Source organism: Schistocerca nitens, chromosome 5, assembly GCF_023898315.1.
Source record: "Schistocerca nitens isolate TAMUIC-IGC-003100 chromosome 5, iqSchNite1.1, whole genome shotgun sequence".
Classification (NCBI taxonomy): domain Eukaryota; kingdom Metazoa; phylum Arthropoda; class Insecta; order Orthoptera; family Acrididae; genus Schistocerca; species Schistocerca nitens.
In genome coordinates, this window is record NC_064618.1 from 689426387 (window position 1) to 689498475 (window position 72089).

The following is a 72089-nucleotide window of genomic DNA, read 5'->3' on the forward strand; positions in this document are numbered from 1 at the left end:
TGAAGAAGAGCAGATAGAAGAGGTTGACAGTCTTAAATTCCTGGGATTACAACTTGATAATAAATTCAGTTGGGAAGAGCACACCACAGAACTGCAGAAACGCCTTAACAAATCTGTATTTGCAATTCGAGTGTTAGCAGACATAGGCGACATAAAAATGAAAAAGCTTGCATACTTTGCCTACTTTCATTCCATAATGTCATATGGTATAATATTTTGGGGTAACTCTTCAAGTCAAACAAAAGTTTTCAGAGTCCAAAGGAGTGTGATACATATTATTTGTGGAGTAAATTCACGGACGTTATGTAGAAACCTCTTCAAAGAACTGGGTATACTAACCACTGCCTCTCAGTATATTTATTCCTTAATGAAATTTGTCCTAAATAATATATCTCTTTTTCCAACAATCAGTTCAGTTCGTACATACAATACCAGGAACAAAAATGATCTGCACAAGGACTTAAAAGCACTTACTTTAGTTCAAAAAGGGGTCAACTACTCAGGAACACTCATCTTCAATAATTTGCCAGTAAACATAAAAAATTTATTTACAAATAATGATCAATTTAAAAGGAGCCTGAAAGACTTACTAGCGGCCAACTCCTTCTACTTCATAGACGAATTTTTTAATAGAAACAAATGATGTATATATTCATACTATTAGTATTTTTATTTCAGCTTTAAAAAAAAAATAAAGTTGACATGTTCCACATCCACGAGGTTCTCCTCAGCATGGATCTATGGAATGAAAAACTAATCTAATCTAATCTAATATGACTGGATTGATGACTTTTTGGTAGGGAGCCTTCAGCATATTTTCTTAAATGGAGAGTCAATGTCAGATGTAGAAGTAACTTTGGGTGGGCCCCATGGATGTGTGTTGGAACCCTTGCTGTTCCTATAGTATATTAATGACCTTGCAGACAACAATAACTAACTAACCTAAGGACAGCACACACATCCATGCACGAGGCAGGATTCGAACCTGCGACCGTAGCGGTCACGCGGTTCCTGACTGAAGCGCCTAGAACCGCATGGCCACACCGGCCGCAGGCCATCACCTGCAGTTATCTGTGATGAAGTTCTTACTGAAAGAAGCTGCATAAATATTCAGTCAGATATTGATAAGATTTCTAAGTGGTACAAAGATTGGCATCTTGCTTATAATGTTCAGAAACTTAAAATTTTTGATTAAAAAAAAACTGGAGTGCTATGATTATAATATGAATGAGTCACTGTTGGAATTAGCCATCTCATAATAATACCTGGCTGTGACACTTTGTTGGGATGTGAAATGGAATGATGACATAAGCTCAGTCCTGGATAAAGTAGGTGATAGACTTCATTCAGTTTATTGGTAGATTTGGTAGATTACTGGCGAACTGTGATCAGTCTACAAAGTAGATTGCTTAAAAATCACTTGAGCAACCCATCCTAGAATATTACTCAACTGTATTGACCTGTACCAAACAAATGTAACAGAGGGTACTGAACATATACAGAGAAGGGCAGCACAAATTGTCACAGATTTGTTCAATCTGAGGGAAGGTTTCATAGAGATACTGTGAGAACTAAATTGGCAGGCTCTTGATGGTAGATGTAAAGCAATCTGAGAAAGTCTATTAACAAAGTTTAAAGAACCAGCTTTAAATGATAACTCTAGGAATATATTACAATCTCCTTCATATCATTCACATAGGGAGATGAGGGTAAGATTAGAATAATTACTGCATGCAGGGAGGCATCGAAACAATTGATCTTCCTGCATTCCATATTTGAGTGGAACAGGAAGAAACCCTAATAACTGGTACAATGGGACATACCCTCTGCAGTGCACCTCAGAATGGCTTTCAGTGTATAGATGTAGATGAAAATTTCCAAACAGGATAAATGCATATATGTAAAGGATTGGCATACTCACTATTTTCAGCTGTGTGAAATGTGGTCTACATGTTTCCAATATCTTTACATTACAGATAACCCTGACTGAACTTTCCTGCATTATAAAGATTTGTATGTGGGTAGCTGAGTTTCCCCAGAAGTGTAGCCCATACCAGAGTAATGAATGGAAATATGATTAATATGCCTGAATGACTGTTGACCTGCTTGCAATTTGGCTTAACACATGAAGAGCATGACAAGCCTTTGAAAGTTTTTTCAAAATTATTTCATATGACAGTTACGTTTTAAACTATTTTCTGTGCATATCCCTGGAACTTTAGTTAGATTAACTGATTTTAGTAAGGCGTTGTCGAGATATGGTATTGTATCAAATTCTTGTACAAGTGGTGAAGGCAGTTTTCTCCTTATTTTGTCTATATAGATACTTTTTGTAAAAGCTTGCAACTAGGTACACTGAAGTATCTACTGCTGCTGTTACAGAAATTCTGTCAGCAGCTGTTATTAAAATGCTAGTGTCATCAGAAAATAAGATTTGTTTTTCACTGTAAGAAATTGATTTAAATTATCAGTGTAAAGGACGAACAACAGAGGTCCTAGGGCAGAACCATTTGGGACTCCATACTTCATTAGGGATTTAGTGGATAGACATATTGTTGTTATAATGAAATTTTCTTTCATGTTATCATACTTTAAAATCACTGGTTGGCATTCTTCTTCTAGGTAAGATCTTATCAACTGATTTGGGAGCCCCCTGATATGTTTTTGAGATAATTCAGAATAAGAAAGTCTTGGTCAAGTTTGTTAGTTGGTAACATGTTCCTTGGCTCATTTAGTGTGATAGGTTGAAAATGGTGTGGAACGAATCATTATACCCTCATATCATAAATTAATTTGTAGATACAGTTGCATTCTATTCCTCTTTACTTTTTTTAAAGAATGCAGACGTGAGTTAGTAATTCCTACCCTCCAGCACTACATTACAGTAATAGAAATTCTTCTATGGAATAGAACTAGTTGTCAATGTGAAAGTTTCTCAGTTTGTTATCAGATTTTACTTTGCTGCATGTCAGACATTTTGTATTACTTGGTAAATGATCAAAAATTTTTGTTGCAGCATTGTGACCCCTTTTTGTGCTAAAAACAACCTTAATGTTGAGTAATGAATGTAATTTTTCCTTCTGGTATTCTAACTGTGTACCTCATTGTTTCTCTGGAAATGTAGTGGATAATTTACAACAAACTTCAAGAGGGAATAAACATACTGTGAAGCACTAGTCAGAATGCTCAACTCCTTAAACTGATGTCTACAAGTCCCATTTTTGCACAATGAAAACTTTCATTATTAAAGATAAGTTACCCTAGAACATTATTTTGTATGATATTTAATGAAAATATATAAAATATGCCTTTGACTGTCCAACTGGTTAGCCTGATAGTTTCTGATAAATAATGCACAACAACATCTCCAATGCTGAGATGACAAGATTCATTCATTCGGCAAATTAATGCAGGATGTGTTTTAGATGCAGTGTATGTTAAGGCAAGAGTTGCGTGAAAATGAATAACTGACTTGTTGACTGGTCACTCAACAACTAAGTATAAAAAAGGTACTTAAGAACTAATATGGAGAGAACAAGGACATGTAAAAAACTATATTCCAAGAATAAACAGCACAGATATAACACAGCGCTCCTGGCAGCCAGCACAGAACTAATTTAATCGCTAAAACTAAAATATTTGAGGTGTGACACACAGGTGATGCACTCGTGAACTGAACTGAACTGCACTGCACTGCTAATTGTGATCACTACAACAGCCCCCACAGCAGGAACTGAGCACCATCCAGGAAGTACTACGGTAAGTGGACCCTTCGACCAGACCTCATGGTGTGCTGGTCCCCTGGAGCTGTGGTGCGCTAGTCCCCTGGAGCTGATATCCTGGTTGATAGTGGTGCCAGAGCTGCTGTTTGCAGACCAAGTTCTGGGAAAGCTGTGTTTGCCGAGTCTCATTGAGGGGTGGCTGGTTGAAGATGTAGGCTGGTTTCACCCTGCCAACTGTAACAGTGGCTCATTTTCCATTCACAAGAATATCCAGGATGCAACCTCCCCTACTGATGATTCCATGTGGCCCGGTGTAAGGTGCCTGGAGGGCTGGTTTGATGCCATCAGTTTGTTACATAATGTGAGTGCACATCTTGACGTCTTGTATACAAAGTTGGCAACAGTTCTGTGCCTAAGTGGTTGCAGAGATCAGATTTTCCTGACATGAACACAAAGGTAGACAGCTCTATATCAGGCAGTGGAGCCATGTCTACAAATTTTCCAGGCTGTTGTAATGACTCTCTGTGCCCTAGTTCTGCAGAGGAACTATCTAGATCTGGCTTGTATGAGTTTTGTAAGCCAAGTACGCCATCGAGAGAGCTTCTGTCACCCGGTATTGTGGCACATCAGGGCTGCTTTCAGAGTGCTCTATCATGCTGTTATTGGCCAGGTGGTAGTTGTGTTGTGGTAGCTCATCCCACAGAACACTGTTAGCTTTGCAAACAAATCAAATTCAGATTGTTTACCACGATCTGTGGTGATGTGGAAAGGATGATAGCCAAATCATGACACCTACTTTAATATGAAGGCATATGCCAAGGTTTCCGTTGAGACATTGTCCACTGGTGCTGCTTCTGGCCAACATGTGCCAGCCGACCTCAGTGTGCTGACACTGAATACAACACCGAGTCCTCTCATAGCAAATATTCTTCATCCTTGGCCACACAAAGCAATCTGAGATTAGGCATATTGCAGTTCATGCTCCAGGATGGCACAGGTTATGCAAAGATGTCAACGCTTTTTTCCTGAGTCTTGTGGTAAAAATGGTCGTGGTTTTGCTGCAGTCACATCACATTACAAATTTATGCCTGTGCCAGGAATGTTGACAAACTGCAGATCCAATTTAGACTTGTTTTCCTGCAACAGCTCTTGTAGTTCTGGGTCTGTAAGTTGTGCTGCTGTGAGTTCCGTGTAGTCTATTGTGGAGACGCAGCTGACATGGGAGAGACAATCTGCTACTACATTCTTGATCTCAGATATATGCTGTATGTTCATGCTGAACTGTGCAATACACAGTAATTGGTTGTGCTGCCTTAGTGAACAGTTAATATTATTCTGTCGAAAGACATATGTCAGCGGCTTATGATCTGTGAATATGGTGAACTCACGGGCCTACAGCTGAGGATGGAAGTATTTGATTGCCTCATATATCAATAAGATTTCTTGATCATAGGTGCTCCACTTACATTGAGATGGAGCCAATTTCTTCGTAAAGAAAGCTAGAGGTTGCCATGTGTCATTGTTGTATTGTTGTAACACTGCACCTGCAGCTGTCTGGATTGCATCTACAACCAATGCTAACAGTGCACTTGGCCCAGGATGTGCCAAAAATGCAGCATCGTCTATTGATTGTTTAGACCATTCAAACACAATTGTCATGTGGTCTGTCTACAATAATGTTGCACTCCCTTTGCATTTTGAACCTGCCAGCACAGGCATTAATGGTTCCTGAATATCTGCTGCATGTGGTAAATGTCTGCAGTGAAAATTCCATAGCCGGCCAAAGTGGCCGTGCGGTTAAAGGCGCTGCAGTCTGGAACCGCAAGACCGCTACGGTCGCAGGTTCGAATCCTGCCTCGGGCATGGATGTTTGTGTTGTCCTTAGGTTAGTTAGGTTTAACTAGTTCTAAGTTCTAGGGGACTAATGACCACGGCAGTTGAGTCCCATAGTGCTCAGAGCCATTTGAACCATTTTTTTGAAAATTCCACATTCCCAAAAATTGTCACAGCTCCTTAACTGCGGATGGCCATGAGATCTGTAGGGTGTCTTCCACTTTGTCAGGTAATGGTAGTGAGCCAGACAGACAGATTTGGTGGCCAAGGAAAATTACTCACTGTCGACCAAAAATACATTTTGCTGTGTTGAGAATGATGCTATATTCATCTAGCTGTTTAAAAACTTGTAGGAGATGCTGGCAATGTTCTTCTGCCAAGACTGAAAAAACCAATATATCATCAAGGTAAGCAAATCAGAATGGCAGATCTTGCAACACTGAATTGATAAATCTCTGCCAAGTCTGTGCAGCATTTCTGAGGCTGAAAGTCAGGAATTTACTTTAAAACAGGCTGAATGGCATAGTTATGGTCATCTTTGGAATGTCTTCTTCAATGACAGGTATACCTTGGTGCAGTCCAACATGCTGTACAATGGGCACTACTCAACGCCTATTTGTAATCCTGGAGCAATGGAACTGGATAATGATTGGGTACTGTACGGGCATTAAGTGCTCTATAGTCCCTGCACAGACGCCATGCTCTGCACTTCTTAGGCATGAAGTGTAACGGCAATAACCAAGGGCTACTGGATGGTCGCATGATACCCTCTTGAATAATACTGTCAAACTCAGCCTTGGTGATGGCTAACCAACCTGGGCTAATGATCAAGGTCTACAGGATAATGGCAGCCCTTCGGTAGTCTTTATATAGTGCACTGTGCTATGTTTCACTTTTCTAGGCATATGTGGAGGTTTTGATAGCATCAGAAAATCCTGAAGTAAGGTGGCATACTCGTTGTCTGCTGCTTCAATCAGCTTGGAGGACTGGATGGTTGCGTGGCACCAGAATCCTGCAGCCATAAGTACAGTGGTTTAGTTGACCAGGTGTGTGTTGGCGATATCAAGCAGAAGGTTTTAATGTGCCAGGAAGTCCGCTCTTATTATCAGCTTTATGATGTCCGTGATTGTGAAATCCCATGCAAACAGTCAGCATAGGCCTAAATCTAATTCAAAACGATGTGTATCATATGCCACAATAGAAGAATTGTTTGCAGCAGCTAGACAGAACGATGTATATGGCCTGCACCAGTGTAACATTGTTCACAGGAAAATACACAGAACAGAGCCAGTGTCACTCAAACATTTATTGCCTATGCACTAGTTACTCACAAACAGATGCTGTGACACAGACTGGCAATCAGATGAAGTGTCCACACCTGATAGTTGCTGGGATTTGGTTATGTGCAGGGTTTGGTACAGCTACAAGCTTGATCATCAAATCTTCTGTGATACCAGCATATCCCCTGCTTTGTTTCAGTCATAGGCACAGATGAGGCAGTTGATGGTCTGCTGTGTGAGCACTTCCAGTATCTCAGTTGGCCACAATCACTGTTGTTGTTACACCGAGACATCAATTGGCTAATCTGCTGTGTCAACATATAGACCTTTGCTGTCAGAGCATTGTAGTTGGCACGTGAAACTGTGGCTGATGTACGCTTCACTCAGTTGTTACATTAATAGGCATATGTGAGATAGCATCCTCTACATTGTATGCTAGATCTGCCACCATATCTAAAGGCATTTCTGACTGCAACACTATTGTTGCTTTGATTTCAGGAGGCAACCAACTGCTCCAGATAGTTCTCAGCAGGCTGTCAGGCTCAGTACCAGCATATATCTTACTTCACAGGTGCTGCAAGCACTGTGATGGTTTACAATCTCCAATGTCCTCCTGTGTAAGAGCTTGATGGAGGTGTTCTTCTTGTGAAGCTGATACCCTTTGGATAACTTCTGCCTTGAGCCGGTCATAGTCATTACTCTCTGGTGGCATGGTAATCAAGGCTTGCACTTAGGGCTGCATACTGATGATTGAGGTGGTTCATGACCAGTGCAAACTTTATAGCATTGGTGGTTTTTCCAGAGTAAAAGAAACTAGCTTCAACTTGTGCAAACCGTAGCGCTGGATTGTGAGGCTGAAAGGGTGGTAGTATAACAACGAGTCTGGACACGGCAGGGTTGGTCACAGTCAGATCGTCCATCATCTTACAATATCACTTTATTTCGTGCATCAGGCAGGCAACAAACCATGTCAGGGTCACCAGTTTGTCCGCAGGGCTAGGTGCTGGCCCATCCAACTGGTTGACATGCCATTTTGTGATAAATAACGCACAATGATATCCCAAATGCTGAAATGACAAGATCTTTATTTATTCATTTGGCAAATTAATACAGGATGTCTTTTAGATGCAGTGTACATCAAGGCAAGACTCATACAAAAGTGAATAAGTGACTTGTTGACTGGTTACTCAACAACTAAGTATAAAAAAGGTACTTAAGAATTAACATGGAGAAAACAAGAACATGTAAGAAACAATAAGAGTAAATGGCATGGAGTAATGGACACAACACATTGCTCCTGGTGGCCTACATGGAACTAATTTATCTGAACAAAAATAAAAAAATTGTGGTGTGACACACAGGTAATGCACTCGTGAACTGAACTGCACTGCACTGCCCTGTGCTGCACTGCTAATTGTGGTCACTACATGTCAGCTTACTGCTTTGGCTCTCCCAAACCTTTGTGATGATTCTAAGTGCAAATGTGGCTGTACTAAATTGTTTTAGGAGTTCCAAAATGTGTTTTTACCATTTTAAATTCTCATAAATATGGACCCCCCCCCCCCCCCCCCCCATGAACCATGGACCTTGCCGTTGGTGGGGAGGCTTGCGTGCCTCAGCGATACAGATAGCCGTACCGTAGGTACAACCACAACGGAGGGGTATCTGTTGAGAGGCCAGACAAATGTATGGTTCCTGAAGAGGGGCAGCAGCCTTTTCAGTAGTTGCAAGGGCAACAGTCTGGATGATTGACTGATCTGGCCTTGTAACAATAACCAAAACGGCCTTGCTGTGCTGGTACTGCGAACGGCTGAAAGCAAGGGGAAACTACGGCCGTAATTTTTCCCGAGGGCATGCAGCTTTACTGTATGATTAAATGATGATGGCGTCCTCTTGGGTAAAATATTCCGGAGGTAAAATTGTCCCCCATTCGGATCTCCAGGCGGGGACTACTCAAGAGTATGTCGTTATCAGGAGAAAGAAAACTGGCGTTCTACGGATCGGAGCGTGGAATGTCAGGTCCCTTAATCGGGCAGGTAGGTTAGAAAATTTGAAAAGGGAAATGGATAGGTTAAAGTTAGATATAGTGGGAATTAGTGAAGTTCGGTGGCAGGAGGAACAAGACTTCTGGTCAGGTGACTACAGGGTTATAAACACAAAGTCAAATAGGGGTAATGCAGGAGTAGGTTTAATAATGAATAGGAAAATAGGAACGCGGATAAGCTACTACAAACAGCTTCGTGAACGCATTATTGTGGCCAAGATAGATACGAAGCCCACACCTACTACAGTAGTACAAGTTTATATGCCAACTAGCTCTGCAGATGACGAAGAAATTGAAGAAATGTATGATGAAATAAAAGAAATTATTCAGATAGTGAAGGGAGACGAAAATTTAATAGTCATGGGTGACTGGAATTCGAGTGTAGGAAAAGGGAGAGAAGGAAACGTAGTAGGTGAATATGGATTGGGGCTAAGAAATGAAAGAGGAAGCCACCTGGTAGAATTTTGCACAGAGCACAACTTAATCATAGCTAACACTTGGTTTAAGAATCATGATAGAAGGTTGTATACATGGAAGAACCCTGGAGATACCAAAAGGTATCAGATAGATTATATAATGGTAAGACAGAGATTTAGGAACCAGGTTTTAAATTGTAAGACATTTCTAGGGGCAGATGTGGACTCTGACCACAATCTATTGGTTATGACCCGTAGATTAAAACTGAAGAAACAGCAAAAAGGTGGGAATTTAAGGAGATGGGACCTGGATAAACTGAAAGAACCAGAGGTTGTACAGAGCTTCAGGGAGAGCATAAGGGAACAATTGACAGGAATGGGGGAAAGAAATACAGTAGAAGAGGAATGGGTAGCTTTGAGGGATGAAGTAGTGAAGGCAGCAGAGGATCAAATAGGTAAAAAGACGAGGGCTAGTAGAAATCCTTGGGTAACAGAAGAAATATTGAATTTAATTGATGAAAGGAGAAAATATAAAAATGCAGTAAATGAAGCAGGCAAAAAGGAATACAAACATCTCAAAAATGAGATCGACAGGAAGTGCAAAATGGCTAAGCAGGGATGGCTAGAGGACAAATGTAAGGATGTAGAGGCTTATCTCACTAGGGGTAAGATAGATACTGCCTATAGGAAAATTAAAGAGACCTTTGGAGATGAGAACCACTTGTATGAACATCAAGAGCTCAGATGGAAACCCAGTTCTAAGCAAAGAAGGGAAAGCAGAAAGGTGGAAGGAGTATATAGAGGGTCTATACAAGGGCAATGTACTTGAGGACAATATTATGGAAATGGAAGAGGATGTAGATGAAGATGAAATGGGAGATACGATACTGCGTGAAGAGTTTGACAGAGCACTGAAAGACCTGAGTCGAAACAAGGTCCCCGGAGTAGACAACATTCCATTGGAACTACTGACGGCCTTGGGAGAGCCAGTCCTGACAAAACTCTACCATCTGGTGAGCAAGATGTATGAAACAGGCGAAATACCCTCAGACTTCAAGAAGAATATAATAATTCCAATCCCAAATAAAGCAGGTGTTGACAGATGTGAGAATTACCGAACAATCAGTTTAATAAGCCACAGCTGCAAAATACTAACACGAATTCTTTACAGATGAATGGAAAAACTAGTAGAAGCCGACCTCGGGGAAGATCAGTTTGGATTCTGTAGAAATGTAGGAACACTTGAGGCAATACTGACCTTACAACTTATCTTAGAAGAGAGATTAAGGAAAGGCAAACCTACATTTCTAGCATTTGTAGACTTAGAGAAAGTTTTTGACAATGTTGCCTGGAATACTCTCTTTCAAATTCTAAAGGTGGCAGGGGTAAAATACAGGGAGCGAAAGGCTATTTACAATTTGTACAGAAACCAGATGGCAGTTATAAGAGTCGAGGGACATGAAAGGGAAGCAGTGGTTGGAAAGGGAGTAAGACAGGGTTGTAGCCTCTCCCCGGTGTTATTCAATCTGTATATTGAGCAAGCAGTAAAGGAAACAAAAGAAAAATTCGGAGTAGGTATTAAAATCCATGGAGAAGAAGTAAAAACTTTGAGGTTCGCCGATGACATTGTAATTCTGTCAGAGACAGCAAAGGACTTGGAAGAGCAGTTGAACGGAATGGACAGTGTCTTGAAAGGAGGATATAAGATGAACATCAACAAAAGCAAAACGAGGATAATGAAATGTAGTCAAATTAAGTCGGGTGATGTTGAGGTTATTAGATTAGGAAATGAGACACTTAAAGTAGTAAAGGAGTTTTGCTATTTGGGGAGCAAAATAACTGACGATGGTCGAAGTAGAGAGGGTATAAAATGTAGACTGGCAATGGCAAGGAATGCGTTTCTGAAGGAGAGAAATTTGTTAACATCGAGTATAGATTTAAGTGTCCGGAAGTCTTTTCTGAAAGTATTTGTATGGAGTGTAGCCATGTATGGAAGTGAAACATGGACGATAAATAGTTTGGACAAGAAGAGAGTAGAAGCTTTCGAAATGTGGTGCTACAGAAGAATGCTGAAGATTAGATGGGTAGATCACATAACTAATGAGGAGGTACTGAATAGGATTGGGGAGAAGAGGAGTTTGTGGCACAACTTGACCAGAAGAAGGGATCGGTTGGTAGGACATGTTCTGAGGCATCAAGGGATCACCAATTTAGTATTGGAGGGCAGCGTGGAGGGTAAAAATCGTAGGGGGAGACCAAGAGATGCATACACTAAGCAGATTCAGAAGGATGTAGGTTGCAGTAGGTACTGGGAGATGAAGAAGCTTGCACAGGATAGAGTAGCATGGAGAGCTGCATCAAACCAGTCTCAGGACTGAGGACCACAACAACAACATCATAAATATGGATGTTTAAGAATTTTGAAGTTTCTACCCTCTTCATTATTTTCTGGCCATGATTTAACTTATCATTGGTTTAGTACCTCTAGACATGCAGAACTGACTATGCTGGGTCTTTTTAAAGTTGGGTCTTTTTAAAATTGAGGGCGAGACTTTTTGCAGAAAACCAGCCAATGATACTTTTAAGAACTTTGTTTGCAATTTCTTCTGTAACTTAATATATGCTTGGATGGATTACAATGCTAGTATCATCTGCAAAAAGAACTTATTCTGCTTATTATATACTAGACAGAACATCATTTTAATATATGAGGTGCAGTAGTGTCCCTGAGACTGAATGTTGGGGAAGCCCATACATTATTTCTCCCCAGTTAGAATTATGTCCCTGGACTATATTGCTTGAATTACTAAGTACAACTTTCTGGATTATTTTGGTTAAGTATGACATTATCCATCAGTTTGATATACCATCAATCTAATAAAATGTTAATTTATATATGAGAATCCTATGATTCAATATTATGAGTAGGGAAGCTGCCAGTCATCATATAGCAGAGATGCTGAGTCACAGATAGGCACAACAAAAAGATTTTAACACTTAAAGCTTTTGCCCATTGGCCTATGTCAAGACACACATAGAATACTATGATTCACACAGTCAAATGCCATAGAGAGGTCACAGAAAATACCAGCTCGTGCTATTTTATTAATTAATACTTGTAAAATGTAGTTAGTGAACATGTAAATGGCATTCTCAATAGAACAACCCTTCTGAAACCCAGACTGTTTTTTGCTATGGATATCATTCTAGCTAAAGTGAAATACTATCATAGAATACAGCAGATTCTCAAAAATTTTGGAGAATTACGTCAGCAAGATGGTAATTATTGACATCTCTCCCATCAGCTTTCTTAAAGAGGGGCTTAATAATGGCACATTTCAATCTATCTGGAAAAATGCCTTGAGTTACTGATGCATTACAAATCTGAGACAAGACAGGGGTTATTACATGGGAACAAATTTTTAGTACTCTATTGGTGGCACCATCAAAACTGAATGAACTTTTGTTTTTGAGAGAATATATAATTTTCTTAATTCAGAAGAAGAAGTTGGTGATATTTATTTATTTATTTATTTGTCCATATAAATCTCTTTTTAAGTACATATGTTGTACACAGGATATTGAATAGAAAACCTTTTTAGCTATTCGATTTTCAAATGTCAAAAATACATTTTATAAATTTTTATGTCAAATTAGATCTATACAGTTAATAATTACAAATATTTGAAATACTGTATATTTATAACTTATTTCTACAATTAAAGATACAAATTACATTTTTTCTTGCATAAGATACTGTGAGATTGAATAGTAGCAATTTTTCAGAAGGTAGGATGTCACAGACTTTTTAAAGCTTTGTAGTTCAGTAAGAGATTTTATATGTCTTGGTAATTGGTTGTAAAGTTTTGTTCCTGCATGATATACGCCTTTTTGGCATAATGTGGTGTTACAATGATTAACATGTATGTCACTGTCTGACCTGTCACTGTAATCATGGACACTTTTGTTTTGAGGAAAAAAGGTTTTCTTTTCTCAGTATGCTTTTTTTTTTGACACACGTGACTACTTCCACTATATAAATGCAGGGAAGGGGTGGGATCTTTAGATCTTTAAAGAAAGGTTTGCATGATTTTCTGCTGCTCACTCGTTTCATTATTCTTAATTGCCTTTTGTTTCCTGAAAACTGTTATAGCCTGATGTACATTTCCCCAGAAAATGATACCATACTTCAGTATTGAATTTACATGAGCAAACTATACAGCCCTTACTGTTTTTGCACTAGTACTGTTGCAGAGAATTCTTACCACATAGCTCATTTTTGCTAGTTTTGAATTTAGGGCTGTGATATGAGTGTTCCATTTAAGATTTTCCTGGATATGAATCCCAAGAAATTTAGTTTCATTGACAGCACTAATGTTTTGGTTATCTATACATACAATTGAATTTTATGAAAGTCACATTTTCAACATACTGCAGTGATTTTTTTTTCATAAACTGTTTGCCCCTATGCTTTCTGCTATTTAAGAAATTATTATTAAGTGCCTCTGATACCTGTGACTCATTATTTATAGCCCTTCCATTGAGTTCAGTAGTGCTGTTACGTTGTTCTGTGGCTGATTGTACTGTCTCTCACTTCACTACATTCCATAATGCCTTACGTCTGTTGTAGAAGTACTGATTTCTGACATTGTGTGCATGTTCTTTGATTTTTTATTTACCTTTCTGAGTAACTTCAAGTATTTTTTGTCATGTGGAACTACTGCAGAATCCCTTCTTGTTCTTGTTGAAAGATACATTTCCCTTTTCCTTTCACAAGATACTTTAATCCCTTTAGTGATTCATGGTTTTTTATCTGGCTGATAAGTGTCCTTTTCTCTTTTCTGACTATCTTATGCAGACATCAAACAATGATATGAGTTTATCATGGAACAGATTAAATTTTGTATCAGCATTTGCTTCATTATAAAAAACGTGTCATCTCTGGTAAACTATTCTAAAAAACACATTTGTTGTGGGGTCATCAACAGTTCTGATATTCGCTGAGGAGTATCCATACTATAAGGCACTACATGATTTATCCTAATAAAGTGTGCATTATGATCAGAGTGCCCATTTGTTACTGGGTACGGTTATTTTCTTTCTTTGAGCTTCATCAAAGAAAACATTATCAATTAGTGTCCTAGTGTCTTTATTCATCTATGTTGGACAGTTAATTACTGAGACCAAATTGTAGGATATAAATAAGGTTTACATATCATTTTTCCCATCAGAATCCTGTAGAAACTCTACATTGAAATCGCCACAGACTATTAACTGCTTGCTGCTATCTGACAGATTGCACACCAAACAATCAAGATTTCTCACAAATAGTTAAAAATTTCCCAGTATGGTTCTATATACAGTTCCAATTATGTCAAATGCTTTTGAGAGATCTAGGAAAATACCAGTAGTATGTTATTTGTCTCCAGTGCTTTGTAAAGAGATTCTAAATGCTCACATGTTGCTGTTAATGTAGACTTAATTTGATGTATCTGTGCTGATTTGATGAAATTAATGAATTTTGTGTGATGTAGCTTTGAAGCCTGTTGTGGTAATCTCATTCAAACATTTTGGAAAAAAAAGGGAGCTGGGATTTTGGACAGTAGTTATTTAAATTTTCAGTGTCCCCTTTATTGAACTGAGGATTTAATTTAGCTGTATTTAAGCTATTGGGAAAGGTTACACTTGATGACGATGCGTTTACTACATGCATTATTGGATCTATCACATAATCAGAGAACCTTTTAAATACATAATCTGGCACACCATCCAGTCCACATCAATGTCTTTTTAGCAACCTTATTATTTACTTCAACTCTGTCGCTATGACTGCGTGAAAGAATGTAGAATTAGGATTAGCATTTAAATAATTTGGTAGGCACAAACGTTTGTATTCATGTTGATTTTTAATTAACTGATTTGCTATGTTAGTAAAATACACTTGAAACTTATCAGCTACCTCTTTTGTGTTGGAGAGTCTGTTATTTTCAATCTGCAGAAAGATATTCTTTGATGATGACTGTTTTGTACCAGTTCCTGCTCTAATAACTTTCCTGGCAGCTTGCATTTCATTTTCCGTTCTTGAAATGTAGTTATCATTATTTCATTGTTTGGCTTCTTTTATAAATTTGTTGAATATTTGGTTATATTTTTTCACACAATTTCTAAATTCTGGGGTAGTGTTATGTGTTTGATGAAAGAGCGGAGAATTTTTTTCTTCCTACTGTAATTTATAAAACATTTTGCTGTCGAACATTTGTTTATAAACATGTTAATCCTCTTCTTTTTCATTGGAATTGCTGTATGAAAAGAATGCAGATACACTTTGTGGAAACTGTCAAATATGCTATTTACTTGTGTTTTACTGAAGACATCCTCCCATATTTCCCTTGACAGCATAAAATTAAACGTTCTGATGTAGTAATCACTGAACTCTCTCTTTTCAATTACTTCAAATTTGGTTCCCATTTACTGCTGGTGTTTTGTTCAATAGACAGGAGGTGTGATTCATGATAATTATAACCTCTATTTATAACATGGGTGTTATAGTTTAAGTCACAGTCTTATAAAAATATGGTCAACAACAGCTTTGCTGTTGGCAGCAATTGTATTAGATTAGATTAGTTTTCGTTCCATAGATCCGTGCTGAGGAGATCCTCGTGGATGTGGAACATGTCAATTTTTCTTTTTTTTTTTTCTTTTTTCTTATAGCTGAAATAACAATACTAATAGTATGAATATATACAATACATCATTTGTTTCTATTAAAAAATCTGTCAATGGAGTAGAAGGAGTTGGCCACTAGTAAGTCTTTCAGGCTCCTTTTAAACTGATCTTTATTTGTAACTAAATTTTTTATGTTAACTGGCAAATTATTGAAGATGAGTGTTCCTGAGTATTGGACCCCTTTTTGAACTAATGTAAGTGCTTTTAAGTCCTTGTGCAGATCATTTTTGTTCCTGGTATTGTATGTACGAACTGAGCTGTTTGTTGGAAAAAGAGATATATTATTTAGGACAAATTTCATTAATGAGTAAATATACTGGGAGGCAGTAGTTAGTATACCCAGTTCTTTGAAGAGGTTTCTACAGGACATCCGTGAATTTACTCCACAAATAATACGTATTACACGCTTTTGGTCTCTGAAAACTTTTGTTTGACTTGAAGAGTTACCCCAAAATATTATACCATATGACATTATGGAATGAAAGTAGGCAAAGTATGCAAGCTTTTTCATTTTTATGTCGCCTATGTCTGCTAACACTCGAATTGCAAATACAGATTTGTTAAGGCGTTTCTGCAGTTCTGTGGTGTGCTCTTCCCAACTGAATTTATTATCAAGTTGTAATCCCAGGAATTTAAGACTGTCAACCTCTTCTATCTGCTCTTCTTCATATTTTATGCATATTCTGGGTGGAAACCTCTTACAGGTTCTGAATTGCATGTAGTGAGTCTTTTCAAAGTTTAATGTCAACGAGTTGGCTTTAAATCATTTATTAGTATCCATGAAAATATCATTAGCAGATCTTCCTAGAACTAGCGACATACTATTTATCGCAATACTTGTGTCATCTGCAAACAAAACGAACTCTGCTTCTGGCAGTGTAACTGATGAGAGATCATTAATGTACACAAGAAAAAGCAATGGCCCTAAGATGGATCCTTGTGGGACACCACATGTAATTTCTTCCCATTCTGATGATGACTGATGACTTAATTCACTAGTCCCTTGTACTGACACCCTTTGTTTCCTGTTAGTGAGGTATGACTTGAACCATTTTGCAGCACTGCCCGTGACACCATAGAATTCTAATTTACTTAAAAGGATGTTGTGGTTCACACAATCAAATGCCTTTGACAAATCACAGAAAATACCTGCTGCTTGTAATTTGTTATTTAATGAATTAAGTACATTTTCACTGTAGGTGTAAATAGCCTTCTCAATATCAGAACCCTTCAGAAATCCAAACTGTGTTCTTGTTAATATGTTATTTGTGGTCAGATGGTTGAGCAGCTGCCTGTACATTACTTTTTCTAAAATTTTTGAGAATGCTGGCAAAAGTGAAATCGGTCTGTAGTTTGATGGTATCTCTTTATCCCCTTTCTTGAACAGAGGCTTACCATCTGCATATTTTGGCCAGTCAGGAAATGTCCCAGTTATAATTGACTGGTTACACAAGTAACTTAGAATTGTACTAAACTCAGAAGAACATGCCTTAATTAACTTTGTTGATATTTCATTCTACCCACTAGAATGCTTTGTTTTTAAAGATTTTATTATGGATGTTATTTCTTTTGGTGAAGTGAGTGATATATTCATGTACTTGAAGCTATTTGTGAAGGCTAGTTTCAGATATTCAAGGGCATTATTTACTGATCCTGAAAGTCCCATTCTATCAGTAACGGATATAAAGTACTTGTTAAATAGATTTGCCACACTATGCCCATCAGTTACTAATGTGTCATCTACCCTTAGTGCTATTTGCTCCTGTTCCTTTCTGGTTCTACCAGTCTGCTCTTTCACTATATCCCATATTGTTTTTATTTTGTTCCCTGACATTGCTATCTTCTTCTCGTAGTGCATTTCTTTAGACTTCTGAATTACTTTTTTTAATGTTTTACAGTATTCCTTGTATTTAGCTAAATCATCAGCATTGGAGCTATTCTTGGTCGACAGATACATTTTTCTTTTTGTCTTACAGGAAATCTTTATTCTTTGTGTAATCCATGGTTTTATTATAGACTTCTGTTTAATTTGAGTAACTTTTAGAGGAAAACAGTTTTCAAACAAATTCTAGTTGGAGAGTTGGCTGTTTGTACAAAACATGAACTACTGACTACATTTAACAACTCATTTCTATCTTGAAAAAAGTCTATAGTTAACTCTTTGCAGATAACCACTTGTTTCTATCACATTTTATATTATTCAGCAATGTTTGAAATTTTTAATGAAAATTTTCCAGTCCCCAGATCTATAGGGTGTTACAATCAAGATATTATCATCTGTCAGATCAACTACAAATAGTTCAAAGTCTTTGTCTCTTGCCAAGGTTTGTTACTTTCTACTGCTGTAAATTTTAAATAATCTTTTACAAAAATAGCTGGTCCACCACATTTACTATTGCTTCTACAACAAAGTGGCAAGTTCATATCCAGGAATCACAGTTGATATAAACTAGGCTTTATATAACCAGTATTCAGTTAAACACAAGCACTTGGACACAAGCCAGCCCTATTATTGCTTTAGCCTTTAGTAAAAAATTTTCCTGCAACTCAGTAAATTTCTTGTTCACATTAGTTTCATTGCTACATGCATCAATATTGATACTTACAAGTTTTTCTGCATTAGTGACATTGGAGTATAGCTCTGATACTTGTTACTACAATGGTCTTCTAATTCTCTTAATTTAAATTCTAAGTCTGACTTCTTGTTACTTATTATATTTTTCAATACAGCACAACTACCTATTAGTATGTCTTTCTGAACAGTTTATTTATTTATTTAGTCCTTTAAATCCTATATGTATAGAATATATACAAGGATATTGGACATGGTTAGGTATTTACAAGATAAAATACAGTTTGTATTGAAATCCTAAGGACTAGATATTGAAGTAATTTAGCACAGATTCATAAATACAACAAACATTATAGGCAACATACAAAGTAGAACATTAATAATGCATCTTTATTTTTGTTGTTTGACTTCTATATACTCTGTCATACTGTAAAAGCAATGAGCAATTAATATGCCTTTACTTCAGCCTTAAAACTACAGAGTTTTTCTATTGATTTAATATGTTTAGGTAGATTATTGAAAATCTTTATCCCAGTGTGTAGTGTGCCTTTTTGGCACAATGATGTTCTCACCTGTTTCACATGTAGGTCAGATTTTTGCCTTGTATTGTGTGCATGTATATCTTCATTTTTTAATAAGATATCTGGGTGTCTATCGATATATTGTTTGATGAAAACTGATGTTTCATAGATAAAAATGCATGGAAGAGGAAGAACTGAGAGTTTTTTGAATATGGGTCTGCACGATTTCGTATTGTTTACCCCTTCAATAATTCTTAGTATTCTCTTTTGCATCCTGAAAAGTTCAATATTTGTTGTTGTATTGCCCCAGAAGATTATGCCATATTTAATTACAGAATGCACATAGGAGTAGTATATATTTAACAGGCTGGCTTTGCTGCAACAAGTTTTTAAAATCCGTATCATGTAACAGGTTTTGCTTTGTTTCCTTTGCAAATATTCAATATGTACCTCCCATTTTGTGTTGTTCTGGAGCCAGAGTCCCAGAAATTTAGTGCTGTCAACACTTTCAAGAACTCTGTCCCTAAGTTCTATTTCTATGTTTGGGTGGTGTCTTCCTTTTACATTATAGAAATTCAGTGCTACTGTCTTTTCTTTGTTTATAATTAGCTTGTTATAGCTGAACCACTGTTCTACACTGTTCATTGTTTGGACAGCGGAGTCTTTTAGTTTTTCTTCTGTTTTACCACCAATAAGGAAGCTTGTATCATCTGCAAATTGGAAGGTAGTTTGGCAATACTTGTTGTACATAAGATCATTGACATAGAGGAGAAACAGAATGGGTCCTAATACTGATCCTTGAGGGACACCATATTTCACATTTTCATATCCTGAATAGTAGTAGCTGATTTTGTTATGGTCAGTATATTGCACTTCAACCACCTGTTTGCGACCACATAGGTATGTCTTGAGCCACTCATTGGATACACCTCTAATTTCTAACTGGTCAAGCTTCTGCAGTAGGGCACTATGGTGAATGATGTCAAAAGCTTTAGACAAATCAAGACATATGCGTGCCACAAACTCACTTGCATCCAGTTAATATAGATTTCATTAAGAAATTCAAATATTGCACTTTCAGTTGAATAGTCTTTCCTGAAGCCATGCTGTGAAGGAGAGAGAATTTTATTTTTATTTAGGAAATCAGACAATCTCTTATAAAAAACTTTTTCTAAAATTTTAGAAAATACAGGCAGTAGGGCTATTGGTCTATAATTTGAAACACATTCTGGATTTCCTTTTCTGAACAGTGGTTTCAGCTTTGCTGTTTTTAAGCACGAAGGGAAGGTTCCTGATGCCAGTGAGCTGTTGCACAAATGTGTCAAGGGTTCAGCTAAGGCTAGACATCATTTTTTAGTAATTGCATCTGGTATTCCATCAATTTGACATGAGTACCCTGTTTTCGAGGTTTTTATAACTGATAAAATTTCTTCAGAATTTGTGGGTGAAAGGAACAAAGATGTAGACACATTTCTCATGCTATTGCATGTTGGAGGTGATATTTTGTTGTGTTCTTACAGTCCACTCACCAACTGTTCACTTATGTTAGCAAAATAGTTGTTGAATGTCCCTGCAATTTCTGTTGGGCAAGAAATCATTTGTCCTTCATAAAATAAGTTCACATTTTCATATTGTTTAGTTTCACTTGTTGTTTGATTTTTTATAACTTCCCATATAGCTTTAGATTTGTTTTTCGAGTTTTCAATGTATTTGTCATTTGCCATTGTTTTAGCTTTCCTTACAACATTTTTGAGGATCCTCTTGTAATTCTTCACGTACAAATGAAATTCATGAGGCATGTTCTGTGTCTTTGCTATATCATGTAATCTTCTTTTCTCTGCACAAGATATTCTAATACCTGTTGTAATCCATTCGTTCTTTTTGAAGTTAGGTTGACATTTTTGCTTTTTTAATGGAAATGCAGCTTCAAAGTATGACATGAAGATTTCCATGAATTTTTCAAACTTTTTGTTAGTATTTTCACAAGTATACACTTCATACCAAGTTTCTTCACTTAGTCTCTGTACAAAAAGGTTTATTTGTTTGTTAGTGAATTTCCTTGCTTCTTTTACAAGTTCCTCTTTCTCAGTTGTTTCACTTGGGGTGTGCAAAGCAATATACTGTGCATAGTGATCACTGAAGCCAGTATTAAGATTTTCGGCACAGAAATTGTGATTTACATTTGTGTTTATTAATATCTGATCAATTGTTGAGCTAGTTGTTGGTGTAACTCTTGTAGGAGAGTCTATGGTGGCTTTTATGTTATATGTTTCCAGTAGGGTCATCAAGCTTTGCTGGTCTTTTGAGATTTCTTGAAAATCGATATTAAAGTCTCCACGTATGATCACTGTTTTGTTGAAGTTTTTTATAGTATTTAAAGCTGCTTCTAGTTGGTCACAGAAATCATTTAAGTTCCCATCAGGGCTCCTATATACACAGATGATTATTAATTTTAATGCAGAGAGTTCAACTGCGGATACTTCAAAAATTTTCTCTTCAGCTAACAGGTCAATGGGTTTTATGTTACAATAATTGATGCCACTTTTAACAAATATTCATGACCGTCCATGACTGGATGTAATTCTAGAAAATGATGAAGAAAGATTGAAGTCTGCAAGTTTTGTGACTGACATTGCATCTTTAGGCAGCCAGTGTTCAGTTATACACACTACAGAAACGTTTTTAGCTCATCAGTATATGAAATTTCAACTTCACTTAATTTGTTTAGCAATGATTGGACATTTTGATGAATCAGCATGAAATTAAAGGGTTTGTTAGGCTTTGGCATATTGGTAGACTTTGGCATATTCAGTTGATCACTTACCTTTACCTTGTCAATAAAAAATCATTCAGGTGTGCTGGAAGTACTGCTTTTCTTTTTCCGACTGCACCTATTCTTCTATTATCATCTGCAGCAGAATTTTCTTCTGTGTCTGGCTCCCCTGGTAGTTGTTCAGCTGCTGCACCTACTGTTGATAATATTGCTGCTGGTGTTAGAGCTGGGTCTGCAATTGGTAGAGCTGTTACTGCATTCATTGTGCCTGAATATTGGAGGTACCTAGTTCCTTCTTTTGTTGTTGATGTTGGTGAGTGAGGTCTTGCTGGCGTTGTTTCCTTCGAATATTTGGGGGCCAATCCAGAATGATTTTGCTTTTGAGTGTTTGATGCCTCTTGGTGATAATTTCTTCAATTTTTCCGACGAGCAGTTTTTTCCCCATGTTGTTAACATGCAATCCATGTAATGTGTGGAATCTGTGCCCTACATTATTAACATTTACGAGTTCTACATTTCTGAAATGTTTGCAAAGTAATGAAATTTGTTGGCTGGCATTGATTATTTCTTTATTTACGCATGACCAAGACAGTAAGTCTTGGCGATGTGGAATGTTCAGCACTAAAACATTTGTGTGTGTCAACTGTCCTAAGCAACTTTTTAGTTCTTGTTTTGCTTTGTGGGTTTCGTTTTTATATATGTCATTTGACCCACCAATTAGCACAACAAAGTCTTCAGAGGATAAGTCAGCAACGTCTGTGGATTGTATATGATTGCAAACTTCCGACATAGAAGCACCAGGCTTTATGTAAGCGATTGTTTGTAAACTGGACTGACCATTCAGAAGGCGAGCAAATCCACGACCATGACTGTCTGCCATCAAAACTACTTTTCTTCATTTAGGTTTTTCTGCCTATTTAGAAGGTCCACCGTCGTTATGGCCAAACAATTTAGTATCAGCATTGGAAAAATACTTGATATTTGGATCACGCAAGTGTTTTGGTCTTTCGTTTCATTTCCTTTCATAACAGTAGTTGAGGTGTTAGGCATTCTTTTGGATGTATCACTCCGCGTATTTGTAGTTTCACATTCAGCTCGGAAGTTAGTTTTATCACATGCACAATGTTTCTTATCTTGCACAGTTGATTGCACACTGAACCTGCTTGTAAACGTGGTATTAGGGTCATACAATAACCTTTGTTGAGAATGAGGCACTTTTTTTTTCACTTTGCCTGGAATTTCGTGGTTACTGTGAGGCAAGTTTGATGTAGGTTCACACTTTCTGGACGTAAGTTTCTTTAGGTCGCTCATCAGAGTATTAATGGTTGGATGCAGACTACTTAAATGATCATTTAACTTTCTGATTTCATCACTACAATTTGTGCAAATGCTGTTTTTATCGGTGTAATTTTCACTTTTTTCCGCATGAACACAACGCATATCAACACTAACCACCATCTTACAGTTCTGAAACTGTGTTCAGTACAAGCAGTTTATGTATTGAATATTGTTTTGAGAGTACCATCTTTGGTTTCCACAGACCCAATTTGATCACCAACCTGTTTCTGATCTGTTTGTAAATCATTTTCAATCTTTGTAATCTCATCATTTACTTTTCTTTTCCAAAGTATTGTTCATTTCAGAAATTTGACCACCTAAGGTACTTTTAGTATTAGTGGTTTCAGCTAATAAACTTGACAAAAAGTCTACAACTCACTGTTTGAACATAGAACTTCAGTTTCATCAAAACAGTGAATGTCAAACAAGCACTAACATTAATACCTCCTACCATATCATTGCCATGAATCTGGTTCTGTGCTGCCCCACAGTTTACTCCAATTTCACTCTCACTGTTGGTGATGTTGTTTTTGAAACTCATCACATTATCTACTATCTGTTCCTGATTTTCTACTGACACACCGTCAGCTGTCTTGGTTAGAATTCTCACCATACCAATAAACAAACACAGTTCAAAACACTGTGGATGAAAATTTTTGTCTAACACCAAAATTCTAGTCCTCACACCAAATTTATAGCACACATAAAAAAGAGTAAACAATCAAAATATGTATCTCAGTTGTCTGCGATGATGTACCTCCATGCCAGAAACGTCGTTTTCCTCTTTGTGTCTGCTTTTTGGTTATCATCTCTTTAATCTTTTATGCCAGTGTTTTCTCTTAAATTGCCCATTGTATCAGCATACATTATGCATTAATCAGTCAGAAACTCAAAATTCTGTTAGCAAAATCTCATTAGCAGTGCAACAGTAATCCCAGGATTCTCCACCACTATTGAAATATCACAGGACATAACAGTTAATTACTAAGTACTCATCTTAATTTCTCAGTGATCTCTGATGCTGCAGTGGCTGTAAAAGAATTTTTGAGTATCTGCTCTGCCAAAATTTGCTATAACTTGCTGAGTTCTTGACAGCATGGTCAATGAGTTGGTAGTGCTAAGAAAAATTACAAGAAACAGAGGTTGCCAAAGTTTTGTCTTTCAGAGTTACATGTTTATTATGTAATGTAGTTACAAAATGGTCTCTCATAAACTGTCAGAAAAATGAGGCCTTGATGGCTCATTCACCACTGCTTGTTTGTATTTATAAAAATCACTGCATATGCCATTGATTACTTGAAACAGAAAATTGAAGCATTACAACCAAACAACTTGCTGATGTACGTTGACTGTCATCACTGAATTTCATGTACATCAACATCTACATGGACACTCTGCAAATCACACTTAAGTGCCTGGAAAAAGGTTCATTGAACCACCTTTATAATAATTCTCTATTGTTCCAGTTTCGAACAGTGCACGGACGAAAAGGAACACCTATATATTTCCATGTAAGCTCTGATTTCCATTATATTTTAATATGATGATCTTTCTCCCTTTGTAGGTCCATATCAACAAAATATTTTTGCATTCAGAGGAGAAAGTTAGTGACTGAAATTTCGTGAGAAGATTCCACCGCAATGAAAAATGCCTTTGTTTTGACAGTGTCCTGTATCACTTCAGCGACACTCTCTCCGCTATTTCATGACAATATAAAAGGTGCTGCTCTTCTTTGAACTTTATCAGTGTACTCTGTTAATCCTACCTGGTAAGGATCTCGCACTGTGCAGTAGTACCCTAAAAGAAGAGAGACAAGCATGGTGTAGGCAATCTCTTTTGTCGACCTGTTAGATTTTTTAAGTTTCCTGCCAATAAAATGTAGTCTTTGGTTTGCTTTCCCCATAACTTTTTCTGTGTATTCATTCCAATTTAAGTTGTTTGTAATTCTAATTCGTAGGTATTTAGTTGAATTTTTGGCCTTTGGATTTGACTTATTTATTGTGAAACCGAAGTTTAACAAATTTCCGTTAGCACTCATGTGCATGACCTCACACATTTTGTTAATTAAATTAGGGTCAATTGCCAATTTTTGCACCATACAAATATCTTTTATAAATCATTTTGCAGTTTGTTTTGATCTTCTGATGAATTTACTAGATGATAAATGACAGCATCATCTGCAAATGACATAAGATGGCTGTTCATATTGTCTCCTAAATTATTTAAATAGATAAGGAACAGCAGAGAGCCTATAACACTGCCTTTGGGAATGCCATAAATCACTTCTGTTTTACTCAATAACTTTCTGTGAATTACTACAAACTGTAACCCCTCTGGCAGGAAACAATGAAAGCAGTCACATAACTGAGATGATATTCCATAAGCATGCAATTTCACTGCAAGCCGCTTGTATGGTAGTGTCAAAAGCCTCTTGGAAATCTAGAAATACAGAGTCAATTTGGAATCTCTTGTCAGTAGCACTCAACACTTTATGTATATTAAGAGATGTGTATGTCACAAGAATGATGTTTTCTGAATCCATGTTGACTGTGTGTCAGTAGACCACTCCCTTCAATGTAATTTATGATATTTGAACACAATATATGTTCCAAAATCCTGCTGCATATTCACGTTAATGATATTGGTCAGTAATTTAGTGGATTACTCCTTTCTCTCTTGAATATTGGTGTGACCTGTGCAACTTCCTGTCTTTCGGTACAGATCTTTCATTGTGGAAATGGTTGTATATGATTGTTAAGTGCGGAGCTATTTTATCAGAAAACTCTGAAAGGTACATAACTGGTACAGAGTCTGTACAGGAAGACTTGCTTTTAAGTGATTTAAGCTGCTTCACTACTCTGATGATATCTGTTTGTAAATTACTCATGTTGTCAGCTATTCTTGATTAAAATTCTAGACTAATGACTTCGTCTTCTTTGGTGAAGGAATTTTGAAAGGTTGTCTTTAGCAACTCTTCTTTGGCAGAACTGTCACTGATAGTATTTCCATTGCTATCATGCAGAGAAGGCATTGATTGTGTCTTGCTGCTAGTGTAATTTACATATGACCAGAATCTCTTTGGATTTTCTGCCAGATTTAGAGACAAAGTTTCATTGTGGAAACTGTTATAAGCATCTCACACTGATGTATGAGCTAAATTTTGAGCTCCTGTAAAAGAACTGTACATAGACAGTTAATACATATTGATACTAACAAGCTGGCCGCAGTGGCCGAGCAGTTCTAGGTGCTTCAGTCTTGAACCGCACGACTGCTACGGTGGCAGGTTCAAATCCTGCATCAGGCATGGATGTGTGTGATGTCCTTAGGTTAGTTAGGTTTAAGTAGTTCTAAGTTCTAGGGGACTGATGACCTTAGATGTTAAGTCCCATAGTGCTCAGAGACATTTGAACCAGATGTTAAGTCCCATAGTGCTCAGAGCCATTTGAACCATTTTGATTCTAACAATGAAAATAAAGTATTTTCGTTTTATGGATAATAGCTTGAAATACATCTCACAGTGTACAAAATCATACGAAATTCTTTTAGTTAAACATCTGAGATAATATTAACCTGTTTAAAAAGTAGAAAGTATTTTTGGTATTGATAACTATTGTTGAAGAAAAGTAATGCTAGAGGAGTGTGTTCCTCTAAAGTGTGTTGTTTTTGTATTGTTTTATATTTAGGTTGTCCCCACCCTAAACACCCAATCTTCCATGGTTGTCCCATTAGTTTCATTTTAAGTTTTGAGTGAGATGTTATTCTGTCATTTTTCTTTTTGTTCACATTTGTTGGTGTGTGTATGTAGTGATGTCATTGTTCTAGTTTTGTATACATCGGAAGTAGCTACTTCCGCCATATTGATGACGTCATGGGTCAAAGCAGACTGGTGGAATCAGATGCTTCTGTAATGCCCTGAAAGTTGACAGGTGTCATCCCTTACACACCACAATTTGCTCCCATACTACCTGACCACCTGTGGCAAGCGTATCTGCAGTGAAGAGAATTCCTTTGTGTAATATGCTGAAGGTCTCACGTAGACCCTCACAGACAGGAATTACTTCACAAAAATAGAATGAAAATCGATTTCCCATGCCACACCCTCACACACCACTAATTTTCCTACCATCCACAAGAATTAGCTGCAAAGAAATGGCCCACACTGATCATCACCTAGCATTATCCTGGACTGGAGCAACTAGACCTTATCCTTCAACAGGGACTTGATTATATATCAACATCCCAGGAAATGAGGAGCATCCTACTCTGGATCCTTTTCACTCCTCCTAAAATGTTATTCTGTCAGCTAGATCTGCCTGATTCACCCACCCAGTCCATCCTTCTCCAGTCCTGTTAAATACTTATCCAGCACCACCAGATGCTGGGCCAACTGTGAAACAAGTCATTTCATATATAAGCTCTTTTGCAATTACTGCAGATTATTTTATTTGGATATGAAAACCATCAATCTGTCCATCAGAATGAATGGCCACTGCCAAACTGTAGTTGAGAAAAAGGTTGACAATGCAGTAGCATAATACATTGCTGAGCACAACATTCTCATTGTCAGTTCCACCTGGATCCTTTCCTCCAGCACCAGCTTTTCTGATTTACATAGATGAGTGTTTTCCTTGAAACACATCCCTCATTGTCATATTCTTCCTGACCTCCATCTATACTAATCCATTGTCCCTACAGCCTCTACACAAGAGTTTAGCCTTTCTCTTTCCTGACACCCCTCTGTCTCATCTGCACTGTGCACTCCACCTCCACATTTCACCCGCTATGGTACAGATGTGTCACATACCCAGCCAATCCACCTCCCATCCCTCCCTCCTGCATTTCTATCCTATACATCTGTTGCTCCCTTTGAACTGCTAAATGCCTGTGCCATATCCCTCCTCCTGCTTCCTGCCTGAGTCTGGCTTCAAATGCTAAAGACTGTAGCCATGTGTGTGTGAGGTGCATTTGTGTGTGTGTGTGTGTGTTTTTTTTTTTCAGTGTAGGCCTTGTTGGCCCAAAGCTCACTTTTAAACAGTCTTTTTGTTGTGCCTATCTCTAACTTAGCATCTCTGCTATAGGGTGAGTAGCAACTATCCTTTTCATAATATGAGTAGTATGTTGTTAGGTTTGTTAGTAACTCCAAGTACACATGGCACAAGCAAGCCATTAATGTTTATCTTGCCCTTGGCATATTGAATTATGGATTCATGCACACAAAAAGGAAAGACTACATTGTCAGGCATAGTATACTCTGCAGCATAGTTACAACTGTGCAGAAAACATTAGGTAATACTTTAATGTGATTTTTTTTTTTTTTTTTTTTTTGCGGGAAGACTTTTAGACTGAAAAACAACTAACATTCGGAAGTGGGCACATATTAAGGTACCAACTGACACAATTTTGAAGCTATTCCTTTAACAAGCTGTGCATCATTCACTAACTGGAAAAAATACCATTTGAATAAACATCCATTGCACCCCTAGGGATGGGATTAGGGTGTGAAGGAGGTGAAATGTAAAAATAATCACAAATAAAATGTAGATAGGTTTTAGTCCTTTCCATGTGTAGGACTGAGGTAAATCAGTAACAGGGCAATAGCAGGACAATTTTGATACCAAAATTAATTGCTTGTCAACTAAATAATTAGATATAATTAATTTTCTACTATACAGGATGATTTTTTTCCTCCATATACAAACTCTAGGGATTGATCAATGAGAGTATACAGAAGAAAAAAGGTATAATGAGCTTATGCCTGGAAGTGCATGGTTTTCATACTAGGGACACTTATTCAAGCATGCATTATTACAGAGACTGCAGTCTAGTACACACTGTACCCTGTAGCCACAGTTACAGCATATGTTGAAAATGGTTTCCATGTGCATAAACACATGCATGCACACACTAAAGCATGTTCTGTCTCACACATTTAAATCAACCAGGCAGCATCCAAAAAGTGTCAAAGGCAGCATGAACGCACCGTTCCAATGCCTCCACATCTAGAATGGGCCCTGCATACATGATGCTTTTGAGATGGGCCCATAACCAGAAATCACATCGGTTGAGATCCAGTGAACAAGCAAACCATGCAAATGGATTCCCTCATCTGATTCATCAACCAGGGAAGATGTGACTGAGAAGCGTCTGGACATTAAGGACAAAGTGGGCTGGAGCACCATCATGCAGCAGTCACATAATCCTTCAGATCATCAATGGCACTTCTTCCAGCAGGGGAGGCAAAGTCCCACAAGAAACACTGATAGCTCCAGCCAGTTAGGCAATGTGGAAGGAAGATAGGTCACAAAATACAGTTGCCAATTATCCTGGCCCACACATTCCAGCTGCATCAATGCTGGTGATTTGCTATCACCATAACCCAGGGGTTCTGCATAGTCTCTTGCAGGTGACTGTTTTGAAAGCTGACACAAACCCTGGAAATGTGGTTGCCTGTAAGTGATGAGCCTAGAAACAATTCTCATGAAGAATGTTCCATATGGTCATATGACTTACCCTATAGTGGCGGACATGCTGCCTGGTTCTGACACTGTGGTTGCCTGAACATTTCGGGTATGTCCTTCATGATTTTCTGCTTCCTGAAATGACCCTTTGTCAGGCAAATGGCAAAACACTGTTGCGAACATTAAATGCTGTGGTTGTTGTCAATGGGGATAGGTCTCCTGTTACAACCATGCTGCCTGCTTTCATTGCCACTTGCCTTTCCATAAGGAACCACCATGTTGGCAAGCTCTTGATTCGAATATGGAACCATTGGGTACAACACTGTTATCACATCCACTACAAGGTGAGTCAGAAAGAGAAGTTAATCGGGCACAACATTACTAATTACAATGGCAGCAGACAGCACTAGGGCATGACATGTGAGGAACAGTACTACTGTCTAGGAGGAAACCATATGTACTGTAACTTTGGCTGCCTGGTACAGCACATCTTAGTGTAGAGACATGTTAGTCTCCGTAACAAAGTACAATTGAATAAATGGTCTCTAGCATGGAAACAATTCATTTCTGGACTTAGGTTCATTAGACCTTTTTTATTCCATATCCTCTCATCAATCAATGCCTAGAGGTTGTACACGGTGGAAAAAGTCACCCTATATATCCATACAGAATGAGAACGAAACCTTATTACCAATAACGCAGAAACCACAGTAATGTATTCCACTGATGAGTTCACAGTTAGAGATAGTTCTCATACATCCTGCGAAGTAGTTAATTTCTGTGTTGGAATTGATAAAAAATGAGTAAATCTACTTTTAAATAAGTTTTTGTGGATTTCCACATTAGTAAATAATTAATTAAAATTTCTAATGTTATTTCCATAATTCTCATATCTAACTGATTTTCAGTGGTACCACTAACATATTGATACAATGCAGAATACATTTTTGTATGTTGCATAAAATCGTTTGTATCATTTTAGTATCATATAAAGTAAATAAGAAGACGTCAGAGTTTTCACAGTTAACTTTTTTTACTCGTGTTGTAGATTTTTGTGTAAATGAATAATTGTTTGTTTCAGACTATACAAGAGTTCCATATAGAGCAGCACGCAAAGCCAAAATATGAAGAAAGGAAGCAGGTATTTCGCTCATTCTGTAACTATAAATCAGAAATGGAATTTGAACCAGAAAAAATGGGACTTGAGTCAGTTGCCAGGTAAAGTATCTAAGGTAAACAAATATTTTTGGGAAAAAAATAGAAATCTGTGTTTCTTGTGAATGTAGAAGTTAATAGGAAAATTTTAAATGTAAGAGCACACTAGGCTATATTTGAAAGGTCATAACAATACGCTCACACAAGAATCAACATAGATCATCTGGTAGCTGAACATTTGATAAATGTTGATAAGGTATGGCTCAGGTACCTATGAAAATGACAGTATAGATGAGACTAAATGATACATATCAGCATTACAAAAAGCGATACCATTTTATTTTATTTTATTTTATTTTATTTTTTTTTTTTTTACCAGAGCCGGAAATAATAAAAGGTTTGGATATGAACTTTTCCTGATTGTTAGCACTGCAATATATACTCACATTTAAAGACAAATGAGATCGACAGGAAGTGCAAAATATCTAAGCAGGGATGGCTGGAGGACAAATGTAAGGATGTAGAGGCTTATCTCACTAGGGATAAGATAGATACTGCCTACAGGAAAATTAAAGAGACCTTTGGAGAAAAGAGAGCCACTTGTATGAATATCAAGAGCTTAGATGGAAACCCAGTTCTAAGCAAAGAAGGGATAGCCGAAAGGTGGAATGTGCATATAGACGGTCTATACAAGGGCGACATACTTGAGGACAATATTATGGAAATGGAAGAGGAGGTAAATGAAGATGAAATGGGAGATATGATACTGCATGAAGAGTTTGACAGAGCACTGAAAGACCTGAGTTGAAACAAGGCCCTGGGAGTAGACAACATTCCATTGGAACTACTGACGGCCTTGGGAGAGCCAGTCCTGACAAAACTCTACAATCTGGTGAGCAAGACGTATGAGACAGGTGAAATACCCTGCAACTTCAAGAAGAATATAATAATTCCAATCCCAAAGAAAGCAGGTGTTGACAGATGTGAAAATTACAGAACTATCAGTTTAATAAGTCACAGCTGCAAAATACTAACACAAATTCTTTAGAGACGAATGGAAAAACTGGTAGAAGCTGACCTCGGGGAAGATCAGTTTGGATTCCGTAGAAATGTTTGAACACGTGAGGCAATACTGACCCTACGACTTATCTTAGAAAATAGATTAAGGAAAGGCAAACCTACATTTCTAGCATTTGTAGACTTAGAGAAAGCTTTTGACAATGTTGACTGGAATACTCTCTTTCAAATTCTCCAGGTGGCAGGGGAAAACACAGGGAGTGAAAGACTATTTACAATTTGTACATAAACCAGATGACAGTTATAAGAGTCAAGGAAGATGAAAGGGAAGCAGTTGTTGGGAAGGGAGTAAGACAGGGTTGTAGCCTCTCCCCGATGTTATTCAATCTGTATATTGAGCAAGCAGTGAAGGAAACAAAAGAAAAATTTGGAGTAGGTATTAAAATCCATGGAGAAGAAATAAAAATTTTGAGGTTCGCCGATGACATTGTAATTCTGTCAGAGACCGCAACGGACTTGGAAGAGAAGTTAAACGGATTGGAAAGTGTCTTTAAAGGAGGATATAAGATGAGCATCAACAAAAGAAAACGAGGATAATGGATGTTGTCAAATTAAGTCAGGTGATGCTGAGGGAACTAGATTAGGAAATGAGACACTTAAAGTAGTAAAGGAGTTTTGCTATTTGGGAAGCAAAATAACTGATTATGGTCAAAGTAGAGAGGATATGAAATGTAGACTGACAATGGCAAGGAAAGCATTTCTGAAGAAGAGAAATTTGTTAACATCGAGTATAGATTTAAGTGTCAGGAAGTCATTTCTGAAAGTATTTGTATGGAGTGTAGCCATGTATGGAAGTGAAACATGGACGATAACTAGTTTGGACAAGAGGAGAATAGAAGCTTTTGAAATGTGGTGCTACAGAAGAATGCTGAAGATTAGATCGGTAGATCACATAACTAATGAAGAGGTATTGAACAGTGTTGGGGAGAAGAGGAGTTTGTGGCACAACTTGACAAGAAGAAGGGATTGGTTGGTAGGACATGTTCTGAGGCATTGAGGGATGACCAATTTAGTATTGGAGGTAAGCGTATAGTGTAAAAATCGTAGGGGGAGACCAAGAAATGAATACACTAAAAAGATTCAGAAGGATCCTCCGCAAGCTTCTTTATCTCCCAGTACCTACTGCAACCTACATCCTTCTGAATTTACAAATTGTAAATAGGCTTTCGCTCTCTGTATTTTACCCCTGCCACCTTCAGAATTTGAAAGAGAGTATTCCAGGCAACATTGTCAAAAGCTTTCCCTAAGTCTACAAATGCTAGAAATGTAGGTTTGCCTCTCCTTAATCTAGCTTCTAATGTACGTCATAGGGTCAGTATTGCCTCACGTGTTCCAACATTTCAGCGGAATCCAAACTGATCTTCGCCGAGGTCGGCTTCTACCAGTTTTTCCATTCGTCTCTAAAGAATTTGTGTTAGTATTTTGCAGCTGTGACTTATTAAACTGATAGTTCTGTGATTTTCACATCTGTCAACACCTGCTTTATTTGGGATTGGAATTATTACATTCTTCTTGAAGTTGCAGGGTATTTCACCTGTCTCATACGTCTTGCTCACCAGATTGTAGAGTTTTGTCAGGACTGGCTCTCCTAAGGCCGTCAGTAGTTCCAATGGAATGTTGTCTACTCCCGGGACCTTGTTTCGACTCAGGTCTTTCAGTGCTCTGTCAAACTCTTCACGCAGTATAATATCTCCCATTTCATCTTCATTTACCTCCTCTTCCATTTCCATAATATTGTCCTCAAGTATGTCGCGCTTGTATAGACCGTCTATATACTCGTTCCACCTTTCGGCTATCCCTTCTTTGCTTAGAACTGGGTTTCCATCTGAGCTCTTGATATTCATACAAGTGGCTCTCTTTTCTCCAAAGGTCTCTTTAATTTTCCTGTAGGCAGTATCTATCTTACCCCTAGTGAGATAAGCCTCTACATCCATACATTTGTCCTCTAGCCATCCCTGCTTAGACATTTTGCACTTCCTGTTGATATCATGTTTGATTTGTTTGTATTCCTTTTTGCCTGCTTCATTTACTGCGTTTTTATATTTTCTCCTTTCATCAATTATAGTCAATATTTTTTCTGTTGCCCAGGGATTTCTACTAGCCCTCGTCTTTTTACCTACTTGATCCTCTGCTGCCTTCACTACTTCATCTCTCAAAGCTACCCATTCTTCTTCTACTGTATTTCTTTCCCCCATTCCTGTCAATTGTTCCCTTATGCTCTCCCTGAAACTCTGTACAACCGCTGGTTGTGATGTTATAGAACATAAAACAAGCCCACTATCGTTCCCATCTCTCCCACAGTGATGTTCCTCCATCCACCGAACCTACAGAACATACTCATCCATCCCTACATAACCCCTGCCCCCAACCCCTTACCTGATGGCTCATAACCCTGTCATAGGCCAAAATTCAAGATCTGTCCCGTACCTACTCCCACCACCACCTACTCCAGTCCAGTCACAAACATCACCTATCCCATCATGGGCAGGGCTACTTGTGAAACTAGTCATGTAATCTATAAGGTAACTGAAGCACTGTGTTTCATTCTATTTGAGCATGACTACCACTAAGCTGTCTGTCTGCATTAATGGTCACCGACGAACTACAGCCAAGAAACAAGTGGCCACCCTGTTGCTGAGCACTTTGCCTGAAACGGCAGCCTTCATTTCAGTGACTGCTTCACAGTCTGTGCCCTCCTGGCCTCAATCTTCATTCGTCATTTTTCTTAACCATCCAGCGACTCTCCTGTTACCATTCCAGCTCTACACAGCCCTCATTCCGCCAACACAACCTGTCTTTTGACTTCACTGTCTCTCACCCCTACTCTGCTATCCCTCAACATTCCCACCCCAGCCTCCTCTTTAAACCCACCCAGTTGCTGCTCCCATCATGCAGTGTTGCTGTTGCTCGCAGTGTGGCTTCAATTACCAGAGGCTTCAGTCATGTTCGTGTGTTACATTTCTGTGTGTGTGTGTTTTGTCTGTTTTTGACAAAGGCCTTATTGGCTGGAAGCTCATTTATGACAGTACTTTCGCTGTGTCTATCTGTGACTCAGCATCTCCACTATATGTTGAGTAGCAACTTTTCTTTTTGTAATATTGTTACATTCCTTCCTGGATTTTCCATTGTTTCATAATTACATTTTAATAGATTACATGAAAAATGTCAAATAAAATTTCTGCCTAGCATGTTTCTTTGCTCAATAAAAATATACTTCATTTCAGTAATAACAGTCTTTCAAAAAACAATCTGGAATTTCCTTAAAGGAGTTTTTTATGCATTTTAGTTCGCTTTTTTAGCTTCTTTCCAGAGGCTCCTTTGATTTTAACGCTTGTTACAGGAAAGTCAGTGAAATTTTCTCTGTTCTTTATACTATCTCTTAACTTTTTGTTGATTCCAGTAATGAGATTGTCATTGCTCAAAAGGCCATCACCTCTCCAATTATGAGTTTGAACAAATATATAAGGGCTTCCTAGTTCATCACATTTTACATCATTTTCATTCTCATGTAATAAATTTTCCTTGATTTCTCTAAAATAATTCTTTTCTCTTCTTGTGCAACTTCATTACTCTCGATAGATTGCAGTCATTCCATTACAATTGTATGGCTTCCTGTTAGAATCAAATTTTATTTCATTACTGGATTGCATGGTTCGATGAATTTCCCTTAAAGTTTCATGCATTTTATTACCATTACCAATATTATCATAATAATCATAAGTGACTTTCAGTATTTCATTGTTAAATAAATCAGTCTTCTTTCTATCATCAGAACTATTGGATACGATCTTAATTGTATTGATTGAAAAGAGAAAATTATCTAAAATAGAATCATCATCTAAACCTGCACTAACACTACTGACTTAATTCTGCATTGAACTATCATCTCCGATCTCAACAACAATCATTCCCTCTAACTCACTACATAAAAAAGCAGCATCATTATCATCTGAAAAATCACTATCAACTTCATCACAAAAATCATCAGCAAATGCATCATTATCCTCTATACAGACATCATTAATAAGAACCAAATTGTCATCCGGTACTTCAGTAATCCTAGCAGATTTGTCATTAACAGCATCATCATCATTATCATGAGTACTCAAATCACTATTCATGTCATCATCATTTAAGCATCTCCTACATTCTGTTCTCTCCCCACAAGTACATGAGTTTTTGCCTCTACACATTTGTCCTCAGTACAAACATGTTTATTAAAGTTTTCTGCATCAGAATTATTCATTTATCTCACAATATCACATTCATAATAATTCACATTACTGTCAATAGTAAGCATAACTTCATTGCATCTACTTCATTCATCAAACAAATTTCTCACAATATCACTACTAAACTCTAAGTCAAGTTTTTTGCATTATTTTCTTCTTCTATCATATTCTGACTATACACACTCTCTTGTTGGCCAAAGTTGGTTTATTTATGTTTCGAGTAAGTTCATAACTTGGACAGACAGTCACATTTTTACAACACTTTCCACACTGAGATAGTGACACAGTGCAGCGAGTGACAGGGACAGTTGAATTTAAATAATCAATTCTGTTGATAATAAAAATAAAACTTCCTGGCAGATCAAAACTGTGTCCAGACTGAGACTCAAACTCAGGACCTTTCCCTTTTGTGGGCAATTGCTTACCATCTGAGCTACCCAGTCAAGAATCATGACCCATGCCCACAGCTTTAATTCCTCCAGTATCTCATCTCCTACTTTCCAAACTTCACAGAAGATCTCCTGCAGACCCTGCAGAACTAGCACTCCTGGAAGAAAGAATAATGAGGAGATATGGCTTAGCCACAGCATGCAGGGTGCTTCCAGAATGAAATTTTCACTCTGCAGTGGAGTGTGCAAAGGTATGAAACTTTTCTGGGATAGGCAAAGGCCCTGAGTTCAAGACTCAGTCTGGTACACAGCTTTGATCTGTCAGGAAGTTTCATATCAGTGCACACCCCTCTGCAGAGTGAAAATTTCATTCTGGAAGCATCCCGTAGGCTGTGGCTAAGCCATGTCTCTGCAGTATCCTTCCTCCCATAAGTGCTAGTTCTGCAATGTCTGCAGAAGAGCTTCTGTGAAGTTTGAAAAGCAGGATATGATGTACTGGTGGATTTAAATCTTTGAGGATGGGTCATGAGTCATGCTTGCATAGCTCAGATGGTAGAGTATTTTCCCATGAAAGACAGAGGTCCCGAGTTCGAGTCTTACTCCGGCACACAGTTTTGATCTGTCAGGAAGTTTCACATCAGTGTAATTCCACTACAGAGTGAAAATTTAAAAATCTCACTTTTTTGTTCCTCTCCTTTGTTGTGTATTGATGGGTCATTGTGCATTTCTTTTCTATGGTGTATCTTTCTATAATCATATAGAGAATGTTCAGGTTAATGTTTCAGTAATAATATGAATTCTGGTGGAGTTCCTGCAAAATTACACATATGTTTCCAGCCATTTCACTTCACAATACAAATCAATAAAACACACATAACTCGTTCTCCATCCTTGCACTTCAAACTCATGCAACTAACTGCACAAAAGAACAAAGATATATCTCTAACAACATGTAGCAAAGAAATTGCTATCATTTACCAATCGGTTTATGGAAAACAATCTTTGGAACATATATTTCATAAATAAAATGCAATTAATTGTCTGTCTTTCTGAGAAGTCGATTATCATTGTTGTAGTTTCATTAAGTATTTTTAAATGTTGACATTTAAAAAAAAATTGCATAGCTATGAAGTAGTGGATTTTTGATTTTTACATGTTTGTTGCAGTATCGTTCACTTCATATGACCCAAGGTTTTAGTGGGACAAATATCTCACCAAAAACAGTTTTATTACAATACCCCCCCCCCCTCCCCAAATTTTGAAAGCATAAAATGTGAGAAAAATTTTGATACAACACAATAACACAGGTTATGCCAAGTTTTAGAGCATAACAAATCAATATTCAATGGTGCTTCATTTGATGATATACAGTATTTTGACTCCCTTAGCATCACTGCTTTGTTCAAATGAAGTCAAGAACAATCTTTCACTCTACTGAGTTCATTTTTCACAAATTATCAAATCAATTTCAAAGTCTGACCTTTTACCTGCCCCGTAGCTCTCAAATTATTACAAAATATAACATAACATATATGGAATAAGCAAAAGGATGGCACACATAACAGTGATTTTATCATAGTAGCATGACTGTAGAACCTGTATTTCATGAGAATGCCTGTATACCAATATTTATTAATCTGTCATTAAGATGTGAAACATCATTGATTTGTAATGTCCCCATGATCAAAAGAAAACTTCTTAGTCCATATAAAGACATTTGAAGTGGTTTTTAAGGAAAATGTAGCAAAATACTCTAGATCACAAGACAAAATTGATGTAGTTAGTTAGGAACTTAATCCTTTTTCTCATAACAGCAATGAAATGTTTTTGCAACAACAATTTACAACATCTTACTTCTAAATTTACCTTTCATATGGAACAATGAACCCTTGGCATGTAAAACTGTGCTATAACAAAAATTATTTTTCCTGCTATATTTTGCAAAAACTTTTTTTGCATAGTATGGCAGTTTTTAACATAAGGGTAGCACTGTCAGATACGATCATCTACAGAAGTTGTGTTGACATTGCTAGGATAGCCCCAATAAGAAACAAGTAAAAAAAATGTTGAAGAGTTAGAACAGAGTGCACCAGAAATTAAGAATCTATACACCAATTTAGCGAAGGCACCATTCATCATGAGGTGTGCCTGCCAAAACTAGTAGGCCCCCTATGTATCCCATGTGCAATATTATCAATTTTTATCACTTATTTTGCTGTTCAGTCACTGACCGTTATAAACGTTTTGCATTCATTATGTTTTATGTCATGTAATAGATTACAATAGCACATGGAAAATCACTTTTCAGGTCTTTCAAAATATATTACAGTATGAGACAACTAATTCATTCTTACATGTTTTCTTAAAAATTGTATTATTTAATTTCTTACATCAGAAAATATTGGCCATAAATTATGCTGAAAATATCATCAACACTGAAATTTGCTTTGAAGTGCCACTCATTAACTATTTGTCAATGTTACATTCAAAATTTACATCTACATTAGGTACACCGGTTTAGTGGGTTAACATGGAAGTTCAGAACATACAAAAAATAATATTAAACATAAAAATGATGTTTATCACACTTAACACTAGTAAATTATGTACAGTACAAGAAATAGCAGGTATTTTATGAAAATGGTGAGCTGCCTTTGTGATGAAGCCAGGTGGGATCTCTTTACTTCCTCTCTTATTTTTACATCTGCCTCCTTAAATTCTTTTTATTTTCATTTGCCTAATTTCCATTAACATGCATGAGTACAACCTGCATTAAAAGAGAAAAGTTGGCCTTCTGTCTTAAGAGGTGTAGCACCAGGTCTTCCTTGGTGCTCATCAATGGAGAAATAAAGCAGGTGAATGTCACACCTTCCACACACATTCCCAAAAGTAGTATAAAAGAAATGTCAAAGTTTCATTTGGTGACCAATAATTCTATACAGCAAAAGGAGATGTTCTAATGGTTATTTTTGAGATTTCAGTGGGTTTCTTTCTTTCTTTCTTTCTTTTTTGACACAAATATCAAGATCAAAATTAAATTAACATTGAAATGACTCAAGTGCCAATCCATTACATACCACAAAGAAAGTTATATTAAGAACTGAGTAGCTGCTCAGGAATTGATTGAGGCTTGAACTTAAAGATTACTCTAAACATTGACAAATAATATAAAACTAATTGCTTCTCATGAAAGTACATAACAAAATACAAATCACGACTTATTTACAACCTGCAGAAAGTAATACAGCTCAAGCAAAAGTAATACATTAGTACATCTAAATTGTTTGCACAAAAATGTATGAAAAACTGTAACTGCATAGTTCTTTACATATGGTAGAAAACATTTTGTTTCTGCAACATTCTCGTAAGAATCCTTTTCATTAGTTATCTTTACTTTTTTGTTTGTATGGTTTCAATGATGTAACATTTGTTAGTCCAAGTAGCTTTATAAATTTTGGGTAAATCAATTGATAGGCATTGTAATGCAGGTTCACGAAGACCTCAAATGGACCAATATACACTCCTGGAAATGGAAAAAAGAACACATTGACACCGGTGTGTCAGACCCACCATACTTGCTCCGGACACTGCGAGAGGGCTGTACAAGCAATGATCACACGCACGGCACAGCGGACACACCAGGAACCGCGGTGTTGGCCGTCGAATGGCGCTAGCTGCACAGCATTTGTGCACCGCCGTCGTCAGTGTCAGCCAGTTTGCCGTGACATACGGAGCTCCATCGCAGTCTTTAACACTGGTAGCATGCCGCGACAGTGTGGACGTGAACTGTATGTGCAGTTGACGGAATTTGAGCGAGGGCGTATAGTGGGCATGCGGGAGGCCGGGTGGACGTACCGCCGAATTGCTCAACACGTGGGGCATGAGGTCTCCACAGTACATCGATGTTGTCGCCAGTGGTCGGCGGAAGGTGCACGTGCCCGTCGACCTGGGACCGGACCGCAGCGACGCACGGATGCACGCCAAGACCGTAGGATCCTACGCAGTGCCGTAGGGGACCGCACCGCCACTTCCCAGCAAATTAGGGACACTGTTGCTCCTGGGGTATCGGCGAGGACCATTCCCAACCGTCTCCATGAAGCTGGGCTACGGTCCCGCACACCGTTAGGCCGTCTTCCGCTCACGCCCCAACATTGTGCAGCCCGCCTCCAGTGGTGTCGCGACAGGCGTGAATGGAGGAACGAATGGAGATGTGTCGTCTTCAGCGATGAGAGTCGCTTCTGCCTTGGTGCAAATGATGGTCGTATGCGTGTTTGGTGCCATGCAGGTGAGCGCCACAATCAGGACTGCATACGACCGAGGCACACAGGGCCAACACCCGGCATCATGGTGTGGGGAGCGATCTCCTACACTGGCCGTACACCACTGGTGATCGTCGAGGGGACACTGAATAGTGCACGGTACATCCAAACCGTCATCGAACCCATCGTTCTACCATTCCTAGACCGGAAAGGGAACTTGCTGTTCCAACAGGACAATGCACGTCCGCATGTATCCCGTGCCACCCAATGTGCTCTAGAAGGTGTAAGTCAACTACCCTGGCCAGCAAGATCTCCGGATCTGTCCCCCATTGAGCATGTTTGGGACTGGACGAAGCGGCGTCTCACGCGGTCTGCACGTCCAGCACGAACGCTGGTCCAACTGAGGCGCCAGGTGGAAATGGCATGGCAAGCCGTTCCACAGGACTACATCCAGCATCTCTACGATCGTCTCCATGGGAGACTAGCAGCCTGCATTGCTGCGAAAGGTGGATATACACTGTACTAGTGCTGACATTGTGCATGCTCTGTTGCCTGTGTCTATGTGCCTGTGGTTCTGTCAGTGTGATCATGTGATGTATCTGACCCCAGGAATGTGTCAATAAAGTTTCCCCTTCCTGGGACAATGAATTCACGGTGTTCTTATTTCAATTTCCAGGAGTGTAGATATCAAAAAAGTTTTTTAACTCAGATGTTAACATTTTAGATTTCGCATGTGATTTAACAAGAACATAGTCTCCAATCTTAAACTTACCTTATTATCATGTCTTTTCTTTCTCTCCCTGCTTTTTCGTGGTTCATCAATCCATATGCACTTACCTGTTTCATTCAGATCGGCACTATGGTACTTGTCTTTAAGTTGTTTTACAAGAATGTTTTTAATTTTATAACACCAGTCTGGATAAAAAGTTAAATGTAGATTTTTTTATCCTCCTCAATAGCATCACTCTTTAACCACATATTGTATAAAAAAATATTCATTCTAATTCTTAATGTTAAGCAGCTTACTTTCACTGTCATAAATGGTAACTGAGTTAGGATTCAATACATACTTCCTTACTAGTAATTAAATCAAGCATTTTGTTTGCTGTGATACTGTTATTAATGTTGCTTAATCCATTAACAGTGTCCTTTGAAATCTCTGGGGCATCATAGCTACTACTACATGTTTCCCTACTAATACCTAATGCCTCCAATTCTTCTTTAAAACAAAGGAAATACTTTTCTTCCTTATTACTATTCTCATCATCACTTACCTCCAATTTACTATATTCAAAAATACCGTAAAATCATTAATATCATCACACAAATTACCAAAATCATCATTCCCTACTTCATTACTTTTTAAGTAACCAGTTTCACTTAAGTTGCTATTCATCAATACAGTATTCACTTTTTTCTTACCTGGTTCTTAAATTAGCTTTTGAAATTCAAAATCATCACAAAAATCAGTTACTTCAGTATTTGACAAATGACAAGTCTCAACCCAGTTATAGAATTCTGATAAATTGATTCCTTCTGTATCCTCTTTTTCAATTTCTGTGATCTCACTTACCTTATTTGTATATTTTGCCTTGCCTGGAGAACATATTTCTTCCTCAACAGAAATCATATTAACAAGATAGTACCCATCTTTAAAATAGCTACTGATTGTTTCCCTAGTGTGTTTTTCCTGTGTGTCAGTATTTGTGTAATTTATGGTCCATTTTTTATTTGTTTCTTGAGTCCCTAACTTGTAGACTGAAAATGGGGCCCAAGCTAGTTTTTTGTTTCCGGAATAAATACCCCATCCTGCTTCCTTGTGTTCCTATTATCATCTCCATTCCAGTATCTAATCCAGCTACTGCCATGTTGCTCTCCAGAAGGAAAATTGTTACCATTTACCCTACTATGTTCCTTCTGATGATAATTGTCACCATTGTGATTGCTATGTTATTTCCTGTTGTGATTATTACTGTTCTAATTTTGGTTACTAACTCTTTCAAAATGTGTGTGTCTACTGTAGTTGTATTTCCCTGTATTTTTTCCTAAAACTCTAATTATCTACATATTTCAAAAACTGGTCTACTGTATAATCTGGCCCACAGACTAGGTCCCACTGTACATCAACTGGTAACCCCCTTTTTAAAACATCAGACTGGGTAAGTTCTTCAAAAGAAGTAATGCGCTAATTTTTTGAACTGCTTTTTGCAAAAACGTTTCTGCTAATACTCCCTTCTCTGTCATTTGGTCCATTGAGAAATTCACTATTTGTTCTAGTTTGTTCAGTCTCTGACCAAAATTTGTCAAAAAATCCCTTCTCAAAATGTACATAGGTTGTGTCTTCATCAGTATACTGGTTTGCCCAGCTTAATACTTCACCTTCCAGAAAATTCTTAACAAACTTGATTTCCATAATATCAATCACATTAGATGCAAAGTTATTTTTGCAATGCTGCAGAATATCTACAGAATGTAAACTATCTTCACCTGAAAAGTTTTTCACATAAATGTTGCAAAACATGGTACCAACATTGTTAACAAGATTTCTATTAACTTCATCATTAGTCAATTTTTCAACCTTTTTTACACAAAACAGAAACATTACTTTCTAGGGTGGTAGTTTTGCTGTTATTCAATTTTACAATTTCTGTGAGTTTGTAGTCACTGTATTCTCCCTTTCAACAAAACTAGTTTCAACAAGTGCCAGTTTGGTGTCAACATTAGTTTCCAAAGTTGACTATTTACATTTTTGTCAACAGTTCTTATTTCCTTGTGCACTTTCTCAAATGCAATGTGTTTCTTTCCCCTAACTTCAGTTACCTTATCTTTGCCATTTTTAACTTCATTATTAACTTTAAGTTCAATTTCTTTCATTTTGGATTCTAGTCTACCAATGTTTTGATTAGTCTCATATAATTGAACTGTATTTTTACCAAGACAATCAAATAAGGTTCCTTACATAATTAATTAATTGAATGACCAATTTCTGTAAACTGATTCTTATTTTCTTGTTCCAATTTTTAAGTTGCTCTTTTATTTTTGCAGACTAGTCATTACTGATTTTTATTAACTGATCCTTTTTATCACTGATCATTTCTGTGAACTGAATCTTCTTATCACTACTCATTTTTATTAACAATGAAAGCATGGTACTTACGTTGTTATTATTATCTTGTTTTAATTCACTTGTTAGTTTATCCTGTTTTACCAGTTCATCATCTACATTTTCCTGTTCTTGTTTCAGTCCACTACATAAGTTGCCCATGTCTTTATTATTCCCTGTTAGTCCAGATTCTTCAGTGACTGTCATTGTTTATACAATGAAACATGTCAGCAAAAAAAGAAAAAGAAATAATAAAATATTTCCAGTATTTAACTTTGTTGTTGGATGTTGATGTTGTTAATTGTTAATGTCACTTTTTATTCTTTCCATCCTTTTCTTCTTCTACTTTGTGAACTCCTTTTTAGCTGTTATTGTTGCACTTTTGTATCTGTGGTTCATATCTGGCCAATCGTTCACATAAAATTTTCACAATATCTTTTAACCTGCAACAAGAAAAAAGGTCCAACACAGTATTCACATTTTACTTTCAGAAAATCCCAGATCCCATCCCCCCATATTCTGTCTGACCACCTCTTGTTGCCTTAAGTTGGTTTATTAACATTTGGAGTAAATTAGTAACTTGGAAGGCCAATCACATTTTCACAGCACTCGCCATGCTGAGATAATGATGCACAGCAGCAAGTGACAGTACCAAGTGACAGCAGCAAGTGACAGGGATGGTCAAATTTATATAACCAATTCTGTTAGTAATAGGAATACTCATCTATTTTGTTGCTCTTCTCTGTTGCCTTCTGCATTTTGTTTCTGTGGTTTATCTTTCTATAATAGTCTAGAGGATGATTAGGTTGAAGTTTCAATAATAATATGAATTGTGGTGGACTTTCTGCAGAATGACTCATGTATTTCCAGTCGTTTCACTTCACAACACAAATAAATATAACATACATAACTCATTCTCCATCCTTGCACTTCAAATTCATACAACCAACTGCACAAAACAACAAAGATACACTGAAGTGCCAAAGAAACGCATATGGGTATGCACATTTAAATACAGAGAAATGTAAACAGGCGGAATATGGCACTGTGGTCGGCAGTGAGGCAACAAGTGTCTGGCGTAGTTGTTAGATTGGTTACTGCTGCTACAATGGCAAGTTATCAAGATTTAAGTGAGTTTGAATGTGGTGTTACAGTTGGCACATGAGCGATGGGACACACCATCAATGAGGTAGTGATGAAGGTGGGGATTTTCCTGTATGGCTGTTTTACAAGAGTACTATGAATATCCGGAATCTGGTAAACATAAAATCTCTGACATTGCTGCAGCCGGAAAAAGATCCTGCAAGAATGGGACCAATGCTGACTAAAGAGAATCATTCAGTGTGACAGAAGTGCAAACCTTCTGCAGATTTCTGCAAATTTCAATGATGGCCCATCAACAAGTGTCATTGTGTGAACCATCAATGAAACACCATTGATATGGGCTTTTGGAGCTAAAGGTTCACTCATGTACCCTTGATGATTGCACAACACAAAGCTTTATGCCTTTCCTGGGCCCATCAACACTGACATCAGACTATTGATGACAGAAAACATGTTGCCTGGTCAGACAAGTCTCATTTCAAATTGTATCGAGTGGATGGATGTGTATGAGTAAGGGGACAACTTCATGAATCCATGGACCTTAGATGTCAGCAGCTGACTGTTCAAGCTGGTGGAGGCTCTGTAGTGGTGTGGGTCATCTGTAGTTGGAGTTATATGGGACCCCAGATACATCTAGATATGACTCTGACAAGTGACATGTACATAAGCATCGTGTCTGATCATCTGCATCCATTCATGTCCATTTTGCATTTCAATCAATTTGGGCGATTGCAGCAGGACAATACGACACCCCATATGTCCAGATTTTCTACAGAGGGGCTCCAGGAACACTCTTCTGAGTTTAAACACTTCTGCTCATCACCAACCTATCCAGACATGAACTTTACTGAGAAAATCTGTGATTCCTCGCATAAATGCTGTTCAGAAGAGACCTCCACCCCCTCGTACTCTTACAGATTTATGGACAGCCCTGTAGGATTCATGGTGTCAATTACCTCCAGCACTACTTCAGATGCTGATCAAGTGCATGCCACGTCATGTCGCACTTCTGCGTGCTCACGAGGGCCCTGCAGGATATTAGGCAGGTGTACCAGTTTCTTTGGCTCTTCAGTGTATACCTCTAACATAGTGCAGCAATGAAATTACTGTCAAATATTGATCTGCTTATGCAAAACAATCTTTGGAACATACATCTCATAAATAAAATAAATAAATTGTCTATCTTTTTGAGAAGTCCATAATCATTGTAATTACATTTAGTATTTATATCTTTGGTGTGGAATTGTTCACTTCTTTTGACTCAAGATGAGTTAGTATAATTATCTCACCAGTTTTCTTACAGTATCTCATAGAATATCTTCACAAAATCCTCTGCTAATTTTCTTTTTCTATTCACTTCATGTTGTCTACCGGCATCTCCATTCTGGTATTTCCTACTATAATTACTTCTCCCTCTTCTGAAACTGCTGTTACCTTGATTTTGGTATCCATCATTCTTTGGCTGAAGACAATAGGCCATCTGTGAGGCAAGTCTTAGTTTTCCTGAATACTCCTTCCATGTCCAAAATTCCTATTACCATAATTCCTATCATTGTTGTTTCCCCATTGCCTGTTTATTTGCTCATGACCTCTCTCTTCATCCCTACAATTATCAAACTAGTGATTATACCTCATGTTACTATTATAACTGTCCTGATAATTGAAGGGTTTGCTGCAAGTGGGGGCTAACTCCAAAATTCACAAAAAAATGGTTATCACACCTATGTCTGCAGTAAAATTAGAAGCATTTTTGATGCTAGAATGAAGTAGATCTGGAAACTGATGGTAATACATTTGATTAAAACTTTTCTCCCTCTTGCATTTTGGGCAAGACAGAGGAGCCTCCAGGATGTACTTCTCTTTTGCCCCAAAGTGGCTCAGCAATCACTCAGTAAGAAGAAGAGCATTACAACTTTTATCTATTTCCCTTTTCTTTCTCCAGATATTAGTCAGAGAAATGGAATATGATAGTGGTGACAGTGAACCTAACCCTAGTAGTGATACAGGAAGCGGTTCTTCACTGGAAAATATAAATGTGAGTCACCAAAGAAGACAAAACCTATTTAGAAATCCAATGACGTGGAAAAGGAATCTGAAGAAGCTAAAACATGCTAGGGGTAAAGAATATACAGGTGTTACTTAAAAAGTTGTACCAAGCAGGAAGCCTGTTAAAATCTGCCAATGAGGGGGAACTGCTTGTTGATACTTAGAGATGATAACATGATACCTTGACATATTTTTTTGAAAAAGAAAATCAAGAGCAACAAGATTTGTACTTAAGTATTTTAATAATGGTACGTATCACTGTGAGATGCAGACCAACAACAGGGACAAGGACTTGTCAAGCTTGCAATTTCGCAATTAACGGGATCAGTAATATATATCTGCTTAAATGTTGTTATGTGGATTAGTGGAGTTTCATACAATATTGTTTCTTTTTAGGTTAGACTGGGAGCAGAGGAATTTAAGCTCAGAAAGACAGGATTCAGTGTAACATACGGGATTAGCAAATAGCATGGAGAGTGCATTGTAAATTACATAGTAACAAACATTATACCTCCACAGGACAAGAGAGGAAAACATTCAACCTTAAAAGTTTTATAAAACTACTGCAGGAAGCAGAGTAATAAATGTTATTTGTCACCTAAGTTAAATGTGAGCAAGGTATATGACATGTATTTGAAGAAATATTAGCAAGACCAGCATATTTTGAAGGCAGAAGGTAAGAACTATAAACCTGTTGTCTCATATGATTCTACTACCGGTACTTTCAACAGAACTTGAAATTATGCATTTGGGAAATCTTGAACAGACACATGCAAAACCTGTGACACAATAGCAAATCAAATGAGAAGTTCTGTATCTGAGGAAGAAAAGGAGAAACTTGCAACTGAGAAAGAGTTGCATCTTAGAAAAGCTGAAAGTTTCTACAATGAGGAGAGATAACATAGATGAGACAGAATACAGTGTATCTGCAGCCAAGCCTATGTTCTGCAAATTCAGGCTGCTGAAGCAATCTCAGAATATTACCCTCACTATTCCATGTGCATACCAAGGAAAACTGGCCTTAAAACTTGTAAAACTAAAAGACATTATGGCATTGGTGGAATCGTATGGACCACGTAATGACATGTGGTACTATGAAGAACTGAAGTGTACTTTACATGAGGGAAGTGAAGACAAAGGCAATGTTTAAATATTGAACATTCCACTTGCTACAGTGATTATTTTTGTTTTATTTTGTTTGTATATTTGGATTCAAAGAGCACAAGTCATTATTCTAAATTTACTTTGTCATCTTTCATGTTAATGATGTAAATAAAGAGACATTCTCAAATAATTAAACAATTTCCTAATGTTTTGGAGCAAGACAGAACTAACTCAATTTTAAGTTCATATTAATGTAAATAACACTAACTGGTCTGAATTTTTAAATTGTACACTCACATTATCACCTTACAATAGGATGCTTCAAGAATATATCTCTCAGAACTATTCAAACTATATCAAATGTGCTAATCAGTTTTCTGTCTCTCCTGGAAAAATACTAAAATGAAGCTGTCCCACTCTTGGACCAGACCCTTCAATTGTTTCTGTTATTCCTCCTCTTATCTCTACCTCCATAATAATCATTGGAAAAACCTCCATTCCCATGAAATTCATTTTTCCTCAGTTTCTCTCGGTGCTTGTCATTTACCTCTCAAATCATATCCAACCTATCCACATATCTCAAAAATTCTTCTGTTGAATCATTTGGTCCATAGACCAATTCCCACTGAACTTTGTGGGGTAATCATATTTTAATTGAATCAACCTGAATCTTTTTTTCTAATGGTTTTTCAAGGTGTACTAATGTTTTAAACTGTTGTCCACAATAGGTTTTCATTCTTCCAGTAATGGCTTTAAAACAAAGGTCCACTTCAAAATTCTGACTTTATTCTAGGTTGCTGAGTTTCTGACCAAAATTTCCTCATGAAACATCTTTTAAATTCTACAAAATTCATATCTGAATTAACTGTGGGCGAGGTACTTCTGGAGTTACCAGTTATGCAAGTAGATGAATAAGTGATGTAAAAAGTTCATTCGAAGCAGTATTTTGTACAACACTTCACAATTGAATACTAGATATGTTAAAAATGGAGGGGCAATGAGTTTATGGTTGACAATGGACAAACACTGATGATTCTGTTTTTCACATATACTTAGGACTCATTCCTTGCAAGTGTATATCGATCACATGGGGAATCTGCAAAAAGTTCTTTTACGATAAGGATATTGGGTGGAACATGTTTTGAGCAACCATGTCCGTTGAAACATTCTGTAAAACATCATGTGTTGTGGAGTTTGATAAGAAATCTACAAGAGAAGAAAGATGACATCTACATCTACATCTACATCCATACTCCGCAAGCCACCTGATGGTGTGCGGCGGAGGGTACCTTGAGTACCTCTATCGGTTCTCTCTTCTATTCCAGTCTCATATTGTTTGTGGAAAGAAAGAGTGTCGGTATGCCTTTGTGTGGGCTCTAATCTCTCTGATTTTATTCTCATGGTCTCTTTGTAAGATACACATAAGAGGGAGCAATATACTGCTTGACTCCACGGTGAAGGTATGTTCTCGAAAATTCAACAAAAGCCTGCACCGAGCTACTGAGCATCTCTCTTGCAGAGTCTTCCACTGGAGTTTATCCATCATCTCTGTAATGCTTTTCTATAATGAAGTGCGCTGCTCTCCGTTGGATCTTCTCTATCTCTTCTATCAACCCTATCTGGTACGGATCCCACACTAGTCAGCAGTATTAAAGAAGTGGGCGAACAAGTGTACTGTAACCTACTTCCTGGGCTTTCAGACTGCATTTCTATAGTATTGTGCCAATGGATCTCAGTCTGACATCGGCTCTAGCAATGATTAATTTTATATGGTCATTCCATTTTAAATCACTTCTAATGCCTACTCCCAGATAATTTATGGAATTAACTGCTTCAGTTCACACATTCGACAAGAGTTTATGCTTGTCAGCTTTAGCATACATACTTGTTGCACTTGAGGCATACATTTGTTGTTTTATTTCCCTTTGTTTGCAGAAAACCTGAATTGGACAACACCTTCTATTTCCATTTTGGCAACCACTGTTATCAAGTGTCAGCAAGGGGGGATTGGCTCCTTTCTGCAGTCTGTAGAGGGCAGTATGCTCATCCGCTACTCTGAGGATAAAGTCTCAATCTGAAATCTTCTTAGAGGTAGTAACTCACAAATTGTGTGATCATTGATCGTGCTGAAGTCAAGAATATTGTAAGAGACATCCACAGGCCATTGAAATTTTTGAGTCAAAATTACAAAATCTTGCATTAATGCTAGGTGCTGTCATAGACATTTTGTTACTTACAGTTTTAGTAAAAACATGTAAGCTACTTTATGTTAAGTTTTAAAAAACTTATCCATCTCAGCTCTAAGGTCAATAGATTCTAAGTTTTTAATATATTCAAATGAACATTCCATTTCACTGTCACCAACACACTCCAACTATTCCATTTTATATAATTGCATACATTGCTGCTGAGCCCACAGCCACAAAATGTTTAAACTACTAAACCATGAATTGAATTAACTGTATGAACTGCAGGATTAGGTTCTATTATGTTTTATAGTGTTTCTTTACTGTCTTTTTCATTAATTTGGCTCAGTTGTTCAATGATATCATTCATTTGTGTTAAAACTGTACTTAACACCTCTATCACCACTAAAGACTCATTTTGACATAAATTATTTCCAAATGCATCCAACCTCCAAATGAAATCTTTGTCCTGGAGTAATTTGTCAAATGACATAATTTTCGTTGTAACAATTATTCACTTTCAGTTTCCACACACAAACAGAAAAATAATACAGAACATTATAACTTCTTTTTAGCTTTCTTGGGTCTGTCTGCTGCTATCACTGACTTAAGTTGAAAGTTAAGTATTTTTTATTGTAAGTATTGTCCTCCACTTGTGATTGTTAAATGAGCATCAGTCTGTCTATTATCTCATTAGCACTGCTTTCCATACAAATTGACATATAATTTTTCCTTTTGACATGCAAAAAATAAATCCTCAGCAGTACCAAAACACCTGTCTTTTAAATTACTGGTACCTCTCATAAGTGCACCCTCATTATTACAGATCTCTTCTATGTTACTTCTAAAAATCATAGTTATTTTCATATGCCCATTTTGGGAATACTATCTCTTGTATAGTGCAACCATTACGAATGAGAAGGAAGTTCAAAATGATAATTAAAATATTCTACTCATTTGGTTACTGTAGGTCTTCCTGGGTAACATGACCTGTTGAAAATATGGCTTGCTGAAAAAAATATTTCTGCATAGGCAGTAAGACCAGGATTTAGTGTTTGATATTTAAATTCTAGTACTCCATTACTAAGTTCCTTCAATATTTCTTTTATTTTCTTCTTTTCACATTTCCAAGTGTCACAAAGCAGTTACCATTCCACTACAAACAGCACATTACTATAGCACGTCACAAGTTACTCACACCATAGCAACAACATAACTCCATAACAACTAACCTGCAACTACTTGAGAAGAACAAATATTACAAGCACTATCAGCTGAGCAGTCTTAAGTATTGATTCCTTACATAATGAACTCATTCTGAAGAAATTAGAATTTTTTGGGATCAGAGGTTATTGTGCTTGACTTGCTGAGATCCTATTTGACATACAGGTATGAGAAAGTGGAAATATCAGACAAAAAATGAAATCAATTTTACTCAGGTACAAAGAAAATTATTCGTGGTGTACCACAAGGAAGTATGATTGGGCCTCTTCTTGGTGTATGTAATTCATCTTCCCAATGGTATCCAAAATAACACCATCCCTTATGCTGATGATATCAAATTTTGATAAAGGGTCCAAATTTAGAAAAATATTCTCTAAATGCTTAAAGGGTTCTTTGTTATCTTGATAATTGGTTTTGTAATAATAGATTGGTAACAAATTACAAGAAAACCAATTTAATCTGTTTTAAAAATAGCAAGATGAAATAAAATGTGTTAGAATTAAAAACAACTGACAACAGACTTGAGCAAGTGAAAAGTGGAAAATTTTTGTGTCTTTGCATAGATCACAAAATAATTTGGACAGAACACATCGATATTGTATGTCATAAGATCAACTTGATTTGTTTTGCTACCAGAAAGTTAAGTGAAGTTGTCAAACCTGATAAAATATTACTATACACAATTTTATTCCATTATGTCCTACGGGACTGAACTTTGGGGAAGTGCATTAAATATGAATAAGATCCTTACTATACAGAGAAAGGCCATCAGAATAATGACAAGGCAAAAGAGGCCTACCACTTGTAGACCAAATTTCAAAGAACTGAATATCCTAACAGCAGTAAATATCAACATCTGCAGAATTCTTACACTCACAAAAAACACAGTAATCTCTACCTATCAAATCAACATGTACACCAATATGAAACAAGGAATTGCTGGAAACTGAGAGCAATTCACCATTGAACCAACCAATATGAGAAATGGATTACATACATAGAAATGTGCCTCTATAACTGCCTTCCAAATGGCATTACACAAATACAGAACAAATGAATTTAAAAAATGTATTAGACAACTATTGACAGAAAACCCATTTTATTAAGTGCAGGATATTTTTGATCAAAGTGAAGTAATGAATAAATGAATGTATGATTATAAACTTTTATGACAGTAGATTAACATGATTATAAACCTGTGTGATTTTAACATATATGATTATTAAATAATAATAGTATTAATTTGTAACTACTCTTAACTTTAGTGATAAGACCTGACAATGACTATCTGTAAAGATACAACATGTATCAACTACATTACATCAAAATGGCTGCTGAATAAATAATAATAATAATAATAATAATAATAATAATAATAGCAGTAATTAATACATAACTAGTTCTTTCACTAACATTGTCAAATTATTTCTCAGAATAGATTAAAGCATTACTTTAATAATATAAGTACAATTTTTAATTACACTGGAAGTACAAAAAATTATTATTTCTTCTGAAAATAAATATTGTGTTATTTTTAAGTGTTTTGTTTCTGTTTATCTCTGTATATAAAAGGAAATGTCTTACTAACTGACTCATCACCACCCAGCCCAAACAACTAAGGAAGGAAACTTTAAATTTGAGATGGTGGGGAGGGGGGTGGGGCATTGACTTTTGGAACTTGCATCCCTAAGGTGGTGAAATAGGAAATCAAATGTTTTTTTGAAAATATATTGCTCTCAAGGCAATTTTCAAGCTAGATTTATGAAAAGTGGTATTTGGTTTCTTAGCCAGAAATTTAAAAAATCCATGTTTCAGCATTCAATGAAATTCAAACCCCAAGGGGATTAAATTGTGGGTGAACTTTTTTAAAATGAATCATTATTAAAGCATTTTAAAGCTGCATCTAGGAAAATTGTTATCTGGCTTCTTGGTTGGAAAAATTAAATCAATATTTTTGGCAGTTCTACCACTTTTGGGGCTAAAGTAGGTGATGAGATGATTTATGAAAATATTTCATTATGAAAGCAGAATCACTTTTTGGCCAGAAGTACATTTTGAAAAAAACATGCTGGTATAGTTTTAACTCACTGTTGTGAATATGTATACACATCCTGCTATATCATTCTCCAGGTATTGGAAACACATGCACCACCTATCTCTTCCTAGACTGCTATGGATGTCTGACTGGATCATGAGCCACTGACTTCTCACTGATGTGGCCATGTTATATCCATATCTTGGTGAATAAAAATAGTTTAAGTATTTGTCATACAACATACATACATCATGCAATCCAATGATTTGCAGAAAACCCCATTTTGATATCTAGAATTGTTTATGAGAAATGTTGATTGTTATGACCTCATGAGTCATGATGTGCAAGGATGAGAATGATCACACTGTTCTCACCTGTCCTTTGGATATAAAACCAAGTTTCAAATAAAATTTCAGTATCTTACCTACATTTCATTCCAGGAATGTATGAGCTAAAATCAATTGTACACAAAGTTTGTACAACTACAATCCACTTTTACCTCCGCAGAATCTTTAAAATTTGATGCAGTGTTTTATTTAATTTGATGGAGCACAATATTTACGGCATACAACAAAAAGAAAATTAAGTGAAGGTATCAGATTGTAAGATAAGCAAAACTCATTTTTTTCATCTAACAGCAGCCAGCAAGTCTGTGTGGCTAGAACTGTGTGCATCATGCATGACCACCTGTCAGATTTAAAACCCAATAATTCAAGAAGGAAATGAGATCATTCTGCTCTGAACTTCAAATAAATTTTCTATATCCTATCTACATATCATTCACTGCAATATATGAGCTGAAGTCAATCAGTGTGCTTTTATCTCTGTGAAATCTTCAAAATTTCATACCATGTTTTGCTTACTTTGATGCATAACAGATGGGCAATGAAATATGTTAAGTAAGTTTCATGTTAAGTTCTTTATCCAGTGAATATGTTAGAATGTAAGATTTGCATTAATAAATTATTTTCACATAATAGTTTTCAAAAATCTGCCAACAAGTATTTTATATTAGCTGAAATGTCATCTTTCAGTAAAGGCACCAGTATTTGGTGAGCAGTACGGCCATAACAAAAGCTGCCTCAGCATTAAATGCAAAGAGCATATCCGTAGAAGTGAAAGGGTTAACTAGCATAAGAACTTTAGAAAGCATTCCAGTTAGTGGACTTAGTCAGACAAAGCTATTAAGCAGTCACTATGATAGTCTGACTTTGCATAATTGCATAGAAAAAGAAGTGGTTCTTTAATGAATTAATTATTCAGTATTCCTAATATATATTTATAAAATTTTTCTTGTTATAATTTCTATGCAAACTAATCATTAATGATGACACCACATATGAATGTGATTAGATCTAGAGGAATATCTGTTTGAGATGAGAGAATTCAGAATCAGAAATAAGACTGATGCTAATAACTAAAGAACAACCTATCAGATTTGTTTCTTTCTTTTTTAACTCAGTATAAGAAATTAAATTAAACCCTGTTGGAATACTTTAATTACACAGAGACTGGCTAAGTCTTTCATAATTTGTAGATTTGCTCATGAGCAATGGGCAAAACAATATACAAATTGAATTAAAGGAAAAAAAGATCTGTGCAGACCATGCAGTCTACGCAATCAAAGCAGTGGACACTAAGTTAATAAAATATAAAACTTTATAGGCTACTATTTTATGAGAATTGCAATTGATTCTGCTGGATCATATCATCAGTGTAATGCAGGTAAGATATTCTCTGAAATGTGATGACAGTAGGTGCACTGACCAGTTCCATTACAATATTGAGGCTGGTACAAATCCCTGTGAAATATGTGCTAATGGGATGGAGGGTTTCAGGAGAGAAGGAAATTTGGGTTTATTATCCTGTTGATAATGTAGTTACTGGAGACAGAGTGAAATCTTAGTAGTAATTCATCATGACTTTTTCAAAGGAACCATACTGGCATTTATCTTAAGTGATTTAGGGAAGCTACAGAAAACCTAAAGCAGGATGACCACATGGGGATTTGAGATACTGTCTTTCTAAATATGGGTCTAGCATGATAACCATTAAACCATAACTGTCAAGTACAAACCATCATTAGAGGGCAACATTCAGAGAACCTGTTGCACTTCAGTTTGGGTAGATGCTTATTTCCATAGCATCCCATAACTTCAGTTTTTTTGGATATTACACCAACTAAGAGCTGTTCTCAAGTTCAATCATGTTGCAAAAGTATAATCAGAAATAGTAACAGGATACACATGCACAAAATGTACAACATGATTAAGAGAGAAGGAGAGAGATTACCTGATGTGCCATCTTTTTATATCTAAAAAGTAGAGGATGCCTAACTGTACTCTTAAAACCTCTGAAGCAGCTTGAAAATTGGGCACAAGTGATTGAAAAGACGCATTCCATAAATGCAAACATTTAGGTTAACTCTATTGTAGCGAGAGATCATTTTTGTACTAACCCAGTGAAAGATGTGCTGCCCTGCTGCAACATATCATTACCAAAGAAATGCTTAAGATTTGGAGGAGCAACAGATAACAGATGCATTATGACGTTGGTCAATAGGGATCATGAATAGGCTACAGCCCCTGTAATAACTTTCATATTATGAAATTAGCCAGAGTACTTTCATATATGCTTGCCTCCTTAATAGTGTGGCCACATGCACAAAACATGTTGTGGTGTTTTAAGAATGTTTTAAGTGGCAGTAATATGGCCACTCAGTGTTTTCATACAATATACAGGAAAAGCATGGAAAATGTTGGAAGACAGCTCATGAAGTGGGAGTCATGTCTTTACTTTCAGACATCTGGATCAGTTTCTCTGGTACTCATGTGGCATGTACACAACATTTCATGATATTATAAGAGCAAAATAAGATGAATGAGACAAAAGTCACCAAACAATTACCTTATGCTGTGGCAAAAAAGTTGTATAGATTGGTGTAGGCACTTTCATTTATATCATCCATTACCTCCATGGATGACTATCACCAAAGTTGGTTCATATATTCAGGCATAGGCACATGGCATAAACTTAAACACAAGTCCCTGTAAGTTAAGGGTTGCAAAACAATTATTATGTCCACCCGTGCCAGTGGCCAAGTGGTTCTAGGCACTTCAGTCTGGAACCGCGGTACCGCTACGGTCACAGGTTCGAATCCTGCCTCAGGCATGGATGTGTGTGATGTCCTTAGGTTAATTAGGTTTAAGTAGTTCTAAGTTCTAGGGGACTGATGACCTCAGATGTTAAGTACCATAGTGCTCAGAGCCATTTTTTTGTCCACCCGTAATTTCTGATTTTAGTTTGACTAAAAATATTAATTAGAGATGTACTTTCTTCCTCAGATAAATGAATTTTTACAGATTAGAAATATCTTTATGTGATAATAGAAGTAAAAATGTCTATGAGTAATCTTAATTATTGATTTAACCATCACACTGTGCTTTATTCTGTACTACTTTATGATTTTATTTAGTACATTATTGAAAAAGGAACATCATGTAATGATTTCAATGTAGAAAGAATATTTTAATCACATACTGCATTTTAACACTGCAGCCTCTTATTTCGTTATAGTGTTAGTTTTGCAGTGCTTAGTGCTTATTTATAAATGTGTTTATTGCAGTATAATCTAGATTTTTTTGACAGCTTGCCATTCCCTTCATTCCTCTGTTGACTTATTATTTATCTGTAGCAAATTTATGAACACTTGTTGCTAATCATATACTACCTTAACCAGGTGCTTCCTTCTGTCATCAACTATAATGCCTTATGGACACTTCATCCATATTTGGGAAGGCATTCGAGTAGCTTGTGCTGTGCTGTCTGGATTCATCTTCCCCTTGAAGATGTTATTGACAATATTATATCCTGAATTCTACTATTTCACAGTTCTTCTTGATGTAATGGCATATTTAGATCTGTAAGTACAGAAAATTATTTTCATTTCTTAACTAAAAGTGTAGTACACTTACCTAAATATGTATCTGAAATTAATGTGATATTATTACTTTATTACTAGATCTGTGTTGTTTACCAGCCATGAGTGGACAGACTGCATCAAGATTGATTACATATATACATTCATAAAAATGTTCACAAAATTAAGTCATTTATACTTAATAGAAACAATATTTTGTCCATTCACTTTGGTCACTATTAAAGAATTCACCAATGGAGTATAATGGGCGTTCTTTCAGGTCCTGTGCTACTCTCCTTCTGAATGTTTCTAGCAGCAGGGATTGCACTTCTTGAGGCAGTGGGTTGAACATTTTTAGGGCAACCACTGGAAAGCTGTCTTGCATTCCCGTCAGTTGACACCTGGGTATTTTGATGCTCCTCTTGTTACGGGTATTGTGATTGTGTATATCTTGTCTCATGCTGAAGACTCTTTGGTTTTCTTTCACACTGATGAGACATAAAAACACATACTGGCTGAAGACTATCATAATTCCTAACTGCTTGAATATAGGCCTGCAGTGCTCCTGTCTTTTGCTTGATGTGATTATTCTGAGAGCTTTTTTCTGTAGAATTAGCACATCCTTACAACCTGCAGAATGTCCCCATAACAGTAGGCGATAATTGATGTGGTTATGGAATACGGCATAAGATACTGTTATGAGATATTGGTCACTCAATACACCTTTTAACCTCATCAGTAGTTATATTACACAGGAGAGCTCGGAGCACAAGTACACTGTGTGTTCGTTCATTGTTAGTTTCCTGTCTATCATGAAGCCCAACAGTTTGACAGCCTCCATATTATCATGGCATCCGATGTTGTTAAGGGTGCATATCAGACGTTGTGTTTTTTCTTAATTCATTTTCATTTTATTTTTGATGAACCATTCTTTAATGTTTTGGAAGAGTACACATGTTTCTTGGAGTGATTCTGCAGCAGTTCTTCCCTTGGCTAAAATGGTGGTGTTATCAGCAAACTGTAACATATTGTTGTTATAACCCATATCTTTGAAATAAATAAGGAACAGGAGAGGCCCTATGACGGACCCTTGGGGTACTCCATATTCCAGCATTTGTTCTTGTGATGTTGCTCCATGAATTGATACCACTTGTCTCCGGTTTTCCAGATAAGACTGAAAAGTTGCCAGAACAACGCCTCCGACACCATAACACTTCAATTTATTGTGCAGTGTCTTGTGGGAAATGCTGTCAAATGCCTTACTAAGATCACAGAGTGTCAGTGCCACACTTTCTCTGTCTTCGAATCCTTACCTTATTTTTCTGGTTAAGTCCAGTGCTGCCGTAAATGTTGAGTTTCCCTTGCGAAAACCATGCTGTGTGTCCTGGAAGAGCTTATTTACTTCAAAATAATTCTGTAACTGGAGTTTCATAACAGACTCCATAACTTTACCTAGAATAGGAATGATAGAAATTGGTCTGTAGCTGGACACTTCACACGGTTGACTGTAGACTGGTACTGTCCATGCTAGTTTAAGAAATTTTGGGAAGACACTGGAGGATAAGCACTTGTTAATTGCTATAGATAATGGTTGAGTAAGCTCTAGAATAATTTTCTTCAGCATTGTGTAAGACATACCATAGATATCTTCGCTCTCTGAGTTCTTGTATGACTTAACTATTTTTATGATAACCTTAGGGTGTACTTCCTTCCAGTTTTCAAAAGTGCTACTGGTTATGTTTCTCATGTGACTTATGGGGACTAAGCCTGAGTCAGGTATTTTGTTAATAGTATCTTTCACTATCCTAACAAAGTACTGAATGAAGGCGTCAGGGCTACCGGAATTTAAGGCTGAGGTGGGCTTTTTTCTTCACTCGTTTACCAGATTCCATGCTGCTTTGCATGGATTGTGAGACTCTTTAATGAACCTGTCATTATATCTCTTTTTTGCCTCCTCCACTTGCTTTCTGTAAATTTACATAGTTACAATGAAGCAGGTCTCTAGATGGGAGATCTCTAGCTGCTTTCATATGGTCCCTGAAAATTAGCACAATGCATTTTAATTTGTTTAGCTCAGAGGTATACCACATCTTCCCTATAGTAGGTTTGTCCCTTCCTTTAGCTTTGCCTGTAGGATACTTCTTGTGGATTTCTGGAAATAAATCATCAAATTTATCTTGTGATGATTGGAACAGACATTCGAATGAGGCACTGGCCCCCATTCCTGCAATTTTTTGCTGCCAGTTTACACTTGACAGGGCTATGTTAAGGTTATGTAGTCTTTCTTCTTTTATGATCCTTTTATTAAACGTGTAACTGGAGTGCCATGAGTTTGGCTGCAGTTGACTTGAGCATTTCATACTTATTTTCATTACTAATGCACTATGGTCAGCAATCATTGGTTCAACTACACTGATATTATAGTCCCAGATATTGAGGTTAGTGATAACTGTGTCTAGGCAGGCATCACCTCTTGTTGGCAGTCAGTTTGCAACAGACAGCCCATAGCTATTTATCAAAGTCATGGAGACTCTCTTTTTAGTGCTTCCATCACCTATATGTATGTTGAAATCTCCACACAGTGCAATTTTAGATTTAAGAAGTGTTCGGTAGGACAAACAGGTTTCCATTTGTGCAATGAAGTTTTCAAAATTACAATCTGATGAGTGGTACACAGAGACAATAATAAGGTCAATATCTGTTAACATTAGTGAAGCTAATTCTAGATCTAGGTCTGTGTAAAAGATTTTTTAAGTCTATTTCCTTTACACTAAGAGTCTTGCTTGCATATACAGATTAGATGGTAAGTAATGTGCTCGGTGCTAAACCTTGTTCTTTCATGCAGCATAATTATTTATTTTGAGATGATCAAAAACCACGAGAAAGGATAACAGTCATATTCACAATAGATTCCTTGAGTCTTAGTTATTGTGTGATTCTTTAAAGAGTTGAACTTCCATGTATAAAACAGCTTAAAATGTCTGATTTTCTTTTTTTTTACAAATGTCGTAATGTATTTAATATTCAAAGATAAGAATGTAAATGAAAAAATGTAGGAAATGTTTGAAATTATGTTTAGAGTTTGTTGGAGTCCACTAAGTGCACTATTTATCAAACACAAAATGAGTATAATCTGGGTAATTTGCATTCTTTTATTAGCAAACCATAGTTTTCTGCATCTCATTGTCTATGATGTGTCTCCTTACCATGTGTTGTATAGAGACATAATTTCACAAATTTATTGGTATTGTGGATACTATCTGCAAAAAGCATTGCAATAAAATTTGTAAATTTATGACAGATGCTGAAGTATTGTTGTGTGAACAGTGAAAAACTTAGTATAATATAAATTTTCTACATTTCATCATTTTTTAGAGACTGTCAGCATGAAAAAGTTTCGTGAAGGTTTGAAATCTTGTATAAGGTTTGTTGGAAGTACCTAAGTGCCCTCATTCACAACTATTGAATGATTGTAAATAAAGCTGATTCAAGACATTACACTGCTTTTAACTGTAATACTTTTATTACTTTGTTAAAACTTAGACATGAGATTACTCCTTCTTGATGTAATAGTTATTTAGATATGTAGGAACAAAAAAATTTTTCATTTTAGTATACTTACCTAAAGGCATATCTGAAATTAATGTTGTAATAGGTCGTTTCTGCAGTTTAAATTTAGGAATTTGGTCAGTAATTGTATGAAATATTTAAAATCAAATTTTTGTTGCCCATGGAAGCCATCAGACAGGCAAACAGGCACCCTGAAATTGGAACAATGAACCATGCACCACTTACTGGGATAAACATTTAGTGTATGATTGGATCTGTATGATGGGGCCTGTCAATGTGGTAATTTATTTACATGAAACATGTAATTACATGCATAGCAATTGGTTGTACAATAGATACAACAGTATGCAATCTAAATTTATTTTATAATAATAATAGATGCTAAGGTATACAGTCTAAATTAATTTACATAATAATAAATTAGATTTTAGTTTTGACAGTAAGCTTTAGTAGGACTGCTCAGTGAGCCATGATTTTATGTTTTTTGAATTGTTCACCAGTTAATGGATTCAGTTTCCAAGGTAATGTATTAAAATATTTTTCTCCCTTAATGTATTGACTATTTCTAGTTCTTTTGATCTCTTGTTTACCATATGATAATTTTGTACATATCTGCAGCTATGTTCATGAATTTCTGCGCTACCACATGTATATTCCTTATCTTTTACAGCTAGTATTACTTTTTCAAACATATAGATAGAATATAATAGAGGGAAACATTCCACATGGGAAAAAAATATATCTAAAAACAAAGATGATGTAACTTACCAAACGAAAGCACTGGTATGTTGATAGAGACACTAACAAACACAAACACACACACAAAATTCAAGCTTTTGCAACCCACATTTGCTTCATCAGGAAAGAGGGAAGGAGGGGAAAGACGAAAGGATGTGTGTTTTAAGGGTGAGGGTAAGGAGTCATTCCAATCCTGGGAACGGAAAGACTTACCTTAGGGGAAAAAAAGGACAGGTATACACTCGTGCACACACACACATATCCATCCGCACATATATAGACACAAGCAGACATATGTAAAGGCAAAGACTTTGGGCAGAGATGTCAGTCAAGGCCCAAGTACAGAGGCAAAGATGTTGTTGAATGACAGGTGAGGTATGAGTGGCGGCAACTTGAAATTAGCGGAAGTTGAGGCCTGGTGGATAAAAGGAAGAGAGGATATATTGAAGGGCAAGTTCCCACCTCCGGAGTTATGATAGGTTGGTGTTAGTGAGAAGTATCCAGATAACCCAGACGGTGTAATACTGTGCCAAGATGTGCTGGCCATGCACCAAGGCATGTTTAGCCACAGGGTGATCCTCATTACCAACAAACACTGTCTGCCTGTGTCTGTTCATGCGAATGGACAGTTTGTTGCTGGTCATTCCCACATAGAAAGCTTCATAGTGTAGGCAGGTCAGTTGGTAAATCACGTGGGTGCTTTCACACGTGGCTCTGCCTTTGATCATGTACACCTTCCGGGTTACAGGAATGGAGTAGGTGGTGGTGGGAGGGTGCATAGGACAGGTTTTACACCGGGGGCGGTTACAAGGGTAAGAGCCAGAGGGTAGGGAAGGTGGTTTGTAACTTTCACAATCATATATCAATAAGTTCAATAATATGTAAAAAGTAATTACAGGAAGTGTCTAGCCTCAATCAATAGTTACACACACTCCTTGAGTACACACACACAGTCACATTGACCAGGGTTACACAAAACTGAGTTAAGCATTAGTTTGCCCACAACTCAAGTTCCTATGACATATAATATTGCAGTACTTGGGATAAATACAGGTAATGAGAGTCAGAAATAGGACTGAATTTTGAAATAATCAAATAGCTTGAGGATCAAAATCAGTGTATGAAATCAGACATGTATCCATCTTGTTATACTGTCTATACTAGTAAATGACTTCCACACTATTTGCTAAATGTTCATACAAACTAACCTGCGTATGTATGGGCCTAGAAGATTCATTTATTAGTGATGAAAAAGTACATAATGTAGTGGAAAGTTAATCCCCCTAATTTCAGTCACAGCAGTGTTGTAGTTGTCAGATGCTTGAGTACATTATCTAGCAGCAATGATCTCTTGTGAATCAGCTGGACCAGCGAGGGTGCAGCCGTACAGCAGTGTGGGGAGTGGACCCTCCTACAGCTTTCAGTTTTCTCCCTAGATTTTTCATCAAATGCTCCACAGATAGGTTACTTAATGTCTAGCATTCACATCAAATCCTGAAACATTGTTCTGTGTGCTAAATATGCTGTTCAGTACCTTCCTCACATTTCATGGCTTATTCTCTGGCTGCGTGTGTGGGATTGTTACATCCACCATTGGGCACCTCCCCACATGATGGATAGGGGAAAGCTTCCCATATATGGGTGGTACTAGGGTAATGAAATACCCAGGGTGAACCAAATACTAACACAGGCCTAAACCCATTAGTGTCTGTTCTGGAATACAGCAGCTAGTGGTCAGCATCTGTTCACCTATTTGGTGCGGCTGCTACAAATATCTCAAGTCTTTACAACGGTGACCTCCAACAGAGGTCACCATAACCACCATCAGCTTGAAAAAATCGTGATGGAACAATGGGAAAGAGACCAACTACCCCAGGCCCCAGTGAATTTACAGGTTTTCCCTGATCATTGGATTCTAGGGGAACAGAAACATCATGAAATAGTGAAGAGTTGGAGCTTCTCAAAACCTCTTCACAAACATTTTATTGGCACACTCAACACCAGTACATGGTTAAGAGAGACAAACTTAAACAGCTTACTGATGTGCTAGAAAAATTTCAAATCAAAATACTGGCAATACAAGAGACGTGTTTTACTGATGAGAACCATTTAAACATGGAAAACTACAGGATATACCAAGGAAAACCTGCTGTCAGGTGGGGAAAATCAACAATGTTTGGCACAGGATTTGCTGTACACAAATCTGTCTTAGACAACATCATAAATTTCAATTCAGTATCAGAAAGAATCTCCACAGTAACCTTCAAATCAGGAAAGAAAAGATACACAATCACCAACCATTTCATGGCTTATTCTCTGGCTGCCTGTGTGGGGTTGTTACATTCACCATTGGGCACCTCCCCACATGATGGATAGGGGAAAGCTTCCCAGATATGGGTGGTACTAGGGTAATGAAATACCCAGGGTGGACCAAATACTAACACAGGCCTAAACCCATCAGAACAGGAAGAGACCACAAGGAGGCCAAGACTTTTGGGAGGACATAGAAGAAATGCCAAACAAAGTACCACAAAGACACATCAAAATTATACTAGGAGATTTCAGTGCACAACTAGGCAAAGAGAAGAAGAACAAGCAAATCATAGGCCCACATACAATACACAAATGCACAAACAAGAATGGGGAGCATTTAAAAAATACTGTCAAAATTTTAACTTAAAATTTATGTTGACACAATTTCAGAAACAAATATGGAACTCACAATGTGGAAAACACCCAAAAACATGTGGGGAGAATTCCAAATCCACTACCTAGCCATACCAAGTAGAAATACAAGTGTAATTCTAAATGTGAGAACTCACAAAGGGTTCCACGAGTCTGAGCATCACTTGCTACAAGTAATCTTAGTATATCCATAGTTGAAATGGAGGACAGTGGGACATCAACTGGTATAAATTTATATTGTTGTTGTTGTTGTTGTCTTCAGTCCTGAGACTGGTTTGATGCAGCTCTCCATTCTACTCTATCCTGTGTAAGCTTCTTCATCTCCCAGTACTTACTGCAACCTACATCCCTCTGAATCTGCTTAGTGTATTCGTCTCTTGGTCTACCTCTACGATTTTTACCCTCCATGCTGCCCTCCAATGCTAAATTTGTGATCCCTAGATGCCTCAGAACATATCCTACCAACCGGTCCCTTCTTCTTGTCAAGTTGTGCCACAAACTCCTCTTCTCCCCAATTCTATTCAATACCTCCTCATTAGTTATGTGATCTACCCATCTAATCTTCAGCATTCTTCTGTAGCACCACATTTCAAAAGCTTCTATTCTCTTCTTGTCCAAACTATTTATTGTCCATGTTTCATTTCCTTACATGGCTACACTCCATACAAATACTTTCAGAAACGACTTCCTGACACTTAAATTTATACTCAATGTTAACAAATTTCTGTTCTTCAGAAACGCTTTCCTTGCCATAACCAGTCTACATTTTATATCCTCTCTACTTTGACCATCATCAGTTATTTTACTCCCCAAATAGCAAAACTCCTTTACTACTTTAAGTGTCTCGTTTCCTAATTGAATTCCCTCAGCAGCACCCAACTTAATTCGACTACATTCCATTACCCTCGTTTTGCTTTTTTTGATGTTCATCTTATATCCTCCTTTCAAGACACTGTCCATTCCGTTCAACAGCTCTTCCAAGTCCTTTGCTGTCTCTGACAGAATTACAATGTCATCGGCGAACCTCAACGTTTTTGTTTTCCATGGACTTTAATACCTACTCCGAATTTTTCTTTTCTTTCCTTTACTGCTTGCTCAATATACAGATTGAATAACATTGGGGGCAGGCTACAACCTTGTCTCACTCCTTTCCCAACCGCTGCTTCCCTTTCATGCCCCTCGACTTTTATAACTGCCATCTGGCTTGTGTACAAATTGTAAATAGCCTTTCGCTCCCTGTATTTTACCCCTGCCACCTTTAGAATTTGAAAGAGAGTATTCCAGTCAACATTGTCAAAAGCCTTCTCTAAGTCTACAAATGCTAGAAATGTAGGTTTGCCTCTCCTTAATCTAGCTTCTAAGGTATGTCGTAGGGTCAGTATTGCCTCATGTGTTCCAACATTTCAGCGGAATCCAAACTGATCTTCGCCGAGGTCGGCTTCTACCAGTTTTTCCATTCGTCTGTAAAGAATTTGCGTTAGTATTTTGCAGCTGTGACTTATTAAACTGATAGTTTGGTAATTTTCACATCTTTCAACACCCGCTTTCTTTGGGATTGGAATTATTAGACTCTCCTTAAAGTCTGCTTACCTGTAGCTCCTCATATATTTACATGTACAGTGGACATTTTCACAAAATTCTTACTATGCTGGATCTTGTCTCTAAAGTGTTCAGAAATACTACATGTTGGACTACCTGTAACAATTAAACAGATATTTTCCCACTGATCAGTCTTAATTTTAATGTAAGGACACACAAAATGTGAATCATCTTCTCTGTTGTCAGACACTGCATGCAAAAGAGTGCTTTAAACTTCATAAAATGTTATGTCCACACTGTCTTTAAGGGGTTCTATGAACTTTACTAGTGTCATAACATTACTTTGGTTACTCATGTTGTCAGGTAAGAATTGAACATAATGGATGGATTCCATCACTTGTTACAGAAGGAACACAAAATGCATTACTGTGAAAATTACACTTACTGCTTAGATCTTCTGTCACTTCTTTCTAGATTGGATGCAAATTCTAACCACAGCTACTTTATTCCAGAACGCACATTTCTCTTTTTTATCATTAATCTGGTCCCAAACAAACTTAAAAAAGTTTTCATCCTTATTATCTAGATTCACACATAGCTCACCTTTACTGTTTTGATCATTATTCTGCATAACATTGAAGAAAAACTGTTTTGACTGGATTGGTATTCCATTGATCTCACTTACAACATCACATACACCACTTATCTTACCCATATTGTCAACATCATTCGCAAATAACTCTGAAACTTTATTATCCTTAAACTCCACAAATACCTGATACTTATTGTCATCATATTTCTCCAAAATTACCTCATCACAACACCAGTAACAATACCATTCTCATCTTCCTATCAAGTTTACTTATTGCACCTACATTCATTTGTAATAAGCCATAGTCTCAGACTTACCAACTTCAGTTATTTCACAGCTCTCATTCACATTTACAACAAAAATATCACCTAGTTCAGGCCCAATACAGTCATCACATTATTTACATACATCAATAACACTGTTTTTCGAGCAAGAGAAGAAATCATTAGTATATACTACATCAAAATTCTCACTACTCTCACATTCTGGTTTATCATTAGCACCTACGTCATCATAGTTAAATGCAGTATCACAAAACTTTTGATAAAAACATAAATGAGAAAACTGATATCTCTCCTGTTCAATTTCAGATACATCTGCCATATCATTAATACTGTTATTATTGTCTGATTGCTGGTGTAGCTTGGGGGTCCTGTACCTGTTTGGTTTCCTTGCCCCAAAACTGTAGACCTTCACTGAGGTGAACTGTCATTTCCTGAGTAGTGACTTCTATGTTGTTTCTTCTACTGAAATGCCAATGGTTATCTCCATTATTCCTATCCTGATGATGTTCAAAATTTCTCTCTCTATTGACACTTGGATCCTGGTAGAAGCTACCATTACCTCTGTTTCAGTAATTATTCCCATTGTGGTTTCTATCATTACTACTATTATGGTACATACTTCTTTCTACTGCCCTATCCAGCCAGTCAACATCTCGTAAAAACTGTTCATGACAGTCATGAAGTGCATGTACCAAATCTCACTGCAACTTTTGTGGTAATCTCCTTTTAAGTGCATCAGTCAAGGTCATTTTATCAATTGGTTTCTCAAGGTGTGTTAATTTTTTAAGTTGGTTCTTACAAAACTCTTTCAAAGTATCGTCCATATTCCTATAAATACTACCATCAAAAATACTACCATCAAAAATTCACTTTTAAATTCTCCTGTGTTCAGCTTCTGAAAAAAAAATTTTCTCAAATCTTTGATATATTTCCCACTGGCTTGTTTTTAAATTTACCCATGATAGGGTTTTGCCTACAAGATGTCCTTCAACAGATTTAATTTTTTTAATGTCATTCATGCCTGACACAAAACTATCTCTACAATGGTACAGAAAATCCACTGGATGCAAATTGACTGGTGAAAAACTTTTGATAGAAGTGTTGGACCATGCAATACCATTGTTTGTGCAAAGACTTTGGTTTGCTTGAATTTCTTGAAATGATGAAATTTGTTTATCTAAAACATTTACGTAAGTTTGCATATTGTTTTCAATATTTAAATTTTTTTGGTTTAAACTGGTGATGTTTTGTTCCATTTTTTCTGCTTCTGTTCAACTCTGACATCATCAACATTCTTTGATTATGTCGCTGATTACACTGTCAACTTATTTTCCAAAACAATAAATTTATTTTCTAAAATATCAATTTTCTCATTCATACTTTTTAATCACACTAACAACTAATTTTTCAGCTCTGAAACTTGATTAGCAAGTTGGTACATTTGACCTTCCACTTTGTCTAATTTACTATTGTTATGTGCCTTCATTTTGTCTGTCTTTGCCAAAATTAACTGGTAATTATCAGTTTTTACTGTTTCTTTGCTGACTACGATTTCCCTTGGCTCAGACATGTACTGACTAGATCCTATAGCTTTCACCTCTACCTTGTTCCTACCCTCATCTCTATTCATTTTGTTAACAAGCACACAAGTCCAAAAGACAAATTAATTTCACAAATAGTTCATATTTATCTTTCCATTTTGATGTCTCTGGTTGTAGTTGTAAGGTCATCTTTCATTTGATCCGGTCTGTAATTGTTGGTAGTACATCGTCAGTGTTGAAATGACTTTGTTGGTCAGACCTCAGTCTTCTTTCTTTGCATGATAAAAACTCTTTCAGACATAAACGCCAAATGGCACAAATCACTCTCTCTTCCTCTTTTGCAACAGATGAAACATCGCTATGAGTCAATGGATCCCAGACAAGGCCACCACTTGTAATCTTTCCCTCCCTCACATCATTTGTTGAATGTCACTGTCTTTATGGTACAACTCTTTTCATAAGCTTTGAGAGGAGTAAGATTTACAATAAAGTTTTTACTTATCTTCTTTTCTTGTAGGTGGCTCCAGTTCTTCCTGTCTAGGGGCTGATTCTTGAAGCTGAAGTTTTCATATTTTAGGTTCTCAAGGTTCCAACTAACTTAAATAATTTTGAAGTAAGCTTGTGCAACTTTTTTTTGTTTTCCCAATAATTTATTCTCCCACATTTTACCATATCACATTGTCTTTTGAATCTTCACATTAACAAAGCCGAAATTACATTGTTCTTACAAAATATAAAATCATGTCTGACCACATCAGATGCATGCCTACTAGTACTTCAGCCTGCAGTAAAAGCAATATCCCAAAGGGTTTACAAATTTTGTCAACAAATGGATTCCTATTAATTCATATTATTACTTTGTAAATGAATCCAGAAATAAACATAATAAACAGTACTAAACTGCATAAGTTATAATAGAAATTTTAAGAATACCAAATATATCATAATTTCAAATGTTTCTAAAAAAATAATTTTAGCTGTACATTCAGAGCTAGTACATATTGATCATAACAAAGAAAATAAAAGTAATTTCTTTTTATAGATTTTAGCTTCAAATATAACACATTGTGTACAAAATCATACGAATTTTTTTGTAAAAACAGCTCAGACAATACTGGCGTGTTCAGAATTCAAAAATTAGTTCTGGTATTGACTACTTCTATTGAGGAAAAGTAATGCTAGAGGAGGGTGTCCCTTTACAAGCTGTAATAACATTCTTGCAGTTGGTAATAACATGGTCTATAGAGCTTATACTGGTTGGAGTGATAGTGATTCTAGGTGATAAGTCTGCTAACAGATCTTTTGCACCATAAGAATAGATACAGACTTTAAAGCATTTGCTTTTTGGGAATTTTCTTAAGTGTTGACATTAATATCCCCTCATTGTTGTTGTTGCGGCCTTCAATCCTGAGACTGGTTTTATGCAGCTCTCCACGCTACTCTATCCTGTGCAAGCTTCTTCATCTCCCAGTACGTACTGCAGCCTACATCCTTCTGAATCTGCTTAGTGTATTAATCTCTTGATCTCCCTCTACGATTTTTACCCTCCACGCTGCCCTCCAATACTGAATTTGTGATCCCTTGATGCCTCAGAACATGTCCTACCAACCGATCCCTTCTTCTAGTCAAGTTGTGCCACAAACTCCTCTTATCCCCAATCCTATACAGTACCTCCTCATTATTTATGTGATTACCCATCTAATCTTCAGCATTCTTCTGTAGCACCACATTTTGAAAACTTCTATTTTCTTCTTGTCCAAACTAGTTATCATCCATGTTCCACTTCCATACATGGCTACACTCCATACATATACTTTCAGAAACGACTTCCTGACACTTTTATCTATACTCGTAGTATATCATTTATATGTTACTGGGTAGACTTTAATTTAAATAAAACTGTATCTAGAGAATCCAGAAATAATTCAAAATTTCTAGTTGGTGATATATACAATGCTAAGATAAACTATACAACAGATAAGAATTTCTCTTAATAGCAACAGTTTCACAGTGTAAGTCAGAAAAATACTCTTTTACCCAGCATATATTTTGAGAAGATTCTATTAAGTTACTAGTTCTCAGCTACATAGCCACTCTTCATCTTTATGGTCAGTACAAGGGTCTTTGGGTTCAGCAAGACTTAAAGTGGGACACACATGTAAATAACTTGTGTAGAAAACTATCATCGTTGTGCTATGGTCTAAGAATTTTAAAGGCTACAACAAGCAAAACAACAGTACTGCAAGCACACTATGCACAGTTCCACTCACTAATCCGATATGGTATCATTTTCTGGGGATACTCAACTCACAGTGCAAAGGTTTTTAGAATGCAAAAAAGAGCTTTAAGAATAATTTGTGTCCTTAAAAAGATGGAGTCCTGTAAATCCCATTTTACTGAGCTTGATGTTCTAAATGTTCCAAATTTATTCATTTATGAAACTATCTTGTTCACTAGGGACTACCTCCTTAAAACAGGCAAACTGCTACAGAACAAAAGTGTACACAGCTATAGTACCAGAAGGGAATCAAATATACATCAAAAATATCACAGAGCAACCACCTATCATAGGAGCATACTTAACATTGGTGTAATACTACACAATAAGATACCAGAAGAAATAAAAAATACTACTCATCCAATATTTAAAGCTAAACTAAAGGCATTTCTAATAAAGCACTGTTTCTATTCTGTCAGAGAATTTCTGAATAAGTAACAAAATTAATTGTAGTAGGTACTTAATTTTAATTGCTAATATTATGTATTATTGTAACTTATCTTTGACCTGTCCAATATCAACTGTACAATTGTGCTATATGATAAAACAGGGCCAATAAAATATCAAATCAAATCAAAAACTAGATAAGGTGTATTTTTTATTTTAAACAAGTGTATGTTATCTGCAGATTTTTGATGTTCACTGACAAGTGCTGTTTGGCCACAATAACTTGATGATTTTGCTAGTGCTGTCAGAGGCAGAGAAAATTGGCATACTTGAAAGATTTTCATTTGCCTCTAAGTGCTGCCTACGTCATACTACCCCTAGGTTCAGAGTACTTAAAAAGGCTTTCATTCACTAGAAAGTAACTTTTGTAAGGTTTTTCTGAGGTGTTTACTTGAGAACAAAAACTTACTAAAGTTTACTTCCTCATTTCACTAGGGAAGGTTTACTTCAGGAACTCACAACTAGCACTTGTTACAGAACTGCAGTCATTCTTCAAGACTGAAGCAGCCACCACTGTTGTTGCATTATTATAAATGAATGAAAATCAAGATAAAACACAAAAATAACAAAAATGTATTAGAGGAGACATTGATATGACCAAGAAGCACTTTTCAGTAAACTGAGAGGACTTCACTCAGATTAAAAAATTTGATGATGTCATGAGCAGATTTTAAACATTCCTTGTCTATTGTATAATGAAGTATTCCATAACAGGAAACAAAAGAGCAGCATGGTATCTCACCAACTGACTGCTTTTTAATTACTCTCCAATTTTTGCAAGCACTATTTACTACATTTGTCAAAAATTTCATGCATTTATGTTTACAGTATCATTAAAAAATTAGCTAAAATTTAAAGACATCTCTACTGCCATTCTACTTTCTCTTCTGGTAAAACAA